Consider the following 72,089-nt stretch of genomic DNA (forward strand, 5'->3'; position numbering starts at 1 on the left):
TAATTTCAATTCCGCCACCCTAATCGGCAATCGGAAACTCGTTCCATCTTCTTTTCTCTGTGATTGCGTTCTTTGGAAAAAAACGAAGATATTTTAACTTCTTCCTGCTAAGTTCTATTTCAATCATGGAGTTCAATTAAAGTGGAGTTGTCGTTCGAGGTCCGCTCATAGATTTTGGTCGCGGTTCCTGCTCGATTTCGTCGGTTTTTTTCGCTTGGATTTGAAGCCATGTACTCTCGGATTTCTCATATATTAAAGAAGATTCGAGCCGATTGGAGTCGGAAAATCAAGGAAAAGGCATACTACTTGAATGATTGAGCGTGGTTTGAGGTAAGTGACTTGTCTAACCTTGTGTGGGGAAAATTTCTCTTAGGATTGGTATTGATATGATAATTGTGATGTGTTGAAAGTCGAGTACACGAGGTGACGAATGTGTACACGGACTAAATGTGGAAGATTATGTCTTTAAATTGTGTAGATCACTGTTGCATATTAATTAAATTATTTTATCTTGTTATATTCTTCATCATTGATTTAATTTCTATACTTTAAATTTGCTTGACCTTTTCCTGCTAATTGTTTTACCTGTTTAGTTAAAACTTGATTTCTTTTATTCTGTGCATTATTTGAAGGTTGAATTTCTTTAAATTAAATATTATTAATACGAAGTAATTGATATTTTAAATTTGGTATTGAGGCAATGTGTTAAAAATTGTGAAAATATTATTTTTGCTGAGTTATTTATTCCCTAATATTTTATGAGATTTTTGTACTCATTGTGATTGAACCGTGAGCTCCCTATTATGAAAACTATTGTTGTTATTGATTTATTTTGGCAATTTGAAATATCTGAGCACTTGAGGTGCAGATTGTGATATTGATACGCATGCGGTGGTATAGGGTCTGGGTGTTGAAACGCATGCGGTGAGATAATGGTGGATTGATACACGTGGCTAGTAGGGGAACTACTAGAAGTCATGCGATGTGATAAGGGTGGCTAAAACGCGGGATACTATTTCAGGAAAATATTTTCTTTAAAATTAATTGTGAAGGCTCCCGCGGTGATATAAGGAAATAAGATATTATGAATTTATTTATGATTTGGGACTACGAGGCGGTATCTCGGGAGTGCCCTTGTTGATATTTCTTTATGGCTGCAATTGCATTTGATTATTGTTGTGATTTTCTTAAAGTTGTAAACTTATATTTTCTTTCCGCGAGATATTATTTGCCTTAGTCTGTGTAAGTAAAGGTGACATACTACTTACTTGATTAATTTCTATTGTCATTTTATTGTTATTATATTGTTAAATATTTTACCATGTCTTTTATTATTTTCAGTAGGGCTTGACCTGACCTCGTCACTACTCTATTGAGGTTAGGCTTGGCACTTTCTGGGTACCAATGTGGTGTACTCATACTACGCTTATGCATATCTTTTTGTGCAGATCCAGGTACTCCCTACCAGCCCAGATATCAGTGAGCTACCTGTGTGCGGAGACTTCGAGGTATATCTGCTAGCGTCCGCAGACTCCGGAGTCCCCTTCTATCCTTATTACATTATTTCCTTATTTTTTTTAGACTTTGATGTATAAATGCATTGAAGATAAATTTTTAGAAGCTTGTGCCTTATTTCTACCGGGTTTTGGGAGTTGTAATTATTTGAATTTCAGTTTCATTTATATTAGATTTCTATTGTTATTCCGCATTGATAAGCTTACCTAGTTGGTATCAGAGCTCTAGGTTCATAGGTGTTATGAGTCACAAGAAGGTTTAGTAGTCTCGCAGATCGGTGTGGAGACGTCTGTACTTATCTTCGAGAGGCTATGGAACTGTTAGAAAAAATATTCGCTTCTTTGATTCCTTATCGTGCGTATTTGTTGATTTTGAAATTTTAAACCATTGTCTTTCTATTCTCTCACAGATGGTGAGGACACGCACAACTGGATCCTATGCTCAGACATCCACGCCCTCTATTGGAGCCGCAAGAGGCCGGAGCCGGGCCAGAGGCCGAGCTAGAGGCCGAGGAAGACCACGTGGTGCAGCCAGAGCACCTGCACGAGCTGCTGCAGCAGAGCCACCAGTAGCTTCAGTTGGAGAGCAGTCACCTGAGACGCTTGTTACTACCCCTGCACTTCAGGAGACTCTTGCCCAGTTTTTGAGCATATTTGGCACTCTAGCTCAAGCAGGGTTAGTTCCACTTGCTCCTGCCACATCTAAGGCTAGGGGAGGAGCACAGACTCCCGCCGCCCGTACTCTAGAGCCACGGGCCCAGGTTGACCATGCCCCAGAGGTTATACCAGTGCAGCCAGTTGTCCCAATTTAGCCCGAGGTTAGGGCAGCAGTTTCAGAGGGGGAGCAGCTCAGGCTCGAGAGGTACAAGAAGTACCACCCTCCCACTTTCAGCGGTTTAGCTTCGAAGGATGCTCAGGTTTTTCTTGAGGAATGTCACCGTATCCTCCGTACTATAGGTATTGTGGATTCTAGTGGGATTTCTTTCACGGCATTCCAGCTTAGAGGAGCAGCCTACAAGTGGTGGTGGGCATATAAGTTGGATAGTCCGGCTGAGGCAGCTTTACTCACTTTGACTCAATTTTCAGATATGTTCTTGAGGGAGTACATTCCTCAGAGTCTTAGAGATACATGGCGCGCGGAGTTTGAGCAGTTGTGTCAGGGTTCTATGACCGTGTCAGATTATGCAGTCTGATTCAGTGATTTGGCTAGGCATGCACCAGCTTTAGTTACTACTGTTCGAGAGCAGGTTCGCCGATTTATTGAGGGGCTCCACCCTAGTATCATATTCAGTATGGCCCGAGAGCTAGAGATGGAGATCACATACCAACAGGTGGTGTAAATTTCTAGGAGATTGGAAGGTATGCGGATCCAGGAGAGGGAAGAGAGGGAAGCTAAGAGACCCTAAGATTCTGGCACATATAATAGTTTTCATGCCCCAGCTGCAGCCCATCATGGTAGAGGCTATGTGAGACGTCCTATTCATTCAGCACTTCCAGCTTCCAGGGGTATTCCGGCTACTCCCAGACCTCAGGTTCCATATTATGCACCGCCAGTGTCTACTATACCTCCTATACGGGGTGCCTTCAGCGGGCAGTCTAGTCGATCAGGCCCGAGCCAGTACCAGCAGCCACGTCCTCCGCGTGCTTGTTTTGAGTGTGGTGACACTCGTCATATAATGAGGGATTTCCCCAGATTTAGGAGGGGTTCACCTCCACAGATTGCTCGGGCCCCACCTATTCCACAGGGCCCTCAGGCTTCTCAGGCCATGATTACTGCACCAGTTGCCACTCCACCTGCACAGCCAGCTAGAGGTGGAGGTCGGACAGGTAAAAGTCGCCATAGAGGGGGAAGTCAGGCCAGATATTATGCCCTTGCTGCTAGAACAGAGGCCGTTGCATTCGATTCTATTATCACAAGTATTATTCTGGTCTGTCATAGAGATGCATCAGTCTTATTTGATCCAGGCTCCACTTATTCTTATGTGTCATCTTATTTTGCCCCATATTTGGGCGTATCTCGTGATTCTTTGAGTTCTTCTGTTTATGTATCTACACTCGTGTGTGATTCTATTATTATTGACCATACGTATCGGTCGTGTTTGATTATTATCAGTGGTTTTGAGACCAGAGCTCATTTATTATTGCTCAGTATGGTGGATTTCGGTATTATTTTGGGCATGGACTGGTTGTCGCCCTATCACGATATCCTTGATTGTTACGCCAAGACAGTGACGTTGGCTATGCTAGGTCTACCGCGGTTAGAGTGGAGATGTACCTTGGATCATGTTCCTAGCAGGGTTGTTTCATTTCTTAAGGCTCATGGTTGAGATGGCGTGTGTTACGTATATGGCCTATGTGATAGATGTTAGCGTTGATACTCCTACCGTTGAGTCAGTTCCTGTAGTAAGGGATTTTCCTGATATATTTCCAGCAGATCTTTCGGGTATGCCACCCGACAGGGATATTGACTTTGGCATTGATTTGTTACTGGACACTCAGTCCATTTCTATTCCACCATATCGTATGACCCTAGCAGAGTTGAAAGAATTAAAGGAGCAGTTACAGGAGTTGCTTGATAAGGGCTTCATTCGGCCTAGTGTATCGCCTTGGAGTGCTCCTGTATTATTTGCGAAGAAGAAGGATGGTTCTATGCTAATGTGTATTGATTACCTCCAGTTGAACAAGGTCATAGTGAAGAACATGTACCCATTGCCACATATTGATGACCTATTTGATCAGCTTCAGGGTGGCAGGGTGTTCTCTAAGATTGACTTGCGTTCAGGCTATCATCAGTTGAAGATTCGGGAGCCAGATATTCTGAAGACTACTTTCAGGACTTGGTATGGTCATTATGAGTTTTTTGTAATGTCATTTGGGATGACCAATGCCCCAGCAACCTTTATGCATTTAATGAACAGTGTATTTCAGCCCTATCTTGACTCTTTCGTCATTGTGTTTATTGACGACATTCTGGTGTATTCCCGGAGTCGGGAAGATCATGAGCAGCACCTGAGGACTGTGCTTCAGACTTTGAGAGAAAATAAGTTATATGCAAAATTTTCAAAGTGTGAATTCTGGCTTGATTTAGTGGGATTTTTGGGTCATGTAGTTTCGTGCGAGGGGATCATGGTAGATTCGAAGAAGATTGAAGCAGTGCAAATTTGGTCCAGACCGTCTTCAGCTACGGAGATCCGGAGTTTTCTTGGTTTGGCAGGGTATTATCGCCGATTTGTAGAACGTTTCTCTTATATTGCTGCACCTATGACCAAATTGACCCAGAAGGGTGCTCCATTCAGGTGGACCGAGGAATGTGAGGAGAGATTTCAAAAGCTCAAGACAACTTTGACTACAGCCCCAGTATTGGTGTTGCCTGCAGGTTCAAGATCTTATACTGTGTATTGTGATGCATCGCGTATGGGTCTCAGTATAGTGTTGATGCAAGACGGTAGGGTGATTGCCTATGCGTCCAGACAGTTAAAGGTACATGAGAAGAATTATCCTGTCCACGACCTTGAGTTAGCAACTATTGTTCATGCCTTGAAGATTTGGCGGCATTATTTGTACGGTGTCCATTATAAGGTTTATACCGATCACCGGAGTCTACAGCACCTGTTTAAATAGAAGGATCTTAATTTACGGCAGCGGAGATGGTTGGAGTTGCTTAAGGATTATGATGTCACTATTCTCTATCATCCTGAAAAGGCCAATGTAGTGGTCGATGCCTTGAGTCATAAGGGAGAGAGTTTGGGCAGCTTAGCATATCTACTGGTAGCAGAGAGGCCTTTAGCCTTGGATGTTTAGGCCTTGGCCAACCAGTTTGTCAGATTGGATATTTCCGAGCCGAGCTGAGTTTTGGCTTGTGTGGTTTCCCAGTCTTCTCTTTATGATCGTATCAGAGAGCGTCAGTATGATGACCCCCATCTGCTTGTCCTTAAGGACACAGTTTAGCACGGTGATGTTAAGGAAGTAACTATTGGAGATGACGGTGTATTACGAATGCAGGGCAGGCTATGTGTGCCTAATGTAGATGGTTTGCGTGAGTTGATTCTCCAGGAGGCTCACAATTTGCGGTACTCCATTCATCCGGGTGCTGCAAAGATGTATCAAGACTTGAGACAATAATATTGGTGGAGGCGGATGAAGAAAGACATAGTGGGATATGTAGCTCAGTGCCTAAATTGCCAGCAGGTGAAGTATAAGCATCAACGATCAGGTGGATTGCTTCAGAAGTTAGAGATTCCAGAATGGAAATGGGAGCGGATCACTATGGATTTCGTTGTTGGGCTCCCACGGACTCAGAGGAAGTTCGATGGAGTTTGGGTTATTGTGGATAGATTGACCAAGTCAGCTCATTTCATTCCTGTGGTTACTACTTACTCTTTGGAGCAGCTGGCTCAGGTCTATATTCGTGAGATAGTCAGACTTTATGGCGTATCGGTATCTATCATCTCTGACCAGGGTACGTAGTTTACATCACGGTTCTGGAGGGCTGTACAGTGTGAGTTGGGTACTCGGGTAGAGTTGAGTACAGCACTTCACCCTCAGACAGACGGGCAGTCCGAACGCACTATTCAGATATTGGAGGATATGCTTAGTGCGTGTGTGATAGATTTTGGGGGTGCTTGGTATCAGTTCTTGCCACTTGCGGAGTTTGCTTACAACAACAGTTATCAGTCGAGCATTCAGATGGCACCGTATGAGGCCTTATATGGTAGGCGGTGCCAGTCTCCAATGGGTTGGTTCGAGCCGGGTGAAGATAGTCTATTGGGCATGGACTTGGTTCAAGATTCTTTGGCAAAGGTTAAATTGATGCAGGATCGACTTCGTACAGCCCAATCTAGACAAAAGAGTTATGCGGATCGGAAGGTTCTTGATATTGCATTCATGGTTGGTGAGCGGGTCTTGCTCCGGGTTTCGCCCATGATGGGTGTTATGAGGTTCGGGAAGAAGGGCAAGTTGAACCCTAGGTATATTGGGCCTTTTGAGATTCTTGAAACAATTGGAGAGGTGACTTATAGACTTGCACTACCACCTTATCTCACTACAGTTCATCTAGTGTTCCATGTTTCCATGCTCCGGAAGTATCACGGCGATCCATTTCATGTGTTAGATAAGCTCAGTCCAGTTGGACAAGGATCTATCTTATGTTGAGGAACCAGTGACCATTTTGGACAGACAGGTTAGAAAGTTGAGATCGAAGAGCATCGCCTCAGTAAAAGTACAGTGGAGGGGTCATTCGGTCGAGGAGGCGACTTGGGAGACCGAGCACGATATGCGCAGTTGTTATCCTCATCTTTTCACCACTCCAGGTATAATTCTAAACTCGTTCGAGGATGAACGTTTGTTTAAGAGGGGGAGGATGTAACGACCCGGTCAGTCATTTTAAGAGTTTTAGCTCCGTTTCCCCTTTTACTGCTCATTTTGTACTTTATAATTATTATGTGACTTGCCGGGGTAGTCGGTTCGGGTCCGGAGAGATTTCGAAATGAATTGAGACACTTAGTCTCAAGGTTGAAAACTTAAGTTGAAAATATTGACTTAATGTTGACTTATGTGAAAATGACCCTGAAATAGAATTTTGATGATTCCAATAGCTCCGTATGGTGATTTTGAACTTAGGAGCGTGTCCGAAAAATTATTTGAAGGTCCGTAGTTAAATTAGGCTTGAAATGGCCCTTACTCTTTTACACCCCCCAAATATAAACCAAATTATAACACATCACACCTTAGCACACCTTTGCCGCCCCAATTTTCCCAAACCAAGTACCTTTAGATTTTTCATCTCTTTTTCTTTTCTACTCCTAGCTATTTCTTCCTATTTCCTATTTCCTATTTCACTCCTCTTTGAGCTCGATCAGCAGATTCCCAAACGAGGTGCTCATATTTAATTTCAATTCTTCCACCCTAATCGGCGATCAGAAACTTGTTCCATCTTCTTTTCTCTGTCGATTGTGTTCTCTGGAAAAAATACGAAAATATTTTAGCTTCTTCCTGCTAATTTCGATTTCAATCATGGAGTTCAATTAAAGTGGAGTTGCCGTTCGAGGTACGCTCATAGATTTTGGTCGCGGTTCCTGCTCGATTTCGTCGGTTTTTTTGCTTGGATTTGAAGCCATGTACTCTCGGATTTCTCATATATTAAAGCAGATTCGAGCCGATCGGAGTCTAAAAATCGAGGAAAAGGCATACTACTTGACTGATTGAGCGTGGTTTAAGGTAAGTGACTTGTCTAACCTTGTATGGGGGGAATTTTCCTTAGGATTGGTATTGATATGATAATTATGATGTGTTGAAAGTCGTGTACACGAGGTGACAAGTGTGTACATGGACTAAATGTGGAAGATTATGTCTTTAAATTGTGTAGATCATTGTTGCATATTAATTAAATTATTTTATCTTGTTATATTCTTCATCATTGATTTAATTTCTATACTTTAAATTTACTTGACTTTTTCCTGTTAATTATTTTACCTGTTTAGTTGAAACTTGGTTTCTTTTATTCTGTGCATTATTTGAAGGTTGAATTTCTTTAATTTAAATATTATTAATACGAAGTAATTAATATTTCAAATTTAGTATTGAGGCAACGTGTTAAAAATTGTGAAAATATTATTTTTGCTGAGTTATTTATTCCCTAATATTTTGTGAGATTTTTGTACTCATTGTGATTGAGCCGTGAGCTCCCTATTGTGGAAAATATTGTTGTTGTTGATTTATTTTAGCAATTTGAAATATTTGAGCACTTGAGGTGCAGATTGTGATATATTGTGATATTGATATGCATGCAGTGGTATATAGTCTAGGTGTTAAAATGCATGCGGTGAGATAAGGGTGGCTTGATACGCGTGGCTAGTAGGGGAACTACTAGAAGTCATGCAGTGTGATAAGGGTGGCTAAAATGCGGGATGCTATTTTGGGAAAAATATTTTCTTTAAAATTAATTATGAAGGCTCCCGCGGTGATATAAGAAAATAAGATATTATGAATTTATTTATCATTTGGGACTACGAGGCGGTACCTTCGGAGTGCCCTTGTTGATGTTTCTTTATGGCTGCAATTGCCTTTGATTATTGTTGTGATTTTCTTAAAGTTGTAAACTTCTATTTTTTTTCCGCGAGATATTATTTGCCCTTAGTATGTGTAATTAAAGGTGACATATTACTTACTTGATTTATTTCTATTGTCATTTTATTGTTATTATATTGTTAAACATTTCGCCATGTCTTTTATTATTTCTAGTAGGGCCTGACCTGACCTCGTCACTACTCTATTGAGGTTAGGCTTGGCACTTTCTGGGTACCAATGTGGTGTACTCATACTACGCTTATGCATATCTTTTTGTGCAGACCCAGGTACTCCCTACCAGCCCAGATATCAGTGAGCTACCTGTGTGCGGAGACTTCGAGGTATATCTGCTAGCGTCCGCAGACTCCGGAGTCCCCTTCTATCCTTATTACGTTATTTCCTTATTTTCTTTAGACTTTGATGTATAAAGGCATTGAAGATAAATTCTTAGAAGCTTGTGACTTATTTCTACCGGGTTTTGGGAGTTGTAATTATTTGAATTTCAGTTTTATTTATATTAGATTTCTATTGTTATTCTGCATTGATAGGCTTACCTAGTCTTAAAGACTAGGTGCCATCACAACATCCTACGAGGTCGTGACAATAAGAATAGCTGATAAGAACTGTACAATCTGGAAAGCTGAAAAGGCTAACACAAGCTGACATATAAAAACATAAAAACTGCACAGGTGCATATCTATAGGCCTCTAGGAGTGCTGAACGGAACAAGTACTGGACGAAACAGGGCCCCGTCATACTCAAACTAGCTGAATGTACACATATCAAAAGATAAAGTAACTCCGGGAGTAAGAGAAGTGACTCCAACGGTTGGTGGATGGCCTACTAATGTGGCTCAAACACTGATCCATCTGTACCTGCACGGCATGAAACGCAACACCCCGGAAGGGATGTGAGTAATATATGTACAAAGTATGGAAGGTGGAACGCATATGTAAAGCATACTAAAGTATGACTGTAAGATGAAAATCTTAATATAAGTTGAAAGCTAAACAAGAGTCTAAACTAGCAACTGATCTAGAACTGAACCGAAGTTTAAGTTGAAACTATGCTGAAACTGAACAATTATCTGAACTGGTACATGTCTGGTGTTATGGGCTATATCCCCCCAATCAGGTAACTATAAAACTGAACTAGCCTCATGTATAGTCATGCAATGCAAACTGTAGCTATATACGCATATATAATATGCCTGACTGGTGTTATGGGCTATATTCTCCCAGCATGTAAATATATAATCAATATTCCCGGCTGGTGTTATGGGCTATCTCCCCCCAACATACAATCAATAGGCCTCACTGGTGTTATGGGCTATCCCCCTTCAGCATATAATCAATAGGCCTCGCTGGTGTTATGGGCTATATCCCCCAGCATAATCAATGTAAGCATGTATGAGGCATAACACATGTGGCAATATCATATGGACTCAAGAGATCATGAAGGAAACCATAAACGGAATCACAAACGTAATCTGACGCTCGTCGTCCATAAGTTGGACGGAGGAGCCTATTCCCATTTTAGGGAGAAACTGAGTATGTACATGAGATACTAAGGTTAATTAACTCATTAGGATCCCTATATAATCAATTAGAACCAAGGAACTCAAGATTTGTCCAACTCTTCGAATTTCCAAAAATTTCGGCAAAGTTTTCCAAAAACTGGATGATCCCCAAAATCAACAGCAAGCACCACAATATACACGGGAACGGATACCCAGCCACGATGATAAAATCAAACTAATGGAGATCCAGTTATCCACAATAGTGTCAAACGATCGACAAAACGGAATTGTGAATGTAGTGTCGAATCATAGTGGCTAACTTGTGACATGAAAGTTTAAATATGATTTAGAAATAATCTAAGAATCAACACATGATAATTAAGACTATATAATCTTAAATGAAGCTATTGGTATCATATGAGGTTAGATACACATAAAAACATCAAAGGAACGGAACAAACGGATGTCTGGATCGCATAGGCCAAATTGGCAATTTGCCTTTTTGTTTTTGTTGAGTTTTGAAGTTCCAACCTAAACTATTTTCTTCCATAATATGGAATTGAATAATATACAAGGATACAATATATTCTTATATTTCCCTTGAAAAACCCTTAAAAGATCAAGAAGAAAGTCTAGAACATAGCTAAACCAAATCATGCCGAAAACGAAACGAAAACCCTACATACCTCTTGTGTTCTTGCTTCCAAACCTTGTTCCCATTGATCCACACCCTTAATTATACTTGTATAGCTAAAATACAGAGGTGACAAGCTTCCTTAGCCATGAATCCTTTTCCCAAAACTTGAGTTATAAGGAGAAAGGAGGACGACAAAGTTTTACCTATGTCGTAAGGATCACGTTAATGTGTTCGCCTCTTGACTTAGAGTTACAGATGATGGAATTGCTTCAAAACCCTAAGGATATATTTAGGATGTCTAGAGAGACTTTTTAGGTCTGATTTGGGTTGAAATAATCCTTAGAGACGAAGGCTACAACTTTATATATCAAGATAATCCTCAACCAACCTTGTGGGTCCCAAAGGAAGCTGCTTGCAAGTCTCGTAAAAATACGAATATCTCTCCACTTTGATGTCGTATCGACAAACGATTTAATGCGTTGGAAACTAGACTCGTAGATCTTCAATTTTGTGGATGGATTACCCTCTAATTCCAAGTACATTGAGATAAAAACTCAATAACATTAGACCCAAATTTTAAGTAAAATTATGAACGTAACTTACGGCAACTTTTGTCGACTTTTGTTTCATAACTCGTTTGACTTCAAAACATAACATACGACTATAATACAACTAAAATACCTCATAAAATCACCTCCTTATCATGTTAATCACCTTATTATCACCCCAAAAGTAGGGTTATAATATTCTCAACTTGCCGACTTTCAACGAAACTTATTTGCTTCGGTTCGTTTAGCTTCTAAACCTTCCAACCCTCTTGGTACTTGCAGTTCATGATCTTAAATATTTGTTACCTCCAAGGTAACATGATTAACTTACTTTATGTACTTTCATAGATGATCTCATTTCCGAGCTTACATTAACTGACTTACGACGTACTTTTATGTATAAAAATATGGGGTGTAACATTATTCCCCCATTTAGAACATTCGTCCTCGAATGTTGACTAATGCACCTATCAATCTCATAACCTACAGCTCTTACGAATACTTTTATATTGTGCTTTCCATCTAGGTAACTGTTCTGCGAATAAATTCGAAAGGCTAGGGCATTCCCCCATTTAGGCCTCTTTCTCACACCACGACCTGTGGTCGGAATTTCTCAAAAGTCAACAAAAGTCAACCCCAAGTTCGTCCGGTCAAAATTCGGGTCCAAAGGTAGATTTCGACTATCCATAACCCCACTAGTCAATATATATATATATATATATATATATATATATGTGTGTGTGTTTCAAAATTCGAGTCCAATTCGACTCTCAAATCCCAAATTTTTATTTTTCAAAACATAGACAGCTTCTCAAAATTCCCCTTTGATTCTCATAATTTTGATGTTAAATCTCATTTATAATCATGTAAAATAGTTGGAAATTAATCAAAATCACTTACCCAATGACTGTAGATGAAAATCCCCCCTCCAAATCGCCTCCTACCTAGTCTAGGGTTTAAAATATGAAAGAATGAGCTAAAATCCCGAAATTCTAACTCTTAATCCAGTTTAGGGAGAAACTGACTATGTACATGAGATACTAAGGTTAATTAACTCTTTAGGATTCCTCTATAATAAATTTAGAACCAAAGAACTCAAAATTTGTCTAACTCTTAGAATTTCCAAAAATTTCGACAGAGTTTCCTCTAAAACTGGATGATCCCCAAAAACAACAACAAGCACCACAATGTACATGAGAATGGATACTCGGCCAAGATGATAACATCAAACTAAAGAAAATCCAGTTATCCACAATAGTGTTAAACGATCGACAAAACAGAATTGTAAATGTAATGTCGACTTATAGTAACATATGACATGAAAGTCTAAATATGATTTAGGAATAATTTAAGCATCAACACATAATAATTAATCTTATATAATCTTAAATGAATCTATTAGGATAATATGGGGTTTAGGTAAACATAAAAAAATCAAAGGAACGGAACAAACGGAAGTCTGAATCGCATAGGCCAAATTAGTGAATTGCCCTTTTATTGTTGTGTTTTGAAGTTCCAACCTAAACTATTATATTCCATAATTCACATATGTAATTAAATAATATACAAGAATATAATACATGCTGATATTTCCCTTTAACAACCCTTAAAATATCAATAAGAAAGGCTAGAACATAGCTAAACCAAATCATGCCGAAAACGAAACGAAAACCCTACATACCTCTTGTGTTCTTGCTTCCAAACCTTGTTCCCATTGATCTACGCTCTTAATTATGATTGTATAGATAAAATACAGAGGTGACAAGCTTCCTTAGCCACGAATCCCTTTCCCAAAATTGAGTTATAAGGATAAAGGAGGACGGCAAAGTCTTACCTATGTCGTAAGGATCGCATTGATGTGTTCGCCTCTTGACTTAGAGTTGCGGATGATGGAATTGCGTCAAAATCCTAAGGATGTAAGTAGTATGTCTAGAGAGACTTTTTAGGTCTGATTTGGGCCTAAATGATCCTTAGATACGAAGGCTACAACTTTATATATCAAGATAAACCTCAACCGACCTTGTGGGTCCCAAAGAGAGTTGCTTGCGCAGTCTCGCAAAAATATGAATATCTCTCTACTCCGACGTCGTATCGACAAACGGTTTAATGCATTGGAAACTAAACTCATAGATCTTCAATGTGGTGGGTTGATCCCCCCCCCCCCTCTCCCCCCAGTTCCAAGTGCATTGAGATAAAAGCTCAGTAACATTAGACCTAAAGTTTAAGTAAAATTATGAGCATAACTTGTGACAACTTTTGTCAACTTTTGTTTCATAATTCGTTTGACTTCAAAACATAACACACAACTATAATATGACTAAAATACCTCATAAAATCACCTCTTTATCATGTTAAGAACCCTAGTATCTCCCCAAAAGTATGGGTTATAACATTCTCAACTTGCCAACTTTCCACGAAACGTATTTTCTTCGATTCGTTTAGCTTCTAAACCTTCCAACCCTCTTGGCACTTGCAGTTCAGGATCTTAAATATTTGTTACCTCCAAGTTAATATGATTAACTTACTTTATGTAATTCTAAAGATGATCTCATTTTTAGGCTTACATTAACTGACTTACGACATACTTTTATGTACGAAAACATGGGGTGTAACAGCTATGTTATAATATATGTTTTCTATAACAGCACTTTGCTATAACAACCAAAAATATTTGGAACAAGCAAGGCTGTAATAGAGAGGTTTGACTGTTGTCACGACCCCAAACTCCTTTCGTAGGATGTCGTGATGGCACCTAGTCTCTAAGACTAGGTAAGCCGATTACTATAACAATTAAACCAATTATTAACAATGCTAATTTGAAACAGAGTTTAATATGAATACCGATACAAGAGCGAAATGAGCCTACGCCGCAATAATCATAACAACCTCCCAAGACTGGTAATACAGAGTCACGAACTCTAGTTAAGTACATGGAAAGGTCTCAAATATCGAAATACAATATTGTTATTGTTCAAGTGACAATATGACAGTACAATATAAGGAAAGGACTCCAAGGGACTGCGATGACCAAGCAGCTCTACCTTGAATCCTTGCGATCAACAAGCTAACTCCGCCCGAGTCCGATATCTCCAATACCTGGCTCTGCACAAAAATGTACAGAAGTATAGTATGAGTATACCATGGTCGGTACCCAGTAAGTATCAATACTAACATCGGTGGAGTAGAGACGAGGTACAAGTCAAGACACCTACTAGACAAAATAACTTGTGCAGTATAGAAGTATAAAGCTAATAATGGAAATCATGAATCAGTAAATGGCAACAAGAATCAACATGTGATATAAACAGTAAGGCAATAGGAACACTATGAAAATATCGTTGAAACCAAATAAGGAACATAATGACAACCAATAAATCAAGTCGTTCTAACACAAGGTTCACAACGACATCACTCCGTAATACTTTATCTCTTAGTTACAAGTCACATGTCTCAACCCACCATCATATACTTACAGCACGTCATGCCCACATCTCGAATCACAATCGCACGGATAACTCACGTGCCAATATCTCAATCAGCCCGGCATAATCACAGGCTTACATTCATAATTCGTTCGGCGTGGTCACAGGCTCACAATCACAATCCGCCCGGCGTGGTCACAGGCTCACAATCACAATCCGCCCGGCGTGGTCACAGGCTCACAATCACAATCTGCCCGACATGGTCATAGGCTCACAATCACAATCCGCCTGGCATGGTCACAAGCTCAATAGCAACATGAAAATGGATAATACAAGAACACATGGGCATGATCAATAAAGGTCAAGTTTCATACTCCTAAGCTAGTATAAGTGGCATACTACGGTGTATGCTTGTGTGAGTGTACTACTGCAGCCCAAGTCAACAAGTACTATCAAAGACATCGAGTAACTCATCGAAGTAAAAAAAAACAAGTCATGCAAGGTGTATGACATACACAAGGAAAAGCACACCATCACACGAAAATCACCAACACAATGTCGCCAAGCCATCACACATCACCCCTGACATTGCCATCCTTATCTCTCTGATAGCCACCCGTATCGCTTTTCCTTGACATTATCATTAGCCACACTTATCTCTTCGATATCCATCCCTATCACTTCGTATAATAGCCACCTGCTCCGCTCGGACAATAACACAATAGCCACCCGTATCACTCCATACATTCAACAATAGTGAGATGCCACCCTTATTCCCCGCATAACAACAATGGTGAAATGCCACCCTTATACTCTGCATAACAACAACCAAACCACACAATAATTCACATGTGCTATCATCACAACAACACAACATATCAACTCGTATCACAAGTGCCCATAGGCCACAACCTTTCCAAAGATCCAACGATATCAATATTTCCACAACAAATAGCCCACGGATCAACACAACGTATATAGAATCTCAATAACAACAAAATGAACGGAAAAGTGACTCGACAAGGAAGAACACCCCCTTTAAACACAACTTCAATTAAAATAGATTAATGACTTCCGATAACCTCAATTCCAATTAACTGTTTAAGGATAAACTCAATAGTAAAAGTATTTCTATGAAATGGCAAACTTCGGATTCTAGTGTATGAATATGCTAACAATGAAAGAGATAGCACGAACTAGTACTACGTCTAAATGCATGCGAATAACCGGCAACAAAAGGATATCATGTAACAACAATTTCAACTAAGAGTAACTCAATAATAAAATAAATCACATAATGATAAAAGTGATAATAACTTCAGCATGGGTGCATGATCATGTTTTGGTAACACGTGTTGAGATTGATACGGTATACGTATGTTAGAATCGGACCTTACAGAGAATTTCGAATGTTGGAATTTGTTTCTAACGCTTGTGGGCTAAGGTAGCAAGAAAGATCATTAATTTGGCTTGAGATAATGTGCTTATATGGGTTATGGTAGCACGAGTAGGTGCACGAGGTGTTAAACAGTGGTTTTGGGAAACACTAGAACGGTTCTTGGCACGTTCGAGGACGAACGTATGTTTAAGTAGGGGAGAATATAATGATCCGGCCGGTCATTTTGAGCTCTAGCATGTCGTTCGGCAGTTTGAGGCCTTGAGAAACTTCACTTTATGAATTATGACTTGCACGCGTGGTTAGTTTCGATTTTCAAGAAGTTCGAAGTTAATTTGGAATAATAGTTCTCAATTCGGAAGCTGTAAGTTGGAAGAGTTGATCAAGCTTTGACTTTTGAGTAATTGACCCTGGAATCGGGATTTGAAGATTCCAATAAGTTCATATGATGATTTTAGACTGGGGAGTATGTTCGGGTTAAGTATCAGATAGTCCGGGAGCGTCTCAGCGCTTAATGAGAAAAGTTGGCATTTTGAAGGTTTTAGAATTTCCTACGTTTGATTCGAAGTGGATTGGTGTTATCGATATCTGTTTTGGATTCCGAGCCTTGGAATATGTTCATATTGTGATTTGTGGCTTGTAAGTAAAATTTGGCGTCATTCTGGAATGTTTAAGTGTGATTCTGACGTATTCGGCGAAGTTTGAATGTTTGAAAGTTAAGATAAGGTTTTAATCGTTGATTCGTGTATTTGATGTTATTCGTGGCGTTTCGAGCCTTAAGATAAGTTTGGATAAGGTATTGGGACTTGTTGGTATGATTGGACGGGGTACCTGGGGCCTCGGGTGTGTTTCGAGATGGTTTCAAACCATTTTGCTTTATTTTGTGATTGCTGGTTTCTGGTGTCAGGGGTGTTCATTACAATCGCGAAGAGAGGCTCGCGATCGCGAGGTGTTGTTTGGGAGCTGGGTGAATTTGTTCTTCGCGATCGCGCATGGTAGCTCACGATCATGGTGTTTGGTTTGATGGTTCATCGCGTTCGCGTGGAAAGGGTCGCGCGTGAAGCGTTAGCATGGTGGCCTGGATTTGAGGGTAGCTCTTTGCAGTTACGTGGAACTGTTCGCTATCGCGGAAGGAATTGCCGAGGGCTGGCAGGTTAGGTCTACGATTTCGTGGAGCGTGGCTCGCGTTCATGAAGGTTTGGCAGGATGGGCTTCGCGATCACGGGACTGGCCTCGCGTTAGCGTAGTACGATTTCTGGGCAAGGTTAGTTTGGCCTTCGCGATCGCGAGTGATTTTCCATGATCGCGAAGAGGAGTGGCCTGGGCAGTATATAAGTTTGCAAAAATCGAGATTTGTTCATTTCATCTCATTTTTCTCTCTTGAAGCCGATTTTGGGGAGATTTTGGAGAGCTAATTCATCCACCTCTTGGGGGTAAGTGTTTCTAAACCACTTTTGATTATATTTCATGAACATATATGGATTTTAACATGTAAATTGATAGAAATTGTGGGATTTTGGAAGAAAACCTAGATTTGGTAATTTTGGATTTTGACCACGAAATTGGACATGGAATTATGAATAAATTATATATTTGAGTTCGTGATGCTATGGGTAATATTTATCTTCAAAAAAATTCTGAATTCGGGCACATAGGCCCGGGGGTTGACTTTGTTGACTTTTCGAGTGGAGTTGGAAATTATTATAAATTGTTAAATTACAAGTATTGGAGTATATTTTGATTGATTTGTACATTGTTTGACTAGTTTCGGATCGTTTGGTATCGGTTTGAGGTGTTAGAGAGGCGTAGAAGTCAATTATCGGATTTCGGAGCGAGGCAAGTCACATGTCTAACCCTGTGAGTGGGAAACTACCCCGTAGGTACTGTATTTATTGTGTGCTACTTGTTGTGGGAGTTACGTATGCACGAGGTGACGAGAGTCCGTACGTAGCTAGAATCATATTTATGTCCGAGTAGACTTTGAACTTTTACCATACAATATTTGTGTTACTTGAACTCAACTTGTTAGTTTAATTTCCTAAAACTTATAATTGAAATTTGATTGGAGATCATCTTAGGTCGAACCTCATTACCTTGAGTTGTTTGGCGAGATATTTGATTGTTGGTAAAGACATGCTTACTTTATGCTCATATCACTGTGTGGCGAATACGTGACACGTAAATTCGATAAGTTTCTTCTCTTCTTAGGGATCGGGCCGAACACTTAGGCAGTGCTATGAAATAACAATTTGTGATGCATTTATGAATCGGTTCGTACGACCTCGGCAGTGTATGTACACGACTTATGCATCGGGTCGCACGACCTCGGCATAACTCGTGCGTAATATCGCTAGGAGTCCGAATATTCATGAGATTTTCCTTTTGATTGAACCCTGGCATCTACATGATATTCCTTATTTGTTTGAGATAGCGCTTGATATTCCATACCTGTTTGAGATAGCGCTTGATATTCCATACCTGTTTGAGATAGCGCTTGATATTCCTTATCTATTTAAAATAGCACTTGATATTTCTTATCTGTTGAGATGGCAAATGATAATTGAGAAATTCACATGGACGTTATGTTAGAGAATTATGGTAGTTACAGTTCTTAACTCATTACTACCATTGTGTTTTGTATCTATTTATAATTTATTGTACTGATTTATTGGACCACTAGTAAGTATCGATATCGACCCCTCATCATTACTTCTCTGGGGCTAGGCTAGATACTTATTGGGTATGCGTTGATTTACATACTCATACTATATTTCTGCACTGATTGGGTGGATAGATTGGGTGTTAGCACAAGGTCTTGGCCGTGCGATTGTGATTATTGTTATGCGCATGGGGTGAAATAAGGGTGGTATTTTCTCGAATTGCCCATATGGTGAAACAAGACTGGTGATATGCGCACGCGGCAAAATAAGGGTAGTATTTCTTGATATTGCACATGCGGCGAAATAAAGACGACATTGTTGATGATGTTATGTGATGATTTTGGGGGTGATTCTTTGATGATGTTCATGTGACGAAACGGGATGATATTTTGATCATATACATATTTTCTTTAAACTTCGTTATGTATTCTTAATGAGCTGCCAATTACATTTGACGTGCTATCATATGCCTCTGTTTCTACTTGATGATTGGTTGTCAAAGATGGATTCTCCTACATTGAGTTGTTATCACATGTTCTAACAAAATTGTGATAATATTTTTCGCTATGTATTATGTTGCCAGTTATTGATATATTGCACAGGTTCTTTAACTAGTGAGTATATCATGTGACTTGAACCTCGTCACTACTTTAGCAAGGTTAATCTTGATACTTACTGGGTACCCATTGCGATGTACTCATACTAAACTTCTGTACATTTTTGTGCAAATCCAAGTGCTGGAGGCAGCGGATCTAAAGAGAGCTTACACTGATCGCCATAATTCAAGGTAGAGCTACATGACCGTCGCAGTCCTTAGAATCGCATCCTTTATGTTGATGTTGTTAATGTTACATTCCAACAGTATTGTATTTGAAATATCCTTATGTATCCAATTAGAGGTTCATGACTCTGGGAAATTGTATTGCGTTTTGCTATTTTGGGCTTTTGTTAATGCTATTTCCACTGTAATATTAAATTCAATCTTATTATATCATATTTTAGGTGTTTTAATGTTATTAAGTGTTTGACTTACCTAGTCTTAGAGATACCTATGATGGGATGGTCGTGACACCCAATAACAACGATACTTCAATTAGCTTAATTACTTCTTTTCTTATCTTGGTAAAGGTAGACTATGAAAATGAACCACGCAAATTTCAGAAGAGCAAAGAACATACCAAAATCAGGGAAGACACGTTATTTGAGCCCGTTTGGACATAAAAAAAAAATTCACTTTTTTCAAAAAATTTCCATTTTTTTTTCTAAATCAATGTTTGGCCATAAAATTTCCAATTTTCACTTGAAAATAAATTTTGAAATTTTTCGAAAATTTAAAAAACTCCAAAAAACTATTTTTCAAAATTCACTCAAATCACTCACAAAACTTCAAAAACAACCCAAAATTCCAAATACAACTCTAATTTTCAAATATCATTTTCACTTGAAAATTATTTTCACTTTTTTTTGGAATTTTACAACTCTTATGTCCAAACGCCCACTTAAACTGAAAACAAGCTTTAGATTCGAGAGTTGTTTCATCCCCAAACTCTGTTAAACAGCCCTAATAGTCTACCATAAGCAAATAATAAGTGCCTTTCCTCAGCTGTAAATGACAGCATTCTCGATGGAGCTTAAATATCAATGAAGGGATAAAAATAAAAATAAAATGCAAAAAAGAAAAGGAAGTTAAAACTGGAATTGCATCTCGGGGGTGTATCCAAGGGCTTCAAGATGAGCAGCCATAGCCTTGTTCATTGGAGGTGGACCACACCTCAGTATCTGCATGTTCGACATGAAATCAGCTCTTAATCTCTACATTCCTTTCGAAACATTTTATAATTTCTTGTCCACTTATTTATCCAATTTAGAATTATTGAAACCAGACTCTTGCTTAACCATTGAAGAGAAATTATATCACACCTGAATGTCAGATGCTGGGGAAGGGCAACGAGTCTGAATCATTTCCTTGGACACAAATCCAACACCAGCGCTCCATAATTCAGGAGGCTACATATAAATCAAGTAAAGGATCACATAATATTCATGAATGTGCAACTCAAACTATGTTTTATAACAATATATGTTTACACAGTCTCGATAAACAGAAGGCACACATATATCGAGTAAACAGTCGGATATTCTTTTTCTCACAAGTGAACAATCACACAAATTTTCTTGAATATGTAGGAGAAGATATATTTGTGCAATCAGCTAGACAAGGAGCAATTTGGCAAGATACAAAAGAAGAAATGACCTGATCACGTGTAATAAATGTTTTGAATAGTATAGCTTAATTGCATAGACCTATATCTCTCAACTTCTACTTCTTACTTCTACCCTTTGTCTCGAGGTGGGTGGTGAGTTTTCTGGAAGTTGAACCACATATATTACACTCGGCAACTAACTACACTGCTGGGGGCAATATTTTACCTATTCTGTAGTATTACATCAAAACCAAACACTGAACCATAGCTAGTTGCAACCCAATCCTTTGTCACAAATCAAAAATTTTAGATGAAAGACGAGATGTCATTTGATTAAAAATAATTGGGCAAAATCGATTCCATGATCCAAGCATGTTTACTCGACATTTTGGTTAGATTCCGTCTAGTTTGCAGGCCTTTGACACACTAGCCGTAAAATGCTATCCTTCACGAGCACAAAAGGTTTGTGTTAAGTGTTTCAAGAAGGTTGAGGGGAAAAGTGGGACATCTTTCCCATCAGTTCCTTCTTCGGTTCTGATAAATCAGCAAACAGGTGAAATGAAATAATGCAACACTTCTGGGGTATCTACAGGAGTACTAGAAACTAGGATGAAAGATGGGAGATTAGTATTTACAAACATAAAGGCATCCTGAAGAAAAGAATGTTAAGAAATGTGTATAATGAACAACAGCTAGATGAAAGGATATGATTTTGAAAGCCAAAAAAGAACATAAAAGTTACGGAAGTCACCTGATTCAGTACGTAATAAATTTTGAAACGGTCAGGATAGTTAGCAGCAAGGCCATCCAACTGTTCCTGTAGGCCAAGAAAAATAAATTCAGTTGCTGAGTTAGTATCTTCATACATAATCTTTTCAACAAGAACTGACTAGCACGCAACGATCAACATTTCCAAGTAGTAATCTAATTTACTTTTGCGGCACAAATTGTTCAGCTATGTCCTCCCAAATTGCTAAAATGCAAACTTTCAGGAAGTAGGAAAGTTATTGGAAAGTTCAGCAAATGGTTGACTAGGTAAATATAAAGGGTAAATATAAAGTATCTGAAGATTAAGCTCATCATATAAACAAAATATCTGATTAAGCCTGTAGCTGTTATGCTAGACTGTGCTATAGCTATAATCACTCTCCCCCGCCCGTCAAAATTTCAAAATATAGATAAAAGTTGAAGTCTCCATTAAAACATAACATCTGACAGTTTCTCTCATAACATTTCCCGAATGCAGTTTTGAAAGAACACATCAGGGTTCGAGAAAAACACGAAATGTTTGTTTTTAAAACCAAATCAAAGGTGTCCCAGGGCTTAGGGTTTTGGTGTACTAGTCTACTAGTAAGAGCGAAATGCATGATGTGTGGGTTAGCCGCACATCACGGGTTCGAACACGCCGCAGACGGAAGCATGATATTTAAGTGGAGAAGAATAGCAGGGCGGGTTTATTATCCACCGAATTTTAAACCGTGCGCCAGTGGCCCTCAGTGATTCTCAATTATTAGAAAAAACCAAATCAGAGGGTGTTTGGCTAAGCTGAAGTGCTTATAAGCCAAAAATGAGCCGCTGGTCACCCCCAACTTATGATTTTTTAGCTTATAAACACTTTAATTTTGACCAAGATATCTACTATTCTATCCCTAGAATACTCCTTTTAAGACAAAACTCCTCGCATGATTTCAGTCTCCCAATTCTTCAAAACCTAAACAACCCGCCGCCTCTCCAATTCGCCAGATTCTCGTCAGCAATATTTGGGGTAAGCAAAATTCACTCGTCTTCCGCATATTTTTGCATAACTGGTGTTGTAGTTTTACACTAACGAATTACTTCAAAGTCAATTGCAATTAACTTTTTATATGAAGTGATAACCTGTAAAACATAAGCAACCTATTATAAGAGATAAAACAACACCGGTTATGCAAAAACTTTTACAAACTATTAGTGTATCTATGATCTTTTTCGTACAATATACTTTTCACTTTTCTTATACCTCTCATACTCTTTTTGCTACTCCCTCCGTTCCAATTTATGTGAACATGTTTGTTTGGGCACGGAGTTTAAGAAAAAATAAAGACTTTTGGAATTTGTGGTTCTGAACAAGTCAAAAAGGGGTCCACAGTATTTGTGTGGTTATAAAAGCTTCTCATTAAGGGTAGAATTGGAAGTTTAAGCTAAATTGTTTTCAAATTTAGAAAGGGGTCATTATATTTGGAACGGACCAAAAAGGAAATAGGTTCACATAAACTGGAACGGAGGAAGTATTATATTTGCATCTTTTTGAGCTTTTGTTGTGGTGAATATTTTTTGGTATTTGTCATCTAATTTTCAAGAGGGATAAACAAGAAGCTGAAAATGAGAGTTATCTGCCACTCGTTGATCCTGATGTTGGCAGATTCGCATGAGTCAACGATGCAAATGTAGAAAATGTGGAGAATCAAGGAGATAATAATATTTGGATGGCAATTCGTGATAGCTGAATGTTTTAATTTAATTTTTCACAAATAATACGCATCAAGTGTCTGTTTCTTCTCTACAAATTTTGTGTATTACATAGGTATGTTTTACTGACAATCTTCTGTTAATTTAATTATTATTATTTTATAGCTTATGATTGTCTGCTTATCATAAAATGATTTTTATAAAAAATAATCTTATTTAATTACTTTGTACTAAAATAAAATGAGAAATAGAACATTTTGTATTTGAATCTACCTGGAATCTAAACTCTAGAAGAAATCACGCCCTTATTCATATAATAAATAGTTTTAAGGTCATTTAAGTCATTTTAACATAAAAAGAACTTGTCGGTAACACTTTTATCCTAACAAGTAACTGCTTATTTATTAAATCAGCTCAGCACTTAAAAGTACTTTTCAGCACCTAATGCTAATCAGATACTCTAGATCAGCTAAGCCAAATGGGCTCTCAATAGGTTTAGGAAATCAACTTGGTTTGGCTTTAAACCAAACATGTTAATAAGTTGGTTTCCAGAAACAGCTCTGGGGATGTTTTCACTGCATAAGCCAAGACCATTTGGCAATTGCAAATTTGACATTTTCATTTTGCTAAGTTTTTCCTCCTTAGACAGATCTTTTACATTTTTCGGCAACAAGAAAATACGTTTAGTAGCAAAAGAAGATGTTTGATCAGATTTTGTCTATTCAATTTGTTCCTATATGAAAGTTGTTGAAGTGTGTATCCATCTCATCTAAAAGCTTAAACTGTTAGAGAGAGCACACTTTTATTTACTTAATTATGTCTTCAACACGCCCTCGCATGTGCGAGTTTGATTCTTTTTTATGAGCCAAGCATGTGAAAATTCTTTTTGATATTTGGGTGGCGGTGAGACTCGAACCCAGGACCTCAGCCTACTCTGATACGGACAAGATGTACGGAACTCAGAAAGCACGGGAGAAAAATATATTATTGATGTACGGACAAGATGATTGATGAATAATCCCATGAGAGTTCATAAACTACTGAAATGGAAGACAAATACTCTAGGGCATTATCACTACAAAATATGCGGATAGAAACCCCAAATTGATTTTGAATTTCAGCGTGGAAGGTTTGGAAAATAGAAAACAACTCAGATCGATTTTTCATCAAAAATATCCAAGTGCACCTGGAATAACCATCAATGAAACTACTAGAGTAGCAAAATCCCAAGGTAGAACTGACTCGGCTAGGACCTCAAACATCTGAATGGACAAAAGTGAAAGGTAACTCTGCTCAATTATTAGGATGTCGAGGGAAATGGGAACGAGTATGCTTACCGAGCTGACATGACTCACTCTAGAGTGGACAAGTGAGATAAACCAGGTACCATTTTTTGAATTTTCGACAAACTGGGATATCCTAACCGTTTATGTCATAAATCTGGTGAATCAACAACAGGACAAGTTGTTGAAAGAAGACAAGATGTGAGTCCATGTGATTTTGCAAGGATAAGATAATAAAGTCCATTTGATTCACGCCCCGTACCGATGATCCGCCCCGTACTGCATTCATGTATAAAAACAAGGTCATCAAGAAATAAACCAGAGCATTCAAGTGATTTGGCCATGGGACTAACGACTGTGAGATTAAAAGGACTACCGAGAACGTAAAGAACTGAATCTAAAGGTAAGGAACGAAGTGGACTTGCTTGACCGATTTGCCACGGTTTCAGACTCGTTGGCCATTGTGACTGTTGGAAGAGATTGAGAACATGAAATAGTAGTGAAAAGAGATTTGTTATCAGAAATATGATTAAAGGCACCTGAATCAATGACCCAAGACTCGGAGGTTGAAAATTGGGAGACACAAGTCATGCTACAACTTGTTTGAACAACGGAAGCTATCTTTGAAGATGTTTGTTTACATGCTTTGTACTGAAGGAACTCAATATAACCCTGTAGAGAAACCATCCAACTATTCATAGTATTGGATCCCATTTTCCTACAACCAATTTCTCAAATTCTTGACTAAAAGTTGTATGGTTTGGATTGAAGAGAGGTCTAGCACCACTGCAACTCCCAGAATTTGTGGCTTGCTAAAAAAAAGGAACCAGCCGCCGGAACAGTCGCCGGAAACTGCAACTGCAACTAAATCACTGGGAAAAAAAAGCTGGAATTAGGTGTAAACTGGCTAGGTAGGGTCAGAATTGCCTTGTGAACAAGCTGTCCTGAAGAAGCTCGGCCAAAAAATGGCCGGATAAGCACGCACAGCGCGTGGGACAGACGCGCCGGCGGAGTCACACTCTGACCGGTGCGTGCGCCGTTTGATGCCGGAGAATCTAAATGGGATTTGGTCGCCGGAGTTTTCTGAGTCTAATGTGGTGTTGGTTTGTGAACAACACTCACCAAACGTGAGATGGCGCAAATTAGTCACTAAGGTCACCGGAAAATTGCACAGTGACCGAGTTTTTTCTTCCTGGATGTTGCTGGAATGACGCACAGCGATCTTTTTTCACCGATGCTCTGACACCATGTTGAAGTGTGTAACCATCTCATCTAAAAGCTTAAGTTGTTAGAGAGAGCACACTTTTATTTACTTAATTATGTCTTCAACAAAAGCGTCCATAACGTGGTGGGGTTTTAATGATATTTTTCCAAACACAACGGCTACCCAAAACCATTTCTTCCAAAAGCAAATAAGAGTGTTTTTAAAAGTTCAAACCCCGAACCAACTCCCTCAAATTAAACTCAGATTAAATGCACCCCACCCCCCACCCCCACCCAAAAAAGGGAAAAGGAACAAATGCCCCCTAAAAGAAACTAGACCATAATGTGCATACATTTTTGGACACTACGAAACACAAACATACATACATTTTGGAAACTTTACCTATCAAAAGAAAAGTTGTATAGCATGTGGCGGTCACAAATAAATGTGCTTAATTTTACTTTTATAAGCAAAGGATGAAACTGGGGTGAGGGAGAAACCCCAGGAAACAGTACAAGAAGCAGCTTTATTACTAATATAGCTGAAGTGAAGAAAGATTGAATACTTTAGAGATGATATTCACCTGTGGAAATTGGCTGCGAGAAATGGACAAACACAGAAATTCTTCCCAAGTTTAAGACAATTTCCTCAATGTGGAAATGCTCTACAACTACAGTACAGATCACTGTGTGCTGATTTTGTGTTTTACTACATCAAAGATAATCAGGAGGCATTTATATTTCAGCTATCTAACACAACACTACTAGGCAAAAACTTAAAAACATCTAAAACTGGATAAGTATACTAAATCCTTCAAAACCACAGTCAGCATAGAGCTATACTAAGCACACTTTCTCCAGATACAATAACACAGCACTACTGCCACATAGAGGAAGAAAGGAAAAACTTGAAAATTAGAAAGAAAATAGAAAAAGCAAGAAAAATGAGATTATTGATAAGCTCACTGCTCAAACTGTCCAATATGTTTAGTCACGAACTCAAACAGCAGATTCATCAGGTGATATGCTAAATTACCTTTAAAAGAATGTCTTCATAGGTAACATTAGCATATATCAGGTGCACCTTTGTTTTGTCATCTGGATTCTCGAGAATAGCTCTAGCAACCTGGAAAAAGACAACCAAATATTTACCGACTTCAAACCCAAAAACCTCAGTAAATAAGTGCAAGGTAACAATTTATTGTGGAAAACCAATAAAGCTAACCATAAGTAACCAAAAAGAAAGGTGGGCTGGAATAACACATCAAACAAAGGGGACAGACCTGAAACATTGGGGTAATGCCAGAGCCTCCAGCAAGCATTCCAAATGCTCTCACTTGACCAGGCTGGTACTTAAAGCGGCCCTATTAACAAGAGATGTAAATTGCATGAGTCCACTACCGATGAATCTTTTTAACAAAATAATAAGACTACAATTCAAATGAAATAAAGTAAATTGGAGCTTGTCCCGTATTTGAACCTCAGGCATGGATGCAGAGAAACCACAATTTACATAAAAGTGCAGAATATGATAAGATATCTAGCAAATCTATCCTTGTCAAAACAATAATTTCTAGGTAAATCACATGACTTGTTATTCGTTTCATTGTCCAATTTGCAAGTCATTTTGATATTGTTCCAAAAGTTCAAACAAACTCAGGCAGTTTTGAAAGAGAGCAGGTGTGAAAAAAATCATTCTGAAAGGACCGCAAGAAAACTAGAATGCTACAGCACTAGAACATGAACTACTGTAAGTTGCTGTTCAATGAATGATAACACATGAAATAACAAAAACGAAGCAGAACAGCACCTTAGGTCCCTTCACAGCCAAATAATCACCCTCACGCATTTCTCGGAAATGATGAGACATCCTTCCTTGAGGATACATCTAAGCATTTGCAAATTGACCAATTAGAGTGAGCAAAAGAATATACTTTATAGCAAGCAAAGACTAACCAGAAAACCAGAATTTACCTTAATAACTAGTTCAAAATATCCAACATCTGAGTCCAAAGTAGTTGGTGTGTACGCTTTAACAACCTCTTCACCTTGACTATCCTTGCCCCTGTTCGTTAGAGCATAAAGTATTGTATCATGGCAGAAGAGTTACCAAATGTCTCCTAATAATTAGTAAAAAGAAATATTTCAGGCACAAGGATCAAAGGCTAATGCAGAAACCAAACTGAACCTGCAACTAATATGTTGTCCAATGGGTAGGCCCAATACAGAAGTAGGTGTGGGGAGTTCAAATCTGAACTTAGCAACATTGTGGCTTATTTGTGTGCGCTTCACAAGCTTAAATTCTTTGAACCTCTCGGGATCCAAGCATACTGTAAAGCCAACACGATTTAACTAGTTAGTCTATAATAACCAAGATCAAAAGCATGGTCACCACAAAATTTCAAGCAGATATTCTCAATTAAACCAATAAGTCAGCAGATATGCTGACATCTTAGAAAATACAAGAGGAGCACTTAGGTTTCCTTGCTACAAACATTGGGTATTTAACTTTACTATCTAAATGAATAAGTACAGCCTTTAAAAGTCAACACTAGAAGACTAATAATGCATGCTTTGTTTGTCTCGATTTGTTTGACAATTGTTTACTTATCATGGTCAATTTGACCAATCAGACATGGAATAATTCACTGTTTTGACGTTATATTTGGTAAGTTACAAGTTTCTCATATAAAAAAGAAGAAAGAGTTATTTAATTATCTTAGTCAAAAATCCATTTACATAAAAATTTTAGTCTGCAGCTTAAACACGACGAAGCAAACTGTGACAACCATTTTTGGAGTACTTAGAGTCATCAAATAATAGAAAACAGTGTTTGGTTGTAAAAAGAAAGCATTTTTCACCAACTGCTCCAATCAATGGTTAAACATTACTATCAATCTCTATATACACAGCAATTTCATCAAAACACTATCCCATCTGTTAATATTATTATCATTCTTCAATAAATGCTCATTTTCAAGATATATTTTTCACTAACAATAATGACTTATTTTCGGAAAAACATTTTGAGGAAAACATACCAAACACACCTGGTCCATTGACAACATTTCCCCTATATATATACATATTTTGATAGCCTAGAAATCTCGAGGACTATGGCACATAGTTTGAAACCCGGTAAATAATGAGCCCACCTCTCTACCCTCCCCACTTAAATACTAAGCTTTTGACTGTTGCAGGACTGAACTCGTGATGTATGCCTAACCCACACATGGTGCTGCATTCTTATATCCTTACCACTAGACCAAAGCGTTTGAGGCTAAAATGTGATTCGAACTCTAGATGTTCAATGGGTCAAGCAACTCAAGATCTAACGCTACTTTGTGCGCTAAAATGAGGTTCGGACTCTAGACTTAAACATAGCCATGCACAAGTCTATATCGCTCGCCCTTCACTTATGTAGTAAGTAATGGGCAGCTAAAGTAAATAAGACCTTTGGGTTTCTTGGAAGAATAATAGTAGGCAGCAGCACCAGCAGCAGCAATAGCAACAGCAACCCCAATGATAAATTGAGCTTCTGCTCTTTCAAAAAACTCCATCCTCAAAACCTGATCTTTACAGCACTGTTTAAAAAAAACCTCAAACACTAATCCATTGAATCGTAAATTCCCAGAAATGGAAAATATTAATGTAAAAGTCAAACGGGTTTGGAATCAATTTTGGCCCATATAAACCAATAAAATGAATAGAATTCTTACCAGATCAGAGCAATCTTCAAAAGTGTCTGATAGGGTAGGTCAGACAGTTGAATAGAAGAGAAGTAGAAATATGGGAGCAGAGCCCAATATCGAAAATTGGGTATGGGAATGATAAAAGGGGTAGATAATAAAGGGATCAGCCGGCTCACCTACCCTCAACTCCCAATCTTCTAGCTTCACTCTTGGTTTTGGAATCAATACCAAACTCAATGCCTTTTATCTTAGGGACTTTTTCGTATACTAGTCTTTTATGTGCCTGGTACGTATAATCCCTAAAACTATAAAAAAAAATAGATAGGAAAAAGCATTACTATAAGAAATGTTCGTTGTAAGAGGCGGCTAATGCTGATATCATTTTTCAAGACAAAAAATTTCATTAATTTTCCTATAAAAATACTATTTTGTGCTAGTAAGATTGTAGTTCTAACAAATAATGTCAGAATATTTTGTCAAAAGAACTACAGTTAAGTTAAGTGAATTATACTTAAGTCATGAGTACGGAACCAACATAGCGAAAAATTAAACTCAAGCGATCAAACTATGAAAAAAAAAAAAGAGGAAACAAAAATAAGTATAACACATTATTTAAATGCACTATGTCCTTTTTTAATGGATGGGGGTTAAAGTCTATCCCTCCTCTTTTTTTTAAATATATATAGCGCATGAAAAATATATATAGAATATTAATGTACAAAATGAGCAATATATTGTTGGGTGCTCCGATGGTTAAAGTCTAGATATAAAGGTGTGTTTTGGCCTTGGAGTTCTAGGGTTCAATTCTTGCCACTACCAAAATTTTATTTTTCTGTTTCTTTTTTATTTCTAATTGTTTTCATTATTTGGTTTAAGTATTTAGATATAAATATTTTAATATTTATAAGTACTCTCCATTGAAGAAAAAACATTTAAAAATAAAGAATTCCAAGCAATAGATTAAATGTATATATTAATTAAATTTCTCTTATGGGAAATTTTAATTATAAAATAAAATTCATGATTCTATATTGAAAATAAAAAGAGAAAAAAATAATTTTGTATTGCATATAATATAAAATAACAACTATTAAAAGTTTTGGTAGATTTTCTTAACGAAATAATAAAAGGCTTCTCTTTTTTTAACTTGTAATGAATTCAAAATCATAATTATTTTAATATAAAAGAAACAAAAAAATAAAATTTGTAGGTGGTAGAAATTGAACCCTAGACTCCAAGGCAGAAACCCACCTTCAAAACATAGCCTTTAGGCTTCGGAGCACCCAATAGTCTATTGCTCTTTAAGTACATTAAATGTCATTTTTCTGCTTTTCAATCATATGTATATTTCAAAAAAAAGGAGGGGGAGGGAGTGACATAGCGCATTTAATTAATGTGTTATACCTATTTTTGTTCCCTTTTTTTCCCCATAATTTGGTGGCTTGAGTCTAAGTAGTCGCTATATTGATATTGGCTTCTTTACAAACTACATCAATACACATAAGTATTGATAATGATCTCATTATATGAGTAATTTATTGATCGTAGATGTTGGATTCTAAGACTCAGTGTCACTACCATCTCGTATGCATGATCACTTCTCCGAGAATCCTCTATGTAAATGATCTCGTCCCTTTTTTCTTTTTTCTTTTTTTCTAATTGACCTTTTCTATAGTTTGCACAAATTAATAGTGCATCCTCATAATTTATGTTGTCGACCAGTGCTGGTAAATTGTAAAGGCAACATATGCTAATGACTAATTTACTATAAATTAAAAGTACTCTAAATATGTTACTCTTTTTCACTTGTGGTTTCCATCACTTTAGAACAACTCCTCGTCAGTAGCAACACAATCAAAAATAATACATTATCTACTAAAATAACACCATGTAACAATCTAGAAAAGGAAAGTAATCTTACCATAATTTTCATCTCTGAGTACCCCGAATCTCGCGCTCTCAGCTGACCTATCAGCATCAAGTAGTTGGGATAACAAAAACTGTTATTTTAACGGCGGATATTTTAAAAAGATAATATTCTCATAATTTGGGATTTCACAATATAGTCATGATATATAAATACCAGCAAAGGTGCATTAAAGACATATCATCCAGGAAAAGAGAAGAAGAAACTAATAGATATATGTGTTACTTTATTTCCTTAAGATCTAAAAGATGAAACTAACACTAACAAAAAACACAAGAAAGTTAAAGGAGCGTACTATGATGCTTACCTTGATCAAAACTCAAGATAGAAAATTAGCTTTAATAACCTGAAGATGAAAATTGCCAAAACACGCAAGCATACGATGGACAAGCGTGGAAGAGAAAGACATGCCTTCTTCTATTGATTAACAAGAATATATATGCAAGTCAAGTAGTAAACCTTAGTACTAACAAATATGAAAAACTAGTCCTAGCAAATATGGAAAAAGAAAACTCTCCTAGTCCTAAACATATACAAATATATACACCCACACACACGCTTTTTCAATATCCCCCTCCCCCTCAAGCTAGCGCATGCGGATTACAAATGCCCAACTTGCACAAGAGAGAAACATACTGAGATTTTTCTAATGCCTTTGTAAAGATATCTGTCAATTGCTTATGTGAAGTCACAAAGCTAGTGCGAATATTCCCATTATCAATATTGTCACGAATAAAATACTATGTGTAATGCTGTTTGACCGTTACAATAAAGATGAATAGGGGAAGTGAAAGTCACTCCCAAAGTTGATAAAAATTCCTTCAACCATTTTACCTCACAGATTGTCATTGCCATAGAATAATATTCAGCCTCTACAGATGATGGAGAGATAGTATGTTGCTTCTTAGTCTTCCAAGATATGGGTGAGTTACTTTATTTGTTTGCCATATCTTCGCTAGGTATTTTATAAAATTATTGTAGCAGGTTGGTCTAGTAATTAGGAGGCGGCCGTTCGATCGCCTATGATACTAGGACCAATAGGTTCAAAATAGGTTTGTGCCGTAGGTGTTGAACGATCTACTAGCGGAAGTTGCACGACAAAGAGAAAAGTGGAGCATTCACAAAGAAATGGTGTAAGCAAAACGAGATAAACCAACCTATAAGCGAGCGTCGAGTCAAGGGAAAACCAGCCCAGAGTCATACCATCCATAGAGACGTAGATTACATTTGCTTTTTAGTAAAAGTGAACAACCCATAAAGTTGCAATGCTCCTCTTTTGGTTGCTGCATGAACTGAGATAAAATATGAACACTATAGGATAGTTTCCGCCGAGTGAAGCACAGATAAATAAGTCGACCTATCAAATGATAATAGTGCTCAGGGTCATCAAGTGCCCGTCTACCTACCAATGCTAGTCGATGATTCTGTTCCAAAGGCATTCCCACAGGCTTAGCACCTAATAACCCAACCTCTGAAATAATATCCAAGGCATATTTTCGTTGTCTCAAGAAGATACCTTTCTAATTTTTGGAGACTTCCACTCCCAAAAAATATTTCAATCTACCCAAATCCTTCATGTGAAAGCATTTGCGAAGACATATTTTGAAATTGCGAATAGCCTCGGATTTGTTGTTAGAGATAATCAGATCATCAACATACATAAGGATATTTACTCGAACTTCACCCTTTTCAGAGTAAAAAGAGAGTAATCAGAATATGAATGCTTGAACCCATAGTCCTCCAAGGCAGCCGACAACTTAGCAAACCAATACCCCAGCACTTGCTTTAACCCATAAAGGGACTCCGAAGTCTGCACACTTTTCCTGGACTTGCAACTCGAAACCCAGGAGGCAATTTCATGTAAACCTCTTCCTAAAGATCCCTATACGGGAAGGCATTATGTACATTCATTTGATGTAACTCCCAATTCTTTGCAGTTGCTACAACCAAAAATATGCGTACAGCCACCATCTTTGCCACTGGGACAAGCGTTTCATTATAGTCGATCCCCTATACTTGATGATTCTCGAGAATAACTAGTTAGGCCTTATGTCGATCAATTATTCCATCAGAGTTGTACTTTATCTTGTAAAGCCACCTGCAATCGAGATCCTTTTTGTTAGGAGGCAGATCCTTTATTACCCATGTTCTGTTATTCTCTAGCGCCTGTATTTTTAATCTCGTTGTTTCTCTCCACTTTTCATATTTTACGGCCAAATAGAAATGAGCCAGTTCATGAGCTGCAGTGATTGCTGCAAGGAAAGCCCTTTGTTGTATAGAGAATTTATTGTAATTCAGATATTGTGTTAAAGGATAAGGCGTATCTGAGTGATGTTGTGAAGTGGATAGAGGACAAGATGGACTCAATTTCTGGGCAACATTAGTAACATAATCACGCAATTAGACCGGTGTATGTTTTTAGCGGTGTCCGCATCCCAACTGCTCCTTTTCTATTATTTTTGTAACGACCCGGCCGGTCGTTTTGAGCGTTGTAGCCCCGTTCCCCCATTACTACTTATTATATGCCCAACTGTTATTGTATGACTTGCCGGGGTAGTTGGTTTAGTTCCGGGGATGTTTCAGAATGAGTTGGGACACTTAGTCCCAAGGTTGAAAGATTAAGTTGAAAGAGTTGACCGGATGTTGACTTACGTGTAAATGGATCCGAAATGGAGTTTTGACGGTTTCGATAGCTCCGTAAGGTAATTATAGACTTAGGAGTGTGTCCGGATAATGATTTGGAGGTCCATAGGTGATTTTGGCTTGAAATGGTGAAAGTTGGAAAATTAGAAGATTGGAGAGTCGAGAAGTTTGATTGAGAGTTGACTTTGTGGTTATCGGGCTCGAATTTTGGTTTCGGAAGTTGGAATAGGTCTATTGTGTCATTTATGACTTGTGTGCAAAATTTGAGATCAATCGGGATTGATTTGATAGGTTTCGGCATCGATTGTAAAAGTTGGAATTCATTAGTTTTCATTAGCCTTGAATTGGGGTGTGATTTGTGTTTTTGATGTTGTTTGATGTGATTTGAGGCCTCGACTAAGTTCGTATCGTGTTTTAGGACTTGTTGGTATATTTGGTTGAGGTCTGGGGGGCTCGGGTAGATTTCGGAGGGTTAACTAATCGAATTTTGAACTTAAGAGATGGTTGATGAGTTCTGGACTGGTGTAATCGCACCTGTGAAGGTCTTGGTCACAGGTGCGAGGACGTAAAAGCAAAGGGGGCATCGTAGAAGCGAGTTTGGCTGGGCTGCTGATGGGCCGCAGGTGCGAGGCAAATGCGGCATCTGCGAGCTCGCAAATGCATAACGATGGTCGCAGAAATGGAATGGGGACTGGAGAGGCAGGTCCGCAGAAACGTACGGTTTTGTGCAGGAGCGCACCTGCAGGTGGGGGCTTGGGGCCGCAGAAGCGAGAGGGCGGGGGTCTAATGTAACTCCGCAAATATGGAGCTTTGACCGCAAAAGTGGGACCGCAGATACGGTTAAGTGGAGCGCAGGTGCGAAAGGCCCTGGACAGAATTATATTCGAAGGGTTTCCGGGATTTTTTTCATTTTGGACTTTGCAAGCTCGGATTAAGGCGATTTTTGTGTCACGATCCAAATCGGAGGGCCACGATGGGCACCCGGTGCCTTACTCACCCGAGTACTAATGTAATGTATCTTTCTTATCATACCATCATGGGTAAATGGGCTAGAAGGTCTGTCATGAGATAAACAGAATAAAACATAAGGGAATATAAGACATAGAACGACCCAACATGATATAGAAACTTTTACATGTGACATATGGGCCTATAAGGATGACATGATCATTTGTACACTCAAAACATAGGCCGACAAGGCCATACAAATATCCATATACATGACATTTGTCTACAAGCCTCTAAGAGTATATAAGCGTTATAAAGGTCGGGACAGGGCCCCACCATAACAATCAATACATGTCCAAATCATACTGACCAAATAGGCAACTCCGGAGCAAGTAGAGTGCACCAACACCTTCCGCTGATCTAATAGCCTACTAGGAGGACTGTCAACCTGTCTATCGGGACCTGCGGGCATGAAATCTAGCGTCCCCAGGCAAAAGGAACGTTAGTACAAATAAAGTACCGAGTATATAAGGCATGAAAAACAGTATATAAAAGACATAAAAACATGGAGTAAAGGACTCAACTTGGAAGTCTGAATAGCTCTGTGAATCATAAAACATTTATAATGTCATGCATGTGCGTATAAATATTATATCATGCATATGTATATACGTACATAACATCATCAAGCCTCTGAGGGCATCCCATCATATCATCTCGGCCTCTGTGGGCGAAATCATCAACGTATACCAACTGATCAGGTGGAGGTGCGTATATAACGTCGTAACCTTTCCCCATACCCCATATACATATCATATACGCATATATAACGCCATCTGGTCATGTGTCAATATATATGTATAAATGAATGCAATGCATAAAGAAGTAAGTTGATACTATCTCTCGAAATGTCATAAGATCAATATGCCTTCGGTTAATATCATGATATAAACTTTATAAACTTATGTATTATCTAAGACCCATGAACAGACGATATAATAACAGGACACATGCGGAATCAAGAACATAGGCATCCCTATTACCTCTATGAATAGAGTCATTTGTAAAAATTACACGTTTGCTCGTTTCATTTGTATCATATGGATCATGCCAAAAGAAAAGAAGGGATAGCCTTAACATACCTTAACCATGTTGTGTCCTTAATACCTTCCAAGCAACTCTTCAAATAACTCAACTCAATCTACCATAGCATAAGGAGATTCAAAATTAGTGTTGAGTAAAGGCTAAGTCCGTAACTTAAGCTAGTAGCTCGTTTACGTAAACTCGACAGCATCTCCCCTGTAACAAGGGCCTCCTCCAATACCATATACCAAAAACAACAAAAACAACAACCAGAGCAATCCAGTAACACATAAGTATCAATAATAAGACACTATATAACAACAACAAGTCACAACTACTTCACGACGAGCGGCAAGCTCCGATTGGAATCCATATACCCCATATCACCCCTTATAGACTTCTTACTTTAACTTAAAGATATCATTAACATGAAAATGAAGTCATTCATCAATGATTCCAGCCTTATACCATATAGTTATAACAAAAAAAATAATCCACAACTCCAACTATCCTCAATTAGAAACTTTATTCACCAGTTCATGTCTAGTCCGTCCATTTAACTTAATCAACATCAAGATAACCTTAAGAACATGCAAGAACACAAAATACATACCTCCTAAAATAGCTTCAAGTAAAAATCAAAGTTATATTTAGCTTACAACAGTCCTCAATGGCAATACAACACCACAGAAGTGACTTAAGCTAATCTTCATTTCCAATCTCAAGTTTCATATGTTTCTTTCATCAATTCACTTGATTAACATATATACATGCATAAAAATAGAAAACATAACATAATCAAGTTATTTTCCCCAATTTTCAGCCATAACAATATATATATATATATATATATATATATATATATATATAGCCTTAAAATAATCCAACAAAAGATAATAATATCTCTTCCCCTTTTAAGTGCTATCTTGTAATCATTCACTCCAACAACACAATCATCATGTAATTTACCTTAAAAACCATCAAAAGGATATTAAACATACCTTAGGAAGTAAATAAATTTCAAACCCCAAGCTTAACTTAACTCACCATCATCCTTATTCACATCACAACACCATAGAGGGGTTATTCTTCATCTTTGGCTAGCTTTGATATTGGATTATGGTGTATTTGTTTTTTTTGGAATGTATTTGGACCTTTTGGGAACTGTTTGGGAGATTTTGGAGAGTGTGAGGATGGAAATAGGTCAAAAAATAAGAAAATCTCATCCCAAAAATGAGATAAGAATAAGTGAAGGTCGGCCACTGACTAAGTAGGTCCCATAAGGGCTGCCTGCGTAGTCTCGCAAAAATGCGAATATCTCTCTACTAGAATGTCATATCGACAAATGGTTTAATGAGTTAGAAACTAAACTCATAGATCTTCAATGTGGTAGGTGGATCATCCTGCAATTCCAAGTATATTGGGAGAAAAAAGCAGCTAGATTTGACCTAACTTTCAGCACATTTATGAATGTAACTTGTGATGACCTTTGCCAACTTTTATTCCATAACTCGCTTGACATCAAAACATAATACACGAATATCATACAAATAAAATAACTCATAACACAACTTCCTTATCATATTAAGAACCCTAGTCTCACCTCAAAAGTACATATTATAACATTCCCAGCTTGTCGACATTCGACGAAACTTATTTTCTTCAATTTGTTTAGCTTCTAAGCCTTTCAACCCTCTTGGTAATTGTTATCCATGATCTTAAAGATTTTTAACCTACAAAGTAACATGATTAACTTACTTTATGTATTTTCAAAGATGATCTCATTTCTGAGCTTATATCAATTGACTTACGACGTACTTTTACGTACGAAAATAGGGGGTGTAACATTTTGAGAGGGGTTTCGAGTGATTTCTTGAGGTAAGCCACTTTTGATCATTTTTATGCAATAATATGGATTACCCATTGAATTTCCCACCTATTTTATGTGCTTTTAAGGTGGAATTTTGGGAGTTTTGTGCTAGGGATTTGAGAATGAATTTGGGGATTTGAGTGACCATTTGGTGTCGGAATTTGGCAAATTTGGTATGGTTGGACTCGTAGTTGAATGGGTGTTCGGATTGTATAAATTTTATTGGCTTTTGAGACGTTGCCCAGGGTTGACTTTTGAATTGACCTTTTGACTTTTGAATAAAAATTTAACATTTTTATATAGAATAGATTCCAATAGCTTGAGTTGATTGTATCGAATTGTTTGTGGCAAATTTCAAGGCGTTCAGAGGCTGATTCGCGAGGCAAGGGCTTATTGGAGTAGAGATTCGCATGGTTTGAGGTAAGTAATACTTCTAAATGTGGTTCTAAGGGTATAAATCCCTGAATTTCGTGAAATGTTATCGATGTTGGGGAAACGCACATGCTAGGTGACCGTCGTATGTGCGTACACCGTAGTAATGATGACTTAGTTGATTTCGTGGGGCTGTGTAGTCACCTTATCTGAATATCATTACTGTACTCTATGTGTAGAGCACTTGAGATGTGATTTATGTTAGAAATCATGTTTAGGCTATGTGTTGATACTATTGGGACCCACAACAGTCATTCTTTTGCTGTTGAGTTATTTGCTTAATTTGTAATTTTGTACCCAGTTGCATTCATCATTGCCTATCATATCTCAGTCTCTGTTATTATTTATTTTCACACCATATATCTGGAGAGATTGATGACTAAGTGAGGCTGAGGGCCTGTTTATGAGTGATATTGATGGGATCGGGCTGCACGTTGCATCAGGTACTATTGACTCATGATGGGATCGGGTTGCATGCCGCAGCAGGTATTATTGATTCATGATGGGATCGGGTTGCATGCCGCAATAGAATTTATTAGTGCTTGGGCAGGATCCGCCCCTCCAGAGTCTGACATACCAGCAGTGAGCGCAGGTTCTATTGATTCATGATGGGACCGGGCTGCATGCCGTAACGAGTACCATACAGTATTGAGTGACTGAGTGTAATGAGTGAGAATTGAGATAATCAGGTTGAGTACTCTGAGAGTGTGAGTACGTGAGGCTTTCATTGTGTTGCATCATACGATGTGCATATTGGCTTATAGATATAGAGATGTCATATTCCTCATATTATTCAGACTTGGCATATATTATCCGTATTGAGCTTAATTGTTAACCTGAAAGCATGTCTACATTTCCAGTACTATGTACGAATAGATTGTGAGTTGCTCTGAGATATTATTGTCCTATTTCCCGTCATTTCTATACTGTTAAATCCTGTATTTGGATTGTATTGGTTGAGCTCGTCACTGCTTTCAGCCCAAAGGTTCGACTTGTTACTTATTGAGTTGGTTGTACTCACGCTACACTCTGCAACTCGTGTGCAGATCCAGGTACTTACGGGCACGGTGGTTGATGATTTCTAGAGCTTCATCAGTTCGGAGATTATCGAGGTAGCTGCCTTGGCGTCCGTAGACCTTGGCTCTCCTCCTTTATCTGTAGTTATTTTTATACTATTCTACCTTCCTAGACAGTGTTTAGTTGTCAGACCGTGTTATTGTATAGATGCTCATGTTCTCAATGACAGCAGATTTTGGGAAAATTTTGTATTGGGTTGCGATGTTTTCATTCAGTATTTATGAGATTTCCTCTTGAACTTATCTTATTATGTTTTCCAAAGTTAAAATAATGTGTGGTTTTATTGTGAAAGTTGGCTTTCCTAGTATTGTTATAAGCGCTATCACGACATGTAAGATTTGGATCGTGACAAGTTGGTATCAGAGCCTAGGTTAAATAGGTCTCACGAGTCATGAGCAGGTTTAGTAGAGTCTTACAGATCGGTACAGAGACGTCTGTACTTATATTTGAGGGGTTGCCGAATAAGTAAGAAAACATCAAATTCTTGTATTCTTGTCGTGCGAATTTGTTGATTTAAAACTAAACTTCTATTATTCTATTCTCTCACAAATGGTGAGGACACGTGCTACCGAATCAGGCGGACGGCCACCAGTACCAGCAGCTAGGGCCACGAGAGGCCAGGGCCGCGGTAGAGCCCGAGGTGCAGCTCGTACAACAGCTAGAGCAGCACCTGTAGACCCACGAGTTGCTCCAGCTTAGGAGCAGATTCCAGATGCAGTTGAGCCACTGGGACCAGCTCAGGCACTAGCTGTGCCTATTGTGATTCCAGGCCTTCAGGAGGCTTTGGCCCAGATATTGACTGTTTGCACTAGCCTTGCTCAGGAGGTTTCAGTTCAGGCTGCACCGGCCACTTCTCAGGTCGGGGGAGGTGTTTAGACTCCCGCCGCCCGTACTCCAGAGCAGGTGGTGCATGGACTTCATACACCGGGGGTACTACCATCCCAGTCGATTATAGTTGCTCAGGCCCAGGTGGATCCCATTATGAGTGATGAGGAGCAGAAGAGACTAGAGAGGTTTGGGAGGCTCAAGCCTCCATCATTCAATGGGGCTGAGTCAGAGGATGCTCAGGACTTCTTGGATAGGTGCCAACGGATTCTTCGTATGGCGAGTATTCTGGAGACTAATGGAGTCTCCTTTACTACTTTTCAACTATCGGGGGCTACCTTCAGATGGTGGGAGACCTATGAGAGGAGCAGGCCAGTCGGCGTTGCACAACTTTCATGGCATGAGTTCTCCATTCTCTTCTTGGAGAAGTTTATGCCACCGACCCGTAGGGAAGAGTTGAGTAGGCAATTTGAGTAGCTACGCCAGGAGGGTATGTCTGTGACCCAGTAGGAGATGAGATTTTAGAGTTGGCTCGTCATGCAGTTGGTTTGTTCCCACAGAGAGGGAGAGGATTAGGAGGTTCATTAATGGCCTCAGCTATCGCTTTGTTATGACTCGAGAGAATGTGTCGGGTGCTATGTTCAACAAGGTTGTTGATTTTGCTCGGAGGCTAGAGTTGATTCGTAGTCAGGAGCGTGAGGAGAGGGAGGCCAAGAGGCCTCGTGGTTTGGGTGGTTTCAACGGTGTTTCTTTTGGGGGTCAGTCCCACCACAGTAGGGGTCGTCCTTATAGGCCCGCTCAGATGGCTCGCCCAGTTCATTGTGGCGCATTAGCTAGCCATGGTTCATACAATGCTCGCCCGAGACAAACATCTCTCAGTGCACTCCGAGATCAGAGTTCATCACGTGCTCCTTCAGTTCAGGGTTTATCTACACCGAGTTCTCCCGGTAGTTATTCTTGTTCTCGGGATTTGCCTCAGTACTTGCCGCCATTGTCAGAGCGGGGGTTATTTTGAGTGTGGAAAGTTTGGTCATATGAAGAGGCATTGTCCCCGCCTTTCGGGAGGTCCAGTATAGTAGAGGAGTCAGGCTGCGATTTCTGCACCAGTTACTTTACCACCCGCTCAGCCAGTTCGGGGTGGGGCTTAGGCAGCCAGAGGTCACGCTAGAGGGGGAGGCTGATCAGGTGGCGATCAGGCTCGATTCTATGTTATTCCTGCCAGATTAGAGGCCGTTGCTTCAGACACAGTGATCGCATGTATTGTCTTAGTATGCCACAAGGATACTTCTATATTATTTGATCTTGGTTCTACATATTCGTATGTATCATCATATTTTGCTCGTTATTTGGATATGCCTCGTGAGCCCTTAGTTTTACCTGTTCATGTATCTATGCCGGTGGGTGATACTATTATTGTGGACCATGTGTATTGGTTGTGTGTGGTGACTATTGGAGGATTGGAGACTATAGTTGATCTCTTATTGCTTAGTATGGTCGATTTTGACGTGATTTTGGGTATGGATTGGTTGTCTCCATGTCATGCTATTCTATATTGTCACGCTAAGACCGTGATGTTGGCGATGCCGGGGTTCCCAAGGATCCAGTGGAGAGGTTCTATAGATTATGATCCTAGCAGGGTAATTTCATATTTGAAGGCCCAACAGATGGTTGGGAAAGGGTGTCTGTCATATTTGGCCTTTATGAGGGATACTGGGGCTCATACTCCTACTATTGATTCTGTTCTGGTAGTGCGAGACTTTCCGAATGTGTTCCCTGCAGACCTGTCGGGCATGCCACCCGACAAGGATATTGACTTTGGTATTGACTTAGTGTCGGGCACTCAGCCCATTTTTATTCCTCCGTATCGTATGGCACCAGCATAGTTGAAGGAGTTGAAAGAACAACTTCAGGAGCTTCTTGATAAGGGGTTTATTAGGCCTAGTGTGCCACTTTGGGGGTGCACCGGTTCTGTTTATGAAGAATAAGGATGGTACTATGCAAATATGCATCGACTCTAGGCAGTTGAACAAAGTTACAATCAAGAACAAGTATCTTTTGTCGTGTATTGATGACCTATTTGACCAGCTTCGTGGAGCGAGGGTGTTCTCTAAGATTGATTTGAGGTCTGGGTATCACCAGCTAAAGATTCGGGATTCAGATATTCTGAAGACGACATTCAGGACCCGTTATGGTCACTATGAGTTCCTTGTGATGTCTTTTGGGATTACCAACGCCCCAACAACATTCATGCATCTGATGAACAATGTATTTCAGCTATATCTTGATTCGTTTGTCATAGTATTCATTGATGATATCGTAGTGCACTCCCGTAGCCAGGAGGAGCATGCCCAATATTTGAGGATTGTACTACAGAGGTTGAGAGAGGAGAAACTTTATGCCAAGTTCTCCAAGTGTGAGTTCTGGCTCAGTTCACTGGCGTTCTTGGGGCACGTGGTGTCCAGTGAGGGGATTAAGGTGGATCCAAAGAATATAAAAACGGTTCAGAGTTGGCCCAGACCGTCTTCAGCTACTGAGATTCAGAGCTTTCTCAGCTTAGCTGGATATAATCATCGCTTTATGGAGGGATTCTCGTCCATTGCAGCACCCTTGACTAGATTGACCCAGAAGGGTTCTCCATTCAGGTGGTCGGATGAGTGTGAGGAGAGCTTTCAGAAGCTCAAGACTGCCTTGACCATAACTCCAGTTCTAGTTTTGCCTTCAACTTCAGGCTCTTATATAGTGTATTGTGATGCTTCTCGGATTGGTATTGGGTGTGTATTGATGTAGGAGGGTAGAGTGATTGTTTATGCTACGAGACAGTTGAAGCCCCATGAGAAGAACTACTATGTTCATGATTTGGAGTTGGCAACCATCATTCATGCATTAAAAATTTGGAGGTATTATCTTTATAGTGTGTCTTGTGAGGTATTTATGGATCATCAGATTCTCCAGCACTTGTTGAAACCGAAGGATTTAAATTTGAGGCAGCGGAGATGGTTGGATCTGCTAAAGGACTATGATATTACCATTCTGTATCATCCCGAGAAGGCCAATTGTAACGACCTGGCCGGTCGTTTCGGGAGTTATAGCCCCGTTTTCCCCATTTCTACTTATTTATGTGTTATTTAGCTATATTGTGTTGTATCGGGTTGGTTGGTTTGGGTCCGGAGTGGTTTCGGAGTGGAATGAGACACTTAGTCTCTTATTTAGAACCTTAAGTTGGAAAAGTCAACCGGATGTTGACATATGTGTAAACGATCTCGGATTTGAATTCTAATGGTTTCTTTAGCTCCGTTAGGTGATTTTGGAGTTAGGAGTGCGTCCGGAATGTGATTTGGAGGTTCGTGGTGGAATTAGGCTTGAACTGGCGAAATTGGAAATTTGGTGATTTTGGTCGGCAGTGGAAAATTTGATATCGGGGTCGGAATGGAATTCCAGAAGTTGGAGTAGGTTCGTAGTGTCATTTGTGACGTGTGTGCAAAATTTGAGGTCATTCAGACGTGGTTTGGTTGGTTTCGGCATCAGATGTCGAATTTGGAAGTTTAGAAGTTCTTAGGCTTGAATCCGAAGGTAATTTGGTAATTTGATGTTGTTTTGAGTGATTCAAAGGTTCGACTAAGTTTGTATATTGATATATGACTTGTTGGTATTTTTGGTTGAGGTCCCGAGGGCCTCGGGGTGATTTCGGGTGATTAACGGAACAAGTTTGGATATTGGAGGATTGCTGAAGTTGGAACTCAGCTATCATAATCGCACCTGCGGATGTCTCATCGCAGGTGCGACACCGCAGAAGCGAGCGGGATGTCGCAGATACGAGGTTGGAGGAGCTAAGCAGAAGGCACAGGTGCGATGAAGTTCCCACTCCTACGAGGCCGCAGAAGCGCACAAGAGGTCGCAGGTGCAGACAATGTTGAGGTAGGCTGTGTCCGTAGGTGCGTAAGATAGGTCACATCTGCGAGTCCACAGATGCGGATAGGTGATGCAAAAGTGAAAGTGAGGAAGTCAGGAAGTGGCCGCAGGTGCGAGGTATTTTCCACACCTGTGTGGTCGCAAATGCGGAAATGGAGCGCAGGTGCGGAGTCTAGGCGTTTAAGTGACTTGCGTAGGTGCGGTTGTTTGGACCGCAGGTGCGGTGGCGCAGAAGCAAAAAATTGTCAGCAGGTGCGAAAAGCTTGGGCAGAAACCATAAATAGAACCCTTCGCGAATTTGGTTCATTTCCACCATTTTCAAGTCGGGTTTTGGAGATTTTGGAGTGATTTTTGGGGTGATTCAAGGGCTATCAGTGAGATAAGTTGCTTGAGCCTTAATACTCGTATGTATGGTGACTTTCCATTGTTTAATCATGTAATTAGTGAAAATGAGGGGTTAGGGCTTGGAATTTTGGAGAGTTTAATTTAAGGATTTGAGGGACCAAACGATGTCGGATTTTGATAAATTTTGTATGTATGGACTCATGAGTGGATGAGCTTCCTAGTTTTGTAAATTTTGTCGGATTTTGAGACGTGGGCCCGGGGGTCGGGTTTTGGGCTAATTTGATAGCGTTCTTGTGGAATTCATTCCATTAGCATATATTGATGGTATTGTACTGATTGTGAATAGATTCGGAGCATTTGGAGGCCGAGTCGAGAGGCAAGAGCATTGCGGGGTAGAGATTTGACCGGTTTGAGGTAAGTAACGATTGTAAATCTAGTCCTGAGGGTATGAAAACCCGGATTTCGTATCATTCTACTATTTTGAGGTAACGCACATGCTAGGTGACGGGCGTGTGGACGTGCACTGTTGGGGATTGTGACTTGGTCCGTCCCGTAGCAATTGTAAAGGTGCATATTTTGTTGAAATTATATGATACTTATATGTTTTAGAAAGAGTTTCTGTAAATTAGGTTGAATGCCATGTTTGGGCCTTGTGCCAGTGCTGTTTGGACCCTTAGGGGACTTTTCTTACTATCCTCTCACTGTTTTCGATTGAAAATCTATACTCAGTCATGGTGTTACTTGTTTACTGCATAACTCAGTTTTATGACTCTATTTTGATGCATATAAATGTTGTTTTGGGCTGAATACCCTGTTTTTACTGAAATGCCCGAGTGGCTTGAGAGGTTTATGACTAAGTGAGGCCGAGGGCCTGATTTGTGAGGATATTTATGGGATTGGGCTGCACGCCGTAACATGTTCGATATAGGCCGAGGGCCTGAGTGATTTATGCCATGATTTGGCTTGATATAGTGCTTGGGTTGAAGGAGCCCCTCCGGAGTCTGTACACCCCCCAATGAGTGCAGGTACCTACTGAGTACGAGCGCCGAGTGTCGAGTGCTGAGTGACTGGGAGGCATGAGTGATTGTGAGGTATGCCCGAGTGGAATGAGTGATTGTGAGGTATGACCGAGTGGCATGAGTGACTGTGAGGTATGCCCGAGAGGCATGAGTGACTGTGAGGTTTGCCCGAGGGGCTGTATATGAGTGATGTTTTGCCCGAGGGGATGTTTATGATTTCATCATTTTTGCTCACCTTTGCATAGAGCCTTTGTTTGAAAAACTGTTGAAAAATATCTTTAAATGATTTTTACTGGAACCAGGTTTAAACAAAATGATTTGATTCAAACGCTGATTTTTAAAGCATGCTGTACTTTACTGAATTTTTGAGATGTGAACTTGATATGCTTTACTGCTCGTCACTACTGCTCAGTCTTTATTTATTATTATTATTAACTGAGTTGGCGTATTCACGTTACTCACTGCACCTTGTGTGCAGATCCAAGTGTAGCTAGGCACAGTAGCGGTTGTTGATTATTCTGGTTGCAGATTTTCTCAAGGATAGTAAGGTAGCTGCTTGGCGATCGCAGCCCCTGCTCTTCTCCCTCTTATCTTCCTTTAGTTATATTTAGCTATTTTCTAGACTATGTTAGTCTTGATATTATCAGACAAATGGTAGTAGATGCTCATGACTAGTGATACCCCGATGTCGGGCTTTTCTTTTTTGCATTTTTGTTTTTGATTCGAACTCCTTTACGAAGGTTTTTTTTTACGCTAAATAGCCTTGAAACTATCCTTGAAATAAAAATATCGGTTTGTTTTGGAAATGAGTCGGCTTGCCTAGTTCCACGATAGGTGCCATCACGAGAGGGGTTAGTGTGGGTCGTGACACCAATGTGGTAGCCAATGCCTTTAGTAGAAAGGCGGTGAGTATGGGCAGCCTTGCATTTATTTCGGTAGGTGAGAGACCGCTAGCACTATATGTTCAGGCCTTGGCCAACCAGTTCGTGAGACTATGTTTCGGAGCCCAGTCAGGTTCTAGCTTGTGTGGTTTCTCAGTCTTCCTTATATGATCGCATAAGAGAGCCTTAGTATGATGATCCCCATTTGTTTGTCCTTAAGGACACAGTTCAACATGGTGATGCCAAGGAAGTTACTATTGGGGATGATGAGGTGTTGAGGATACAGGGTCGGATTTGTGTGCCTAATGTGAATGGGCTACGTGAGTTGATTCTTGGGGAGGCCCACAGTTTGCGGTATTCCATTCATCCAGGTGCCGCAAAGATGTATCAGGACTTGAGGCATCACTATTGGTAGAGGAGGATGAAGAAAGACATAGTGAGGTTTATAGCTCGGTGCCTAAATTGTTAGCAGGTGAAGTATGAGCATCATAGACCGGGTAGATCACTTCAAAGGCTTGAGATTTCGGAGTGGAAATGGGTGCGTATCACCATGGATTTCGTAGGTTGACTCCCACGGACTTCAAGGAAGTTTGATGCTATTTGGGTGATTGTGGATCGGTTGACCAAGTCCGCGCATTTCATTCCTCCAGTTGGGACTACTTATTCTTAGGAGCGGTTGGCTGAGATCTACATCCACGAGATTGTTCGCCTTCACGGTGTGCCGATGTCCATCATTTCAGATTGGGGCATACAGTTTACATCGCAGTTTTGGAGAGCAGTCCAACGAGAGTTGGGCACACAGGTTGAGTTGAGTACAACATTCCACCCTCAGATGGATGGACAGTCCGAGCGCACTATTCAAATATTGGAGGATATGCTACACGCTTGTGTCATAGATTTGGGGGGTTCTTGGGATCAGTTTCTGCCGCTTGCAGAGTTTGACTACAACAACAACTACCAATCGAGCATTCAAATGGCTCTGTATGAGGCTTTGTATGGGAGACGGTGTCAGCCTCCGGTGGGATGGTTTGAGTTGGGTGAGGCTAGGATGTTGGGTACTCACTCTGTTCAGGATGCTTTGGACAAGGTTAAGTTGATTCAGGATCGACTTCGCACGACGCAGTCTAGACATAAGAGTTATGCCGATCGGAAGGTCTAGGATGTTGCTTACATGGTAGGGGAGAAGGTACTACTCAGAGTTTCATCCATGAAGGGTGTTATGAGGTTTGGTTAGAAGGACAAGTTGAGCCCTCGATACATTGGCCCGTTTGAGGTGCTCGAGAGGATTGGAGAGGTGGCTTATTGGCTTGCATTGCCGACTAATCTGTCGAGTGGTCATCCAATGTTTCATGTTTCGATGCTCTGGAAGTATGTCGGCGATCCGTCTCATGTTTTGGACTTCAGCACGGTTCATTTGGATGGTGATTTGACTTATGATGTGGAGCCGGTGGCCATTTTGGATCGGCAGGTTCAAAAGTTAAGGTCAAAGAACATAGCTTCAGTAAAGGTGTAGTGGAGAGGTCAGCTAGTTGAGGAGGCTACTTGGGAGACCGAGCAGGAGATGCAAAGCAGATATCAATGCCTATTTGAGACTCCAGGTATGATTCTAGACCCGTTTGAGGATGATCGTTTGTTTAAGAAATAGAGGAAGTAACGACCCGGCCGGTCATTTTGAGCGTTGTAGCCTCGTTCCTACATTTACTGCTTATTCTATGCCCAATTATTGTTGTATGACTTTTCGGGGTATTTGGTTTGGTTATGGGGATGTTTCGAATGAGTTGGGACACTTAGTCCCAAGGTTGGAAACTTAAGTTGAAAGAGTTGTCCTATGTGTAAATGGCTCCGGAATGGAGTTTTGACGGTTCCGATACCTCCGTAAGGTAATTTCGGACTTAGGAGTGAGTCCGGATAGTGATTTGGAGGTCCGTAGGTGATTTTGGCTTGAAATGGCAAAAGTTGGAAAATTAGAAGTTTGGAGAGTTGAAAAGTTTGACCGAGAGTTGACTTTATGGTTATCGGACTCGGATTTTGGTTCCAGAAGTTGGAATAGGTTCGCTGTGTCATGATGTTTTAACTTCAATACCACACAAGAGGGGGGTGATCTGTGTGGTGTCCAATTTTTCGCGTGCATAGATTATAGAAGGACCTGGTTCTTTTATGTGTTCCTTATACTACTGTTGCGGAATAATAAATGCAGAAATTAAAGAACACAAGGATTTTTACGTGGAAAACACCTGGCTCAAAAGCTGAAAAAAACCACGACTTACTTCCCAGTAGAATTTACCCAAAACTCTTCACTAAATCACTGAGCCAAAAATTGCATTTACAAAACACTTTTGTAAACCTAGGATTAACTCTAATCCTGTTGTGGCACACAGCCTCTAACTGTTGCGACAACTTCAAGTTAACTCTAACTTGAATACTCTAAGTACCTATTACAATTGCCTCTTGATAAAGCTGAAAGGTACACTATGAAAACACCTACTGCAATTGAACTAGAATAAAAGACACACACTTGGAACTGGGTTTTCTATCTGGTTCATGTAGCTTCAGGTTCGCACACTTGAATCACACGCGAACTACTTACAAAATGCCTTGCTATTTTGCTCTCAATTCACATTTAACTTCTGCTTTTGTGCGTTACCTGTAGAGTGAGAACATTCTGCAATATATAGAGTTAGTAGATGAAGAAATAACTAGAGTTCTAATGCTACTCTTCCATGGTAGAAGAGTTCTAGTTGATCTCAACCTCTAACTCCTCCATTATCTTGGATAGTGTTCTCTTTGATTAAGGAGTCCTTCTCCTTATCAATTATGCAACCCTTTTCGATCAGGAGATATTAATTAGACCAAGTTAAGCTTATATCCTTCACGTGCATCCCACATGCTCGAATCTGCCCGTGTCTATGCACACAAGGGATGGACCTGGTTCATGCATGAGCTTCCTTTGTCAATCTTCAAAACTAACCTTCACTTAGGCCAACAAATTCCCCCTTTTGATGATGACAAACTCTGTGCTTTTCATAAGCTTAGGCCCTTATTCAACTTAGCTTAGCATCAACACAATGTTAGAAACATTCTTTTTTTATCACTTATCATGAAGGACCAGGTTCATTAGGTTATAAACATCACTGTTCAAAGTGTAAAGCACAAACTTTTCCCCCCTTTTGGCATCATCGAAAAGTTGCATAAAAAATGTGTGATTCCCAGATTTTAAAACATACTCATGGCCACTAGGGCTGCTTCAAATGCATTTATGGATTAATAATCAATAATCAAGCTAAGAATTTAAACTATCAGAGAAATATAAACAGACAGTTAGAGCAAAAACCAGCAAATTTCATTGATAGTTGATATGATTCTTCCACGAAACACAAAAAGAAATAAAAATACTGAAAACATGAGCAACCAAGAAACATCCCAAACTGGGTCACTGAAAGGTCTACACTGGGCTAGGAGTTTAAGGCTTGGAAGAACTAGGGGTTTGGTTTTTGGCTTGGAGAAGTTTCAGCATGTCTTGAAGAATTCCATCATTCTTCTCCTTTTCCTCTTGAGAGCATCTCTCTCAGACTCTACCTCAGCCAACCGTGTCTTCAGCCTTGCTATCTCAGCCTCCTTTGCCCCACTCTCCTGCACCAAGGCTCTGACTTTGCAATTGACTGGTGCCTTTTTGGATGAACCGGGTTCATTTGGAGTGGCATGGACCTCATAATCACAAGCAATCAGAGTGTTAGCCCCAAAGTGATCTTTTCTTGTAGCCATCTCCCACTTCTTCAAGGGCTCCTTATAATGTGCAAGCACAACTGTGAGAATGAAGCCATAGGGAATGGCATGAGCCTTGGAGCCATTGATAACCCTAGCAAAAAGATGAATTATAAATCCAGGCCAGTTAATCTGCCTCCCACTATCCAAGCATTCCATCAAAACCAAGTCCATGAAGTTGGCAATGTGCCTCCTTTCCTGCCTAGGCAGAACACACTTGTTGATGAATTCAAATAACACCTTGTGGGGTGGCTTCATTTCACTCTTGTACACAGCCTTGGGCTTACGTTCCTCCTCATTATCACTGAATTTTCTGGTGATGGCAAGGGAAGTGGGAAGGTTTTCTAGACTTAGCCATTTCAACTTTGTGTAATCATTGTATCCCTCAGCAGGTACGCCTAGAATTTTACCCAGCTCCTTTTTATCGAAAGAAATTTGCACCCCTTTCACCAGGCTGGTAACCCTTCCATCCTTCATTTCATCATTTGCCATGAACTCAATAATTTCACCCCTTGCCAACCTGCCATCCATCTGAACGACCACGTCCTTCCAGCCTTGCACTTATAATTTCTCCAACAGCAACACCATCCCTTCCTCCTCCAAATCCCTGAGGAGTCTACCCTTCAGAATTGTTCTTTTTCCAAACTTGGCCATCTTGTCCTTTTCATTGTCTGATTCACCTTCCTCTTCTCCACTCTATTCCTCTTTTTCAATAATTTTTACTTGTTTGGTTTTTACTGCAGACCTGGTCCTTTTTGCCAGAGTGGATGGTTCCGCAGACTTTGACATAGAAGTAGACTTCTTAGTGGAAGTCTTGGCTTTCTTGGGCTTGGGAGTTTGAACCTCAATTTGTGCAATCACATCTTCATCTTGATGGACCAGGTCCATCTCATCAACATCAACAGTCGTACTAGGCTCACCTACCTTCTTCTTCCCTTTGTCCACTCTTTTCTTTTTGTTTTCTTCTAAGGCTCTTTGCAACGCTGCCTCATTCTGCTTTAGCTAACTTCTTGTGGCTCTTCCTCGTGAGAGAGGACTTTCAACAGTGTCAGAAGGGGCAACCTTCCTTTTTTTGTTAGCCCTAGCAGCGCCAGGGGTCTTAGCCTTGGAAGTTCTCTTCTTCTTGGGGTTGTAGCTGTCTCCTACTTTCTTCAATAGTTCTGCGAGAGTTTCTTCAACTGATGAACCAGGTTCATCTACAGTTTGCCCAAGTTTAACCAGCCCTTCAACAACTTCTCCAGACACACTTTCCCCTATTTTCTTAACACTTTCCTCCACATTATCTGCTGCACAAATAGCCATTCTACATGTATCAGGAGTGGGTAAAAAATCAACCACTCTTTTACCCATTCCCCTTTCTTCACTACGAGCGCCCTCACTCTCCTTTTCTCTTTCCTTTTTATTTTTACCACCTCTCCTTCTGGACTCAGAAGTTTCTACATCCACCACAGATCCAACCAAAATAAATCTATTCTCCAGATTTTCAGCCAACTCAGAAATGACCTCAGTAGTAGTATTTGGGCTAGAGGTTACATGTTCAGTATTAGAAGACCCAGTTTCTACCCCCACAGTCGCAGACTTGAAGGAGTCGTAGTCTTGGCTAGCTTTTAGTTGTGCATTTAATTTCTTTGATAACGCACTTCCAGCCACAGTCTTGCGAGCAAGCATTTTTACTCTTCTTTTCTTAGGATGAGGAGTGGTTGAAGATGAGGAGCATGGTGGGGGGTGTACCAGGGTTATCAGAAGGATTCGTCATTTTTTGCTTAGTTCTGGAAGAAGGAAGAGAGGTAGATTGAAATTTGGAGAATGAAAGAAGATGGAAATAATTTTTGACGGTTTGAGAATTATGAAGATAAGGCAGAGAAGATGATGATCAATTTAAAGGAAGGGGGTAATTAATGGGTAATGGTAGGCTCATCAGAACCAAGCGGTAATTAGAAGTCTAATCAAACTGAAATATCAGTTTTGAATAGACGGTGGAGTCGTCCCTAGAATCTAGGTGTTTTAATTTGGTTAGGATTCTCTTGAACGGAACTGGTTCAATTTAATTGGATAAGTTTAAGAGAAATTTGAACTTAGGTAGAACTGTGCTCATGATTCAAATATTATTATTTCAAATCGTGTAGAGTGTAGAAAACATACCGTATTATCTAGATGAACCAGCATTGATTGATGAACCAGGTTCTTCACTGAAAATCCTCTTGTGCATGTCTAAATTTGCCAAAATAGAAAAAATATCATTAGAGATTAATGAATTATTTTAACACATGGCACAAGAGTATACTATTTACCGTATGAGACTGAGCAAAAATTAATCTAGTTATTTGCACAATATCCAGATTTTCTAACCAATTTTTTTTTCGTTGTGAGTTCATAACTGGTCCTTTTAGGTGATCTTAATCATCCCTAATTATAACTTGTTCCTTTTAAAGTGATCTCTACTTAGGGCTTTTGTGAAGATGTCATCAATTTGCTTGTTAGTAGCACAAAATTCCACCGTGATCAACCCTTTTTTATAGTTATCCCTCAAAAAGTGATGCCTAACATCTATGTGCTTAGTTCTTTTGTGATGAACCAGGTTTTTGGTCATACTAATTGCACTAGTATTATCACAAAATATGGGGATACAACCAACATCAATTCCAAAGTCCATTAATTGTTGTTTGATCTATAACAATTGAGCACAACATGAGGCAGCAGCAACATACTCAGTTTCAGCAGTAGATAAGGCCACTGAATTTTGCTTTTTGGTGGCCCAAGACATAAGATATGAGCCAAAAAAGTGTTCCATACCTGAGGTGCTCTTTCTATCCATAAGAAAACCTGCATAATCAGCATCAACATATCCTACAAGATTGAAATTACTAACTTTTGGATACCAAAGACAAAGATCAATGGTGTCTTTTTGATATCTCAAAATTCTCTTGACAACAGTTAAGTGAGACTCTTTCGGATCTGCCTGAAATCTTGCACAAAGGACTGCACTGAAAATAATGCCAGGTCTACTAGCAATGAGATACAACAATGAGCCAATCATTCCCCTATACAACTTCTGATCAATAGATGAACCAAGTTTATCTATATCCAACTTTGTAGCTGTTGCAATAGGTGTGTCAATTTCTTTAGAATCTTCCATTTTAAACCTTTTAAGCAACTCTTTTACATACTTCTGCTGATGGATCATAGTTCCATTTGAATTTTGTTTAATTTGTAAGCCTAAAAAGAAATTAAGCTCAGCCATCATGCTCATTTCAAATTCACTCCCCATTAGTTTAGCAAATTCTTTACTTAACTTATTAGTAGTTGCTCCGAAGATTATATCATCAACATATATCTGAACTATCAAGAGATCTTTACCTTTTTTTTCAAGAACAAAGTATTGTCAATTTTACCTCTCTTGTAGTCATGCTCAAGCAAAAACTTTGATAATCTTTCATACCATGCTCTTGGCGCCTGCTTGAGCCCATAAAGTGCTTTGTCAAGTTTGTACACATGATCATGACTCTCCTTGCTTTCAAACCCCGGAGGTTGCATGACAAATACTTCTTCCTTTAGATAGCCATTGAGGAAGGCACTCTTGACATCCATCTGATGAAGGGTGAATTCCATGTAAGCAGCAAAGTCTTTGAGGAGTCTTATTGCTTCCAACCTTGCAACTGGAGCAAAGGTTTCATCATAGTCTATGCCCTCCTCTTGGCTATATCCTTGAACCACCAATCTTGCCTTGTTCCTTGTAACTGTTCCATCCTCATCAAGCTTGTTTCTGAAGACCCATTTTGTGCCAATTACTGATCTGTCCAAGGGTCTTGGTACCAGATGCCAAACTTGACTCCTTTCAAATTGGTTGAGTTCATCCTGCATTGCATTTACCCAGTCTGCATCCTACAAAGTTTCAGCAACATTCTTAGGTTCAATAAGAGATAAAAAAGGCATCAAAAGCACAAATATTTTTTTAATGAAGATCTGGTTTTGATTCCAGAGGTTGGATCAGTGATTATGCTCTCAATGGGATGAGAACTTTGATACTTGTAAGATTTTACAACCAACTAGTTTCCCTTTGATGTTCCTTCAATGCTTTGTTGCTGTGGAACAGATTCATGGACAGGTTCCCTTGAGGTTTGAGAATCATTTCCTCTTTGTTCTATTCCCTCTATCATGTTGCCCTAGGTGGAAGAACATGTTCCATCACCTGTTCCTTCCTTTAGTGCAGCTTTAGTCTGGGCTGGCGTTTCATTTGAGTTTCTCACCAGCCCAATTGCTTTATCATCATGTTCCTGTCTCTCAGAAAGAATGTTTGTTTCATCAAAAACCACATGAATACTTTCTTCAACACATATAGTTCTTTTGTTATAGACCTTATAAGCTTTACTATGTGAAGAATATCCCAAGAGTACTCTCTCATCACTTCTGGGATCAAACTTGCCTAGGGAGTCTTTACCATTGTTGTGCACAAAGCACTTGCATCCGAATGCCCTAAGATGGGATATATTTGGTTTTCTCCCTTTAAGTAACTCATAGGGAGTCTTTTCAATAAGAGGTCTAGCCATGCACTTATTTATGATATAGCATGTAGTATTTACAGCTTCTGCCCAGAAGCTATGAGGCAGTTTACTAGAAAAAAGCATAGTCCTAGCCATATATTCAAGTGTCCTATTCCTTCTTTCAACTACTCCATTTTGTTGTGGAGTCCTAGGAGCAGAAAAATTATGATCTATGCCATGCTCATCACAAAATTCAGCAAATTTAGCATTTTCAAATTCAATACCATGATCAGACCTAATTGATACAAGTTAGTTACCTAGTTGTTTCTGAGTTTTTCTAACAAAAGAAGTGAACATATCAAATGCTTCATCTTTAGATGTTAACAACAATGTCCAAGTAAACCTAGAGTAATCATCAACAAGCACCATCACATATCTTTTACCACCTCTGCTTAATGTTCTCATTGGACCACAAAGATCCATATGGACCAGTTCCAGCGTTCTGGTGGTACTTACCATTTTCTTGCATTTAAAGGAGGATCTTACCTGTTTCCCCCTTGCACAAGCCTCACAAACTTTATCTTCCTTGAACTTGATGTTAGGCAGTCCTATCACCAAGTCCTTGGAGACTAATTTGGTGAGTTGACTCAGACTTGCATGTCCAAGTCTCTTGTGCCAAAGGAGGGGATCATTGTCTAACACACTTAAGCAAGTGAGTTCATTTTCTGACAGTGTGGACAGATCTACAATATATATATTGTTCACTCTTTTTCCCTGCAAAACAATATTTTCAGTGGTAAGATTAATCACAAAGCATTTAGTAGAGGTGAATGCTACCAAGTTACCTCTATCACATAGTTGTGATACACTAATTAGACTGTATTTTAAGCCGTCTATCAAATAGACATTCTCAATCGAGTGAGAGTCAGTCTTACCTACCTTACCAACCCCAATGATCTCACATTTCTTCCCATTTCTAAAGGAAACATTACCTCCTTTAAAGTCCTCAAGTGAAAGGAACTAGTTCTTGCTTCCTGTCATGTGCTTTGAGCAGCCACTATCCATGTACCATATTGGCTGATCCCCTTCACTTGGACCTGCAAAAGGAAATAACGGGTTTGTCTCAAAAGGATGAATCAAATTCTTTTTAGCCCAACCTGGAAGCCTATTTTTCCCTTGAACAAACCTTTTATTCTTTTGACTAGCCCTTTCTTTTGCAGTGCATTCACTTTTATAGTGAACAGTCTTACCACAGTGTGTGCAAATTTTATTCTCAGGAAGTGTGAGATACTTGATTTTGGGATCCCATTTAGGTGGCAGATTCTCAAAGCCAATTCCTCTTCTATTGCTACTATGATGTTCCTGTAGCCATGACAGTGCATCGGAGGACCTGTTCCATTTACAAGTTCTGTCTAATTCATGTTTGAACTTGCCTAGATCCTCTGTCAAAATTCTTACCTGCTCATCCTTCTTATACAATTCATTTTTTAGTTTACCTACATTTTCTTCTAGAGTGAGTTGTGTGCAATCAACTGTCTTCTTACTTGTTCCTAATTTCAATTTTAGGTTTTCAGATCTAAGTTCTAGGACATTTGATTCAAATGCATGAACCTGGTTCTTTAGAGAAGTATTTTAACTTACAGTCTCACTAACTCTAAGTTCCATGTTCTTACACTTTGCTTTTAAAATCAAATATTCCTTAGACAGTTGTTCCTTTTCATTGTTTATATCTTCAGATTCATCAATGAAATCTAGAAGTAACTCAGATAGTCTTTCTTTAGACAAAAACTTAATCTTGTCTTTTAGATGGATTATACTAACTTCAGATTCCTCATCGGATTCTCCAATTGCCACAAGTGCTTGTTTATCTCCATATTCATCATCTGAGTCCTCATCTGAGCTTTTTCCCCAAGCAGCAACCATAGCCTTTGTTGATCCTTTGTTCTTCTTGGGATGAACCTGTTCCTTCTTTCTATTTCTTTGTTCAGCTCTTTCCCTTTTCCATTCAATTTCCCATTGAGGGCAGTTTTTGATGTGGTGATCAGTTTTCCCACACTTGTAGCAGCCCTCATTGGTCTGTTTTTCAGTAACCCTTGGTTTGCTGTAGCCTCCACTTCTTGAAGAACCCTTTCCTCTCATTAGGTACTTCTTGAAGTACTTTGTGATCATAACCATTTCATCTTCCTCTAGATCAGAACCTTCAGTGAATCTGAGTGTCAGGCTCCTTTTCTTCTTGGGTACATCCATCTTTATGGTTTGCCTTCTAAGTTCATAAGCAGTGAGATTTCCAATTAGTTCATCCAACCTAAGAGTGACAATGTTCTTTGATTCCTGAATGGTAGTGATTTTGCTTTCCCAAGTAACTGGTAGAACCCTTGTCAAAATTTTCTCAACTCTGTCTTCTTCAGAAATAATCCTTCCAAGAGACTTAAGTTCATTTGTTAGTGTGGTGAACCTTGTATACATCTCTTGGATGGCTTCCCCTTCCTTCATGATGAAATTCTCATATTGAGAATATAGTAGTGTTCCTCTGGACCTCTTTACTTGAAGTGTTCCTTCATGGGCCACTTGCAAAGTGTCCTAGATTTCCTTAGTAGTGGTACAACTTTGGATTCTACTGTACTCATCTGGACCGAGTCCACAAACAAGTCATTTCTTGGCTTTAGCATTCTTCTCCCATTTCCTCAAGTCGTCAGCAGTGCAGTTAGCTCTTGTTTTTGGCACCTCTTCTCCTTCGACATTTATCTTCATGGTAGCCAGTGGACCATCTATGACAATGTCCCATAGCTCATAGTCTTCTCCTATGATGTGATCTCTCATCCTGTTTTTCCACCAAGAGTAATACTAGCCGTTGAAGAGTGGTGGCCTAGTAGTGGATTGCCTTTCCCAGTTTCCAGGTGGTGCACTCATCTTGATCTTCTCCTAAGGTGTTAGCCTCTTCAAGGATAACCCGCTCTGTTACCAATTGATGTTTTAACTTTAATACCACACAAGAGGGGGGGGGGGTGATTTGTGTGTTGTCCAAATTTTTGCGTGTACAGATTATAGAAGGACCTAGTTCTTCTATGTGTTCCTCATACTACTGTTACGGAATAATAAATGCAAAAATTAAAGAACACTAGGATTTTTACGTGGAAAACACCTGGCTCAAAAGGTGAAATTAACCACGACCTACTTTCCAGTAGGATTTTCCCAAAACTCTTCACTAAATCACTGAGCCAAAAACTGCATTTACAAAACACTTTTGTAAACCTAGGATTAACTCTAATCCCGTTGTGGCACACAACCTCTAACTGTTGCGACAACTTCAAGTTAACTCTAACTTGAATACTCTGAGTACCTATTACAATTGCCTCTTGATAAAGCTGAAAGGTACACTATGAAAATACCTACTACAATTGAACTAGAATAAAAGATAGACACTTGGAACTGGGTTTTCTATCTAGTTCATGCAGCTTCAGGTTCGCACACTTGAATCACACACGAACTACTTACAAAATGCCTTGCTAGTTTGCTCTCAATTCACGTTTAACTTCTTCTTTTGTGCGTTACCTATAGAGTGAGAATATTCTGCAATATATAGAGACTCTTCCATGGTGGAAGAGTTCTAGTTGATCTCAACCTCTAACTCCTCCCTTATCTTGGATAGTGTTCTCTTTGATTAAGAAGTCCTTCTCCTTATTAATTATGCAACCCTTTTAGATCAGAAGATATTAATTAGACCAAGTTAAGCTTATCTCCTTCACGTGCATCCCACATGCTCGAATCTGCCCGTGTCTATGCACACAAGGGATGGACCTGGTTCATGCCTCAGCTTCCATTATCAATCTTCAAAACTAACCTTCACTTAGGCCAACATATTATTTTTGACTTGTGTGCAAAATTTAACGTTAATCAGGATTGATTTGATAGGTTTCGGCATTGATTATAGAAGTTAGAATTCATTAGGCTTGAATTGGGGTGTGATTATATTTTTGATGTTGTTTGATGTGATTTGAGGTTTTGACTAAGTTCGTATCGTGTTTTAGGATTTGTTGGTATATTTGGTTGAGGTCCCGGGGGCCTCGGGTGGATTTCGAAGGGCTAACGGATCGAATTTTGAACTTAAGAAAAGGCTGATGAGTTCTTGGTCGCAGGTGCAAGGCCGCAAAAGAGAAGGGGGCATCGTAGAAGCGAGTTTGGCTGGGCCGTTGATAGGCCGCAGGTGTGAAGGAAATGCTGCATTTGCGAGTTTGCAAATGCGGAACGATGGTCGCAGAAGCGGAATAGGGACTGGAGAGGCCGGTCTATAGAAGCAGACGGTTTTGCGCAGGAGCGCACCCGCATGTGCGGGCTTGGGACTGCAGAAGAGAGAGGGCGGGGGTCTAGTGTAACTCAGCAGATGCAGAGCTTTGACCGCAAAAGCGGGACCGCAGATGCGGTTAAGTGGAGCGTAGGTGCGAAAGGCCCTGGACATAATTATATTCGAAGGGTTTCTAGGATTTTTGTCATTTTGGACTTTGCAAGCTCGGATTAAGGCAATTTTTGAGAGGGGTTTCGAGTGATTTATTGAGGTAAGCCACTTTTGATCATTTTTATGCAATAATATGGATTACCCATTGAATTTCCCACCTAGATTATGTGTTTTTAAGGTGGAAGTTTGGGAGTTTTGGGCTTTGGATTGGAGAATGAAATTTGAGGATTTGAGTGATCATTTAATGTAAAATTTTGGTAAATTTGGTATGGTTGGACTCGTGGTTGAATGGGTGTTCGGATTTTGTAACCTTTATTGAATTCTGAGATGTGGGCCCAGGGTTGACTTTTGAGTTGACTTTTTGACTTTTGATTAAGAATTTAGCATTTTCATATGGAATTGATTCCAATAGCTTGAGTTGATTGTATCGAATTGTTTGTGGCTAGATTTGAGGCGTTCGGAGACCGATTTGTGAGGCATTGGCTTATTGGAGTAGATATTTGCACGGTTTGAGGTAAGTAACATTTCTAAAGGTGGTTCTGAGGGTATAAATCCCTGAATTTCATGATATGTGATCGGTGTTGGGGTGACGCACATGCTAGGTGACCATCGTGTGGGCGTACACCATAGTAATGATGACTTAGTCAATTTCGTGGGGCTGTTTAGTCACCATATCTGAATATCATTATTGTACTCTATGTGTAGAGCACTTGAGCTGTGATTTATGTTAGAAATCATGTTTAGGCTATGTGTTGATACTATTGGGACCCACAACGTTCATTCTTTTGCTGTTGAGTTATTTGCTTACTTTGTAGTTTTGTACTCAGTCGCATTCATCATTGCATATCATATCTCAGTCTCTATTATCCTTTATTATCACATCATATATCATTGATTTGGGCTGCTTGGCATGATTGTTGTGAGCCCGATAGACTGGAGAGATTGATGACTGAGTGAGGCCGAGGGCCTGTTTGTGAGTGATATTGATGGGATCGGGCTACATGCCGCAGCAGGTACTATTGACTCATGATGGGTTCGGACTGCATACCGCAGCAGGTATTATTGATTCATGATGGGATCGGGCTGTACGCTGCAACAAAATTTATTAGCGCTTGGGAAGGATCCGCCCTTCCCGGAGTCTGACATACCAGTAGTGAGCGCAAGTTCTATTGATTCATGATGGGATCGGGCTACACACCGCAGCGGGTACTGTACAGTGTTGAGTGACTGAGTGTGATAAGTGAGAATTGAGACAGTCAAGTTGAGTACTTTGAAAGTGTGAGTACGTGAGGCTTTCATTATGTTGCATCATACGATGTGCATACTGGCATATAGATATAGAGATGTCATATTCTTCATATCATTCAGACTTGGCATATTTTATCTGTATTGAGCTTAATTGTTAACCTGAAAGCATGTCTACATTTTCTATACTGTGTACAAACAGATTGTGAGTTGCTCTGAGTTATTATTGTCCTATTTCTCGTCATTTTTATACTGTTAAATCTTGTATTTGGGCTATATTGGTTGAGCTTGTCACTGCTTTCAGCCCAAAGGTTAGACTTGTTACTTATTGATTTGGTTGTACTCACGCTACACTCTGCACCTCGTGTGCAGATCCAGGTACTTTTGGGCACGGTGGTTGTTGATTTATGTAGCTTCATCAGTTCGGAGATTATCGAGGTAGTTGCTTTGGCGTCCGCAGACCTTGACTCTCCTTCTTTATCTTTAGTTTTGTTTATACTGTTCTACCTTCCTAGATAGTATTTAGTTGTCAGACCTTGTTATTGTATAGATGCTCATGTACTTAGTGACACCTGGATTTTGGGAAAATTCTGTATTGGGTTGCGATGCTTTCATTTAGTATTTATGATATTTCCTCTTGAACTTATCTTATTATGTTTTCCAAAGTTAAAAAAATACGTGATTTTATTGTGAAAGTCGGCTTGCCTAGTATTGTGATAGGCGCCACCACGATATGTAAGATTTGGGTCGTGACAATTTCATCTTCCTCGGTTTCGGGCCCCATCTTCTGTGAACATTTTTCTCTATCTCAGCTTCATGGTGATTCTCCACGTCAAGCTCGTCTTCACGAGCTTGGACCGATTCACTGCCCCCTCCCCCCTTCAGACTCCTCATCCTCTCCTAGTTTCTCCACACACATTTCTTTATTTTCGTGCCTACTAGTGTTATATGTTGATGAAGCGAAAGGGAATTCAGTCTCATAGAAATTAACTTCTCGTGAAACAAGATATTCTTCCTTCTCTAAATCATACACCTTGCAACCCTTCTTTCCATAGGGATATTCCACGCAGACACACCTACCGCTTCTACTCAAAATATTATCACTCTTCCTCCCTAAGCTTCGAGCATAACATAGTGATCTAAATACTTGAATATGTCCATACTTAGGTACTCGATCATATAATAATTCATAAGGTGTCTTTCCATGAAGATTGAAGATGGAGTTTGATTAATCAAGTGACAAGCTGTCAAAACACATTCCCCCCAAAAATAAATTGGCAAGTTACCTTGAAAGCGCAAGGCTCGGGCTACATTCAAGATACGACGATTCTTTCTTTCCGCTCTCCCATTCTGTTGGGGGTGTTCCTGTACGTGAAGTTTGAAAAATAATCCCACATTCAAGAAAATTATATCTCATACATGTAAACTCTGTTCCATTATTGCTCCTGGAGGTTTTAGCTCTCTTATTAAATTTTTTGTCTATCATAGCAAAGAAATTCTTCATAGTTTGCACTACTTCTTTCTTATCAATCAATAAAACAATTCACATAATATGCGAGTAATCATCTACAATAGTCAAAAAATATGATGTACCACAAGTCAAAGTTATTCGATAAGGTCCCTACAAATAAAAATGAATCAACTCAAAAATGCTAGAAGCTCTATTATTACGCAAAGGAAATTTGTCTCTTGTTTGTTTATCCCGATGACATACATCACAACTTTTACTTAAAATATCAGCATTTTTTCTAAATTCTATGACATGAATTAATTTGGTCACTTGTAGAGAGGGATGACCCAAACGCCTATGCCAAAGATCCAGCAAGCCTACACCAACAACCATTAAAATACATACCCTTTATTTGTTCAAGAAATAGTAGAGTCCATCTTTTTGCTCACCCGCTCCAATCAACATCCTCGAGGTGCGGTCCTATATAATACATAAAAGTTTAGTGAAAAGGACCAAATAATCTCATTAATCGATTAATTGAGATACAGAATCAAACTACATGTTAAGTTGGGCATAAAGAACATTTTTAGGACTAAATTTTCTTCAAGTTTGTTAAACCCTCACTGGTCGCGACAACATTACCCCCATCATGAAAACTCACATGACATCACGTAATTTTTCGCACATTATGTAATAATTTTAAACATCATGTCACATGATTCATCGCTCCTGTATCGATGATCCAAGATACATAATTTTTTCTACCGGTCATCTTCTCATTCGAACTTATCTGTTGGTTATTCAACATAGCAATAAATGTCTGCCACTACTCATTGCTCAACCCCGGAGGCCCAGCCTTTTCTGTCTTCGTCACAGCTGTGGAGATGCCACCTCTCGTGACATATGAAACATTCACCCGATACGCAACGCCACGTCCGCGACCTCCATTCATTTCCACCTCTCTGATGTTGTTGTTCTCCTCTACCGTGTCCACTTGATTTACCATCACCACGAGGTGTGTCTCCCCACTATTCTGGATATCCAACAAGCTAGAAGTAACTTTCTGAATCATGTCCAGTTCGCTTGCAGTAGGAGCACGTGTTTTTGTACTTCCCTTCATTCCGACCTCTATAAAGGGATGTCCATTTTACAACAAAGGCCATAACATCACCACGTTCATCTATCACTTGAGCCATGGTCTTCACACATTCGTCTTATACCAACTTTTAGTAAACTCGATTCAAAGTTGGCAATCTTGATCGAGCAAGTACGACCTCACTGTTCCATACATTGTTTCATCTAACCCCATAAGAAAAAGGTGAACCTTCTCCTCTTTCTTTTTCTTTTCTAAGATTACACCAAGATCGCATGTGCACTTAACACATGTGCAAGTTGGTATTTGATTAAATTAGCAAGTTCATCCAAAGGTTTTGTTAATTTTCCATAGTAATTAACTATGGTCATGCTCTTTTATTTGCACTCTGTAAGTTCGGCCTTCAATTGATGTATTCTTGGACCATTAGGGACTGAGAAACTTTCTTTAATATTAGTCCATAAATCTTCAGCTACTTCCATGTGTGATATAGACGAACGCAAAGTAGGCTCAATAGCATTTCAAATCCAAGAAATCAACAACGAGTTGATGGTCCACCAATCTTCAATATATGGAGACTTCTCATCCGGTCTCCTAATTGTTCCATCAATAAATTCGAAATTCTTCCTCGCCCTCAAGGCGGTTCTCATGGACCTTGCCCATTCATCATAGTTTTCTCACTTTAGAGCCACCTGTGTTATCAAAATCCCAGGATTGTCATTGGATGTTTGTTTGTTTGTTTGTTTGTTTGTTTGTTTTGTCACCGCCACTTCTCCCGCCGATAGCGGTGGTGTATTTACCATTGTCCCCTGCCATTGGTACGTCACTCCGGGTTCCTTATAGTTTGGCTCGACCTTGGCTCTAATACCATGCCAAAACACGTAAGTATACGGTGGCCAAGTGTGGAAGAGAAATGATTGCCTTCTTGTATTGATTACCAAGAATATATATCAAGTCAAGTAGTAAACCTTAGTCCTAAAAAATATGGAAAACTAGTCCTAACAAATATGGAAAACTAGTTCTAACAAATAGAAAAGAAAAACTCTCCTAGTCCTAAACATACACAAATATATACACCCACACACACTTCTTTAATAAAAATGCCACCTTTCTCGAGATAAAGAATATACGAAGTTGGAAAATATGCATGTCCAACTTGACATGCATATTTAAGAAGCATGTCCAAAAGAAAATATGGACTATTCCAATTGTGTCCTTTCCTTGTGAGTTCTTATTTTAATTTTTTAAGGTTATTTTAGTCCATCAATATTGTATTCATGCTTTTATAATATATATATATATATATATATATATATATATATATATATATATATATATATATGAGATTCTAAACTTATTTACCCGATTTATTTGAATTTTCCAATTTACAGAAAGTAGCAAAAAGTTTACAAAATATATACAAATTCGGTCAAAATCTACAATATATCTATAACTTAAATACAATTGTTTTGTATAGAATCCGGTCAAAAATTATAATTTACATACAATTTATATACAATAATATTAGTTGTATATATTTTGTATGCCGTTTCTACACCTAACATACAAAATATATACAAATTTATTTATATCTTCTTCTTCGAGTTTCAATCAGAAATTTCAACCAAAACCACCTCGAATCTTCACCAAATTATCTCAAAATTGAGAAATAAGCTCCAAATGATATTCTCAATCATTTGCAATAACACCCAATCCAAACAAATAATAATATTGCAAAATTTAATTTTTAAATTCAAAGTTTCGAAGCTTTTATGGTTTTTAATGGAGTTTCGCAATATCAATTACGTTCTAAATCTAAAATGTTAAAAAAAATGGAACTTTCGTTAACAAGCAAACAAATTGTCAGTGTCGTTCAAACAGTTTTCATTTGAACTATCATTAATAGCCTAATTAGGTATCCATGCTCATAGAAGAAAACATTAATGTTGAGGGGTAGGGAATATGAGCCTAGACTTTGTACGTAGCAAGCTTCTAGGTTGGTACGTGTAACGATCCGACCGGTCATTTTGAGCTTTAATAATTTGTTCGGTAGTTTGAGACCTTGAGAAGCTTCATATGAAGTATTATGACTTCCATATATCGTTGGTTTTGATGTTCGCAGGGTTCGGGATTGATTTGGTAGAATGATTCTCAATTTGGAAGATTTAAGTTGGAAGAGTTGACCGATGTTTGACTTTTGAGTAAACGACCTTAGAATGATGTTTTGATGGTTTCAATAGGTTCATATGGTGACTTTGGACTTAGGCGTATGTCAGGATTTGGATGTTCCTAGAAGGTTTTGACTCTATTTATTGAGAGTTCGCAATTTGAAGAATCAGAGAGTTCACAAGTTTGATCGGGAGTGAATTTGGTGTTATGGGACTCGAATTGTGGTTTTGAGATCTTGTATAGGTTAATTGTTTTGATTAGGACTTGTGTGCAAATTTTTGTTATGTTCCGAAATGTCTAAGCGTGATTCAGATGCGTTCGGTGAAGTTGGAAGTTCTTGAAGTTGAGAGAATGAAATAGGCCTTCGATGATTGGTTTTGATGTTAATTGCAGTTTTTGAGCCTTTTGATAAGTTTGGACAATGAATTTGACTTGTTGGATGATTGGGCGGGGTATCGTGAGGTGCGGATACGATTCAGGGTGGTTTCGAACCAGTTCGGTTGAGTTTTCTACAGTTGATCTTCTGATATTCCGTTGAGCCTTCAAGAATAAAATCACTCTACTAGGCGTGCAACCAAGAGAACCCTTTCACTCCAACTTCGGTAACCCCAACATTGCCAATGTCACCGTCTTAGCGTGATAATCAAGAATAACATGGTATGGAGATAATTAATCCATACCCAAGATCACATTAAAATCCACCATATTTAACAATAGGAAGTATGCTTGTGTCTCAAAACCACAAACAATGAACACATATGACCGATAAAATCGATCCACCATAATAGAATCACCAACAGGTGTAGACACATGCACATGAGCATCAAGAGAACCACGAGGAATATCCTAACAAGAAGCAAAATAAAACCAAAATCACTAATAGGTATGATGACATATATGAGTAAGTAGAACCATGATCAAATATTACTGAAGCATCCTTGTAGCACACAGAAACAATACCTGTAATCATTGCATCATAAGTAATGGCCTCGGTCCTCCCTAGGAATGCATAACATATGGCTTGACCTCAACTAGACTAAGATCTTCTTCTAGGATGACCATGTCCTGGATGACCTCCACCTCGGGCTGGCTTAGTGGGTGGTGTAACAACCGGTGAGGGAATCAAAGAGTGACCTCCCTGCTACAATGGATATTTGCGAAGACAGGAGCAGTATTTCCTAATATGCCCCAACTCTCCACACTCATAGCAACCTCTGACCAAAAATGATTCTTGCGATTGAGTCAGACCCCGTGAACAAGAATAACCGCTAGAAGAACCTGGTACTATGAACCCTGAACAGATGGAGCGCGGTAAGAACTCTGCACTGGGAATGCACTAAGTGAAGACTGCACAAAAGTGCCCCGACTGGGCGGTGGTGAATAATAAACTGGCCTGCTAGAATGGCCTCTCTCAAATCGACCTCGGCCCCAAGAGAGGCACTACTGAAGCTACCGGAATATGGGACCTCTTGTCCCTACCCTGCATCATCTCTCTAGTCTCGATGCGGATACGCTCTACACGATGCCTTATCTCTACCACTTTGGTGAAAAGAAGTTCGTGTCCCAGTATCTCTAGCCATAGCAAGGCAAATACGAGGGTGAAGTCCCTCAATAAATCTCCTCACTCTCTCCTCCTTAGTGGAAATCAAATAGTAGCATGATGGGACAACTTTGTAAACCTCATTTCATACTTAGTAACTGACATCTGACATTGTTGTAGGTACTCAAACTGCCTCCTTAGCTCCTCTCTCCTAGTACGTGGCACAAACTACTCCAAAAAAGACCCTGGAGAACTGAGCGCATGCAAGAGGAGGTGATCCTATTGGTCGACTCATCTCATAAACCTACCACCACCTCTTAGCCGGACCTTACATCTAGAAGGTGGTGAACTCAACTCCATTCGACTCAAATAGTCCCAAATTGTGCAGCATCTCATGATAACGATCCAAGAATTCCTGAGCATCCTCTGAAGGTGTACCACTAAAATGAGGAGTACGTAACTTCATGAACTTATCTAACCTCTTTAGCTCATCAGCTCAGGTCACAAGCCTATCCTCAGGATGTGCGGAAATAGTAGGCTGAACTCCCCCAACCAGTAGCACTTCGGGAGTTTGATCACCATGGGCCACCTGCTCTGGGTATGAGTACAGGAGTCTGTGCTCTGCCTCTACCTAGGAAGTTGCTGGCAGAGTAGGAAATGCCTCGGCCTGAGCCAAACTCTCGAACAAACCAACCATATAGATCAAGGCATCTTGAATAACTGGCGAAACAAATAATCCCTTAGAAAACTTAGTTGGTACCTTTGTCTCCACATAATCATAAACCTGCTCCTCAACAAGTGCTACTGGTGGCTCCACGGTAGCTGCAAAAGCAGGGGCTCTAGCTGCGGCGCGTGCTCTACCCCTACAACAGCCTCGGCCTTGGCCCTGGCCTCTCATGACCCTGGCCTGGGGTACCAGCGCCTGCTCAGCTGCGCCAGACGATCATGTCCTCACTATCTGTGAGAGAGTAGAAAAATAAAGATTCAGACTTAGGGGTAAATAAATCCGCACAACAGAGAATGAAAGAAAGTGAAGCTTTCCTAACAGCCTTGTAGCCTCTCGAAGATAAGCACAGACATTTCTGTACCAATCCGCAAGATTCTACTAAACTTGTTCATGACTCATGATACTTAAGAAACCTAGTGTTCTGATACCAACTTGTCACGATCCAAAATTCCACCGGAGCTATGACTACGCCTAACAACTAATAAATAAAAACAAACATAAATAATAATGATAAATAATCTCAACAGCAGAATAACATAAATAGCTGAAGTCGATAATAATAATGCAATTGCAAACCATCCCATGACCTGGTGTCATCGAGTACATGAGCGCTACAAAATTAAAATACAGAGTCTGATCTCAAAGAACAGTTGTTCACACTCAATTTGATCCTCCTTATTTAAAAATTAACTTCTGTAGGCTTCCTGGTCAAAAAATAATAAAATATAGTTTTTTGCACATTTCTAGGCTTTAATGCAATTTATTGATATTTATCCATGTTTTCACAAAATATGAATTTTTTTATATCACTTTATTGTAATTAGTTAAATATTGTCATGCCCCGACCTCGGGGAGCGCGACTGACGCTCAACAGAGTTACCTCGGTCGAGCAAGCCTGCACAGTGTCGTCTACCCAATTCACCCACATATAAAGAGAAGAATACATTTCATTAATAAATCAATAAGACTTGTGTGAACAACACCGGTTTATTTCCATTAGTTACGTCATTGACAAGTCTTCAAAACAGTACGTTGTACAATCATAATTAAAGTAGAACAGATGATACCATTACAATATTTTTAGTTTAACTTTCCCAAAAACAGATACAACCCACACTATGTTTACGAAGCCTCTAACAGGAACAGAAGAGTGCTATGACAATGCCGGCAACAAGTCCTCGGCTATACCTCAAAATGCTTTGTACAAAGGATAGAAGATATATGACCCCGAAATAAAGTGGGGCTCACCAAATCAGATGAGGAAAGGGTGTGCTGCTATCACTGGTCAATACCACCTGCTATGGAACCACCTATATCCAATAAAGATGCAGCGCCCCCGGCAAAAGGGATGTTAGTACATATGGAATAGTACTAGTATGTAAAACTAAACACCCTCTCAATAGAACGAGCAACAGTAAACGGAAAATAAACATGATATTAATAAGAGGCTCAAACGGTATCAAAGTGCCACATTAGGGGAAACGTAAATTTCGCGTAGGTTTCGGTAATTTAAGTTGGGAGATCTTTAGCACCGATATACCACCGTGTTTTTGCACAGAGTCCGGTCTCAGCCCGACCAGCTAAGCCGTCTCACCCCGAGACATACACTCACAATACCACCATGTACGCGGCATGGCATCCGATCTCAGCCCGATCGGCTAAGCCATCTCACCACAATGTCGTGTGGGTCGACATTACATCACATCTAGCTAGAAATAATCACATCCCATTTTAAGGGGAAAACATCTCAACAAACCAATCTCATCCCATATAAGGGGAAATGGTCTCATCGCATTAACATGTGGATTTACCCCTCAATCACTCCTACACTGGCACGTGTAGTTTAGGGGTTAGGTTTTTCCGACCTACCCTTCATCGGTGGCTAATCGATACTCCCAAAGCATTTGTTATTAAAAGTATTTACCACTCAATTCATATTCTTTTACATGTCATTCGTTTTATTGACATCATTGGCCATAACGCAATATCATTCTTGGCACATTGGTCGTACTTCATAATTCAGCTCATTATTCCCTTTTTAATCATTATCATAAATAATCAACAACAAGGCCTTTCAACATTAAGACTTTAATCACATACTTGAGCAAATTAGGGTCTTAGGCACATATGACTTCTTACACCATTGACATAGTAGCTTTCATAAGAATTCACGCTTTCAAATCATAACATAGTAACACACAACCCATATTTAAACCACATCCTCTAACATTAACTTATCATAACAAGAATCTTTGGAATACATATTGAACACATAATTATTTCGACACAAGGCTTATTTGACAAAAAATTAATTTAAAAGGGGCATGACTTACAAGGACATTGTGGGGTTCAATTCTAAGAGAAGGGTTTAGCCAACATACTTCACTTGAGCTTCCTTAAACTCTAAAATGTTCCGGAAATCTTAGAAACTTCAATCTATTGTAGAAATGTAACAAATTTAACCAAAATTAGGAAGATACTTATGGTTCTATCTCCTTTGAGCATTTTATCAAATACTAGGTGTGCATTAAGGTTTCAAGGCCCTTTCAGTAGGATCCCATCATCCCACAACCCATTCTTTATCATTTTAGCTCAACAATCTCCCTACATCCCTTGGTAACACATGCATGCAAAATAAACAACTCCCATGCCTAAATATTATCTTACCAATTACCCAATCCTAGTTAAATTTTAAAATTGAGGTTTAGGGTGTAGAATTTTACCTCTAGGATGAAGACCTGGTATGCTTTCCTTGATAATCTTCCAAGATTCGAGTAAGAAATGAGGAACAATTGGTTGAGGAACTCTCTCACTCTCTAGAGCACTTCCTTTCTCTCAAAATAATAGGTTTTTGCTCAAAAAATGGTACATATAGTCTATTTAACGAAGTAGGGTCGGGTCATACAAACCCAAAAAATGAAGCTCCGGGATAGGATCAGCGGTCGCATATGCGACTGCATAATGCACCTGCGGTCCGCGAAATGGAAAGCGAAATGAACCTCCGGAACTAGGCAACTCTGCCTGGGTTTGCGGTCACTATGCAGCCTGCAGACCTGTTCTGCAGTCGCATAGTCGACCGCATAATGGCACCCAAACCTGCCCAGTCCTGCCTTACTCTGCGGCCATTCTGCGACTCGCAGAGTGATTTTGCGGCCATATAATGGACCGCAGAAATGCCTTTTTCTGCCAAAACAAATTTCCTTTAACTCCTCAGTGCACTGTTCAACCCAAAAAGTCCGTACCTGCACCCACAAGTTAACACATTACTCCGAAGGGACAGGTCCTAGCCCAAGCATTGATCAGATCTAAGTTAACGATCATTATCACTTATCCCAATACGGGGCCTAGTGTAAGCGTCACCTCATAATCAATACAACTCAGCCCAATATGGGGCTCAACATATGCGTCACCTCACTATCAGTATCAAATTGTCTCTATGGCCCAAGTTCAGTCATCAACCTCTATAGTCTCAAATGTTCACATCTCCAAGTACTCAGCTTAAAGTGTGTCACACATATAAGGGCATCGATAGCATGTGAGATAACATATAAAGTATGCACAAAGATAGAGATATAATACGCGGATGTAACATTATGATTGAGAATATGGCTACAATTAAGGCAACATCTCAATATAGCAAGAATAGCCCTATCATGTCTCAAACAGATAAGAACATAGCCTAGATATGATTTTTAACATGAAAAATATCTCACGTAGTCGTACAAGTAAAGAAAACACGAAAATAAAGGGGCATGACAGCAAAACAAGGCACATAAAAGCCTAAGGTCTACACGGATCGTAAATAACCCCCGTGTATGAATATACGCTTATCACCTAGCACGTGTGTCGCCCCCAACATGTATCAAATACCATAGTCAACGGGAAATTACCCTCGAACCAAATTTAGACAAGTTAATTACCTCAAAGTGCGTGAATTAATACTCCCCAAAGCCCTTCCCACGCGAATCAACCTCCAAACGGCTCGAATCTAATAAAAATAACTCAATAACATCAAACATAGCAAAGAAATTGATACCAAACAGTAAAGCTCCTATCTTTATCAAATTGCACAAAGTCAACAAAATACTCAACCAAAGCCCACTTCCCGGAACCGACCAAAGTCACAAATCCCGACTACTAATTCTAATACGAGTCCAAATATACAACTTTTATCCAAATCTGACTTCGAATCAGGGTTCAATTATCCATTTTCACTCTCCAAAACCATAATCAAAATCTCTAAATTTCTCTTTCAAATCCCTTAATCTAAATGTAAAAATCCATGGGGAAACAAGATCTAATGTTAAAATCAAGTAAAAATCACTTACCTTCTTGCCTTGTGTGAAAATCCTCTTCAAAAATCGTCCATCTCTAAGTCTAGGGCTCAAAATATGAAATAATGGGTCTATGTCCCGAAATTACAACTCTTAAAAGTATATCGAGTGGAACCCTTTGTGAACGCGGCCACTGCCTCGCGTTCGCGAAGCACAAAAATTCTCAACCTCCAGTTAACCCTTCACAAACACGGTCAAACCCCACGAACGGGATGCACAGGCGACCCAAAGCCTACGCGAACGCATCCCAGCTTTCACAAACGTGAAGGCTAAACTAAGTCGGCT

At 39.5% G+C, this 72,089-nt stretch overlaps 2 protein-coding genes across 5 annotated transcripts; both read right to left on the reverse strand.

The window, feature by feature from the left end:
- Positions 1-20,262: 20,262 nt before the first annotated feature.
- Positions 20,263-35,589, reverse strand: LOC104094424 (NADH--cytochrome b5 reductase 1-like). Of its 4 annotated transcripts, XM_009600356.4 has the most exons (11): positions 35,480-35,589; positions 31,513-31,559; positions 29,354-29,483; positions 28,088-28,229; positions 27,874-27,964; positions 27,710-27,787; positions 27,183-27,263; positions 26,936-27,025; positions 21,717-21,782; positions 20,682-20,768; positions 20,263-20,540 (listed from the first exon to the last, which is right to left on the reverse strand). In XM_009600356.4, the coding sequence occupies exons 2-11, from the start codon at positions 31,522-31,524 to the stop codon at positions 20,448-20,450; spliced, it is 870 nt and encodes a 289-aa protein (XP_009598651.1). In that variant the 5' UTR covers positions 31,525-31,559; positions 35,480-35,589; the 3' UTR covers positions 20,263-20,447. The 4 variants fall into 4 exon arrangements, with proteins under 4 accessions (XP_009598651.1, XP_009598654.1, XP_009598653.1 ...); XM_009600359.4 differs by lacking the exons at positions 31,513-31,559; positions 35,480-35,589 and adding an exon at positions 29,619-29,813 and having other exon boundaries at positions 29,354-29,468; XM_009600358.4 differs by lacking the exons at positions 31,513-31,559; positions 35,480-35,589 and adding an exon at positions 29,619-29,813 and having other exon boundaries at positions 29,354-29,473.
- A 16,869-nt stretch (positions 35,590-52,458) lies between these two features.
- Positions 52,459-53,448, reverse strand: LOC138909835 (secreted RxLR effector protein 161-like). Its single transcript, XM_070201053.1, has 2 exons — positions 53,106-53,448; positions 52,459-52,523 (listed from the first exon to the last, which is right to left on the reverse strand). Exons 1-2 carry the CDS (start codon positions 53,446-53,448, stop codon positions 52,459-52,461), a joined length of 408 nt encoding a protein of 135 aa, XP_070057154.1.
- Between the last annotated feature and the right edge of the window lie 18,641 nt (positions 53,449-72,089).

Source organism: Nicotiana tomentosiformis, chromosome 1 (genome assembly GCF_000390325.3).
Source record: "Nicotiana tomentosiformis chromosome 1, ASM39032v3, whole genome shotgun sequence".
Lineage (NCBI taxonomy): Eukaryota > Viridiplantae > Streptophyta > Magnoliopsida > Solanales > Solanaceae > Nicotiana > Nicotiana tomentosiformis.

Coding starts and splice junctions, on each gene's coding strand:
- LOC104094424 (XM_009600356.4), bottom strand. Junction 27,264..27,709: donor TGGCTGTGAAGGGACCTAAG/GTGCTGTTCTGC, acceptor TCTTGTTAATAG/GGCCGCTTTAAGTACCAGCC. Junction 20,541..20,681: donor CCCCAGCATCTGACATTCAG/GTGTGATATAAT, acceptor TCGAACATGCAG/ATACTGAGGTGTGGTCCACC.
- LOC138909835 (XM_070201053.1), bottom strand. CDS start 53,448: ATGGAAGATTCTAAAGAAATTGACACACCTATTGCAACAGCTACAAAG. Junction 52,524..53,105: donor GGATAGAAAGAGCACCTCAG/GTATGGAACACT, acceptor TGGCAAATTTAG/ACATGCACAAGAGGATTTTC.